This window comes from Malaclemys terrapin, chromosome 2 (genome assembly GCF_027887155.1).
Source record: "Malaclemys terrapin pileata isolate rMalTer1 chromosome 2, rMalTer1.hap1, whole genome shotgun sequence".
Classification (NCBI taxonomy): domain Eukaryota; kingdom Metazoa; phylum Chordata; order Testudines; family Emydidae; genus Malaclemys; species Malaclemys terrapin.
In genome coordinates this window covers 26,828,026-26,900,114 of record NC_071506.1, presented here as the reverse complement: position 1 = coordinate 26,900,114, position 72,089 = coordinate 26,828,026, and positions in this window count along the sequence as shown.

Genomic DNA, 72,089 nt, shown 5'->3' with positions numbered 1-72,089 from the left:
TTTTTAATGTTGTTTTTTTTTGCGAATTTTAAAGCAAAAGGTGCACATTTGTCATTTTATAGCTCTATAGAAAACCTTTATTTTTATTTTTTTGTATTTCAGTAGCACCTGGAAGCACCAATTACAATTGGTCCTCATTGTGCTAGGTGCTGTACAAATAGAGAGAGACATAAACCCTAACTCGAAGAGTTTATCATCCAAATAAAGGATGGGAGTGAGGAAGTACTATTACTCCCATTTTGCAGGTAGGGAATTAAGGCATAGAGAGATTAAGGTTCAGATCCTCAAATGTTTGTAGGCACCCAACTTCCATTGAAATCAAAGTTCAAAGTCACATAGGAAGCCTGTGGCAGAACAGGGAATAAAACCCAGATCTTAGTACTAATCTAGTGCTTTAATTACCAGACCATCCATACTTAAAAGCTGGGCTAAATTATCTTTAAGGTTTCTTCAAATATTCCTTGTGCATTATACTGTGTCTTGAATCATGAACGCACAAGAGGAATGTGAGTGATTTCCCAAGGGATGAGAACCTGCCTACTGGAGAGCAAATTAACCCTAAGAATCAAACCAAAATCATAACATTCAGAATAAAGGATGAAACTGCCTTGAACCCACCCTGTTATTACTCAACACTGGAGAAAACTTCAGTATACTGGATGATTTGCATAATGCTGTGACATCTAGCCACACTGGCACATTAAGCACAACCTTACTCTGAATTTGCTGGCATTCATTCATTAAAGACAGAATTTTCATATTGTAAAATAGTTTTTCGTGTGTGACTTTCCTCTGGGCAGTCTATTTTGAGAAACAAAGTGGAATAGGAGAGGATAAGTGGTGCAGCTCTTTCGTACACTAGTCTTTCACCTGTAGAGATCTGGGCTTTGTTGAACTTTCACTTACATCAGTGTTAATCTGGAGTAATTCCAGTGAAGTCAATAAAGTCATGCAGGGGTACAACCAGTGTAAGTAAAAGCAGAATCAGGCCCCTGAATACCAATCTTGGCTCAACTTACATGCTACACAGTGTGACTAAGGCTTGTGGCTTTGGGTTCTGTGAGTGATTAGTGATATATTTGACACTCCTGTGAGTTATATTTTGAAACTAAGGAGAAACTATTCTTTGTTTGCCCATTTATAATACAGACAGTTTGTCATGTTCAAGTGCATATGGTCTGTGGGCCTGGTCCCACTCCCATTTGTTTCAGTGGAAATAGGATCGGGCCTTATACAATGAAAAGTCTCATATAGTTTTGTAAGCAGTCACTGCACACCCAATGATCTTAAACTTTGGGAACTTTGTTCCAAAGCTTTTTATGATTAGCACTTAAATTAATTTGCCTTGGAAAAGCTACTCTACTGTTTGATAAACTATACAGTACCTAGCAACTCAGGCTAATTGTTGCAATGAATTTTTCTTTATGCTTGCTCTAGTAAAAATCTCTCTTGTTTAAGCACAACAGGTTTAGGTGTAATTAAATATGTTGCTCAGTGAAGCATCGGTTTTAAAAATTAATAAATGACAGCTCCTGTGAGACCTCCCTATGTAAGGGTTTTTACTCCAGAACACAGCCCTGAAGGGTGTTTGGGAAGTTACAAACTTTTTGTTTTGGAAGCATTTTTAAAAATAACAAGGTACCTCTTCCCTGAAATTTATAAGATAGATTTGAGCCCTTTATGGAACAGAGACCAGTTTAAATTACCCAAATGCCAAATCCTCCTCACACTGGCCCTAGTGTAAATCTGGAGTCACTCCATAGACATCTATGGGATAGATTCTGATCTCATTTACACTAGTGTAAATCTAGATTGTATTCTCCCCAGCATGTGCATGTGCCTCCCAACTATATACATATCAAGTGCAGGACAGTCTTCCTGGACATGATTTTCCTCACTTACATTAATGAAAAATCAGGAATAACTGCACTGAAGTCAATGGGGTTACAGAAATATAAACTGTATATATTTGGCAGGCTGATTCCCCTGATTTTACTACAACGGCATAAATATAATAGAACTCTGGTCCCTTCCCAGTCAGGCTGGGAAGAGAATGTGAGGAAGCTGCACTGTTTCTTCACATTCTGTACCCAATCTGTGAATAAACAGAGAACTGTTCATCACCAGGACTGTTAATTTGGCCTCTTTCATGAGCACTGCATTCACTACAACATAATAGTAAAAAATACAAAGGTAACTAAGGAGAATGTATTGAGCCACACAGACTAAAGTTAGTAACATTCATTTAATAATAAGATTTAAGATTCGACTCAGTCAAGCCACCACCCTGTAAACATCTGGATTTCCCAGTATGTCCAGTCCTCCGAGTATTTACCTGTAAAACTCTTCAGGAGAGGGACTCTCTTTATTTGGGTGCTCTGTATAGCACTTATGGCGCCCTTCTGAGATTAGGAAGGGGAAAGACGTGGGGTGTGTTCAATATCTGTTTTATAAAATGTTGACACTACCTTAAAAAGTGCAGGATTTAAAACTATAAATGCCCATGCTTTTGACTGGGTTAAGAGACACTAAGAACATTTGAATGGACAGCCTATAGCTCAGGGGAAAAAAGAAACACACTCTTCTCTGCCCTCTGAATAACAATAGCCTGACCTTGGACATTAGAATATCTCAACTTCTGAGCAACAGAATGTATCAATAATGGAGCTCCCCCAGTATGACTCCTTCCATAACTAGAGTGGTCCCGGGGCTTCTCAGAAGTGTTTATATGAAAGGGTACCAAATGGCTTCACTGCCCTTAAGGGACCAGTCCTAAAACGGACAGGGTCAGGGCTTACCTCCAAAGGAAAGCTGCCTTCAGATGAATACCAGCCTAAGGAAAACTCTCTGAACCTATTCATAAATTGCCAAACTACACTGACTCCATCACAAGCACTGAGTAGACCATCCATGCTTAACACATAATAAGAATATTTTAAATGTGTAAAGCACATTACAAGTACACTTAAACAATATGCAGAAGTACTGCAGTGCCTTATGAGATGCTCTGCATTTATGTTTCATTGTTACCTATCCTAGGCATAGCCATACAAATTAGCACACTGAGATAAATTTTGAACAGATACACATGGGATTTAACTAAGGGGTCACAATAGGAGTGTGATTCTCCATTTGCTAGGCCACTTACATTTTGAATAGTTGGCTGACTTTATGCCAGCCTAATATGTACGTACTCTCATCAATGTCAATGGAATATTTAGCACATTTCTTTCCAAGGTGTTAGCCTGAACCAAAGGAAACTCCTTTCACATGGACTCCATCTCAGAAAACAATATCACATTCAAAAATAAGCTCTCTGTCATTAAACTAATCGTTCAAATTGCCACATAGGATTCTCACAGGTAAGACCTAATGGATGATTTTTAACTTAGAACATTGTGTTAGGAATAAAATCACCCCTCAACTCCAAAAAGGAACCCAAACTTAAAGCACAGAAATTCAGTTAGGAATGAAAATCCTGGACTATATATTTGGGCTTTTTCATTCTGTTGAGAAAGAAAAAAAGAAAAGTATATTATTTCTTTTTTCAAAATACTAATACTCAGCGTTAAGGCAAGACCATCAGCCTGGATTTTTAGTCTTACTTGTAAATTGCTTTGCTTATCTAGGCTCAAGATCAGACTCTCAAGGGAATGTTGGGTTGTAATGAGGCACGATCCATGGCAAATACCCTTGAGCTGGCTTCCCATCTAAAACGCCGCCTCTCCCATTCACAGTCATGATGACCATGGGGCTATATAAGTGGTTGCCAATGTGAAAGGGAGAAGAGCTGTGCTGTAATACCAGTGGAATGGAATAGTAGAAGAGTCATAGGCTATGCAGGCAATGCTCTTGGCTACTCAGTGAGCACCCCACCAGCGAGAATGAACTAATTGGAAGCATGAGGCACTGCAGACACTACCTTCTGGGAAAGAAATTCATCCCTTAGATGGGATCCTGGGAAGGCAGCCTACTTATGACATTTGGAAGATCAGCTAGCTCAGTGGCTGAAGAGACTGTCATAATTTCCTCCATGCACACAGGTGCAGAAGGTGCAATAGCCAATGGAATAGGCGTGGTTTTTACTCAGGATTGGCCCAGGGGACAAGATTTAGCTCAGAGCTCAATTTTTAAATGGATTAGACCTATGAGCAGCAAACTTCCTAAGTGTCAATGATGAAGCTAAAAAAAGATGGCCGTATATCTGTGCTACTTACTGTATGTTGCTTTACTGAGCCTGCACAGCCAGGGACCCTACACTCCTGGCACCAAACCCACCAGCCACAGTGTTACTAACGCACTGTTGGCTGGACCTTGAGGCAGTCACAAGAAACCTATGGGCCAGCCATGAAGCTAATGCTTGAAACTGATGACTCTTGACCATTGCATTTTTAAGCCCTGTTTTAGCTTCTAAAGTCAGGTTAAGAGGTCACCCCTTCAGAGGAAAATATAAGGCCTGATAGAAGTTCTGAGCTTTTTATTGTGGGGGAAGGGGTTTACTGGGGGGTCTCAGATACATATTGAGCTTCCTTTAAGAAGAACTGATTGAAGAACAGGAGCATTCAATATTTAGCAAAGCCATCTTTTCTCCCAAATGTTTAATCAGGCATTTGAGTCACATATGTTCTAACAAACAGTAAAACCAGCATTTTAAACCATCTGCATTAATATTGCTTCCTCTTGCAAATAATCAGGTTTCACTGCATTTCATGATATTGCCATTTCCCCAGATGTCCATACAGTGTTTCATTAAAAATAGGATAAGGCAAGACCCCTTTTAAAAAAAATATCACTTTACAAATCTTTATACAAAGCAAAAAATGGCATAAACCAGCTCCTTTTTATTTCTTTTGCAGGTCACTTTTAAATTTGACATATTTAAAATAAACAAAAAGCATATTATTTTTAGTTTCTGTAAGGTGAGCAGAGTAGAAACTGTTTGGAATCTATTTTGGTTCAGGCCCATCTCTTCATAAAAGATTTCTGAGTCATTTTCAGTGGAAATAAAAACACTTATCCTGTTACAGGGATTACATTTGTAAGGGGAAAGTTGAACTGCCAGGACTGATCTAATTCTGATAAAAACAAATGTTGGTGTGAATTTATAGACCCAAACCACAGCACAAACCTGACATAGTTTTGCCCAAGAGGTAGTTCTGTAAGTCAGAGGAGATCCAACCCAGTGACTGAATAAATATAAAGTCTGATTTACTTTACAGATCAGGGCTAAGGTATGTTGTCAGACCAGTGCAGCGATGCACCATACCAACTTTGTCTGTGCACACATACAGAAAATATGACCTGGGAATTAAGCAGAAAGGAGCCCTCATCAGCTAGAAACTCCAAAGGAGACTGTCACAGTCATTCATTCACACCTCACTAGAAAACTCTTTTTCTAATGGATTCCATGCTTTTTTGGTTGTTGTTTCTTTTTTAAGTGCCAATGGATTGTTGGCTCCATTTGAGTCTTAGTGAAATAATAAATCTTTTCTGGAGATTTGAGTTCTCTTTCTAAAATTTTCAGAAATTCTAATGGCTAGGTATAATTTGGAAAACAAAATGAATCCCATATTGGAGTGACACCTTATGGCCATGTGCCCCTGCATTCATTAAAGCAGTTGGAATATATAAGAATTTTTTGATTTCTGTACAGCATTGAACTTCAAGAACGGCAATTACTGTGTGTGGTTTGGTGAGGCTTTAAGGTATGGAACATTTTGCGTAGCGGAGGACAAGAATTGGAAACGGTGGCAGCTGGAGTTGGTTGGAGATGGACTTCAGGACAATGTTGAGCTGGATGTGGTTTATAAACAAGGATGCCTCTTCACTGCACTCACTTGTTTGTTATTCTGGTCTAAATAAAGTTATTGCAGATAAATGAGAAGGCACAAATGGCTGCCTGGGGCTTGGGAAAGTTAACAAGAAAATCACTGGAGACAAGGATGGGATCCTTTGGGTGATATCATTTGAAACAGCCAAGTAATTGGTGAAGTAGCAGTGAGGAAGAGGTCTCTGGTTAAAAAGAAGAAGAAATTAAAAATAAAGATAGAAAGGTGAAGATTGTGTATGTAAAAAAGCTGCAACAGTGACACTAAAGAGAATTGAAAGAAAAAAACATGTTCATAGATTCATAATAAGGTCAGAAGGGACCATTAAATCATCTAGTCTGCTCTGTATAACACAGGCCATAGAACTCCACCCAGTTAATCTTGTACTCAGTCCAATAATTTTTGCTTACGTAAATTTTTTTTTGACTAATTGAGTCATTTTCCTTACTAGTTCAAAGTGAGACCCTTGTTGTCTTGGAAGGCTTGTGTTTGTTTAACCTCAAAAACAGGGTGAATATGAGGTGTCTGAATATTGTCTGAAGTGTTTAAAAAACACTATGTACCCCAACCCCAAAGTCCTTGCTGAGAGATATAACTTTTACACAGGAAACTTTCTGGCTGCCCACAATCTGCCATTTCAGTAGCTGTCTGAGGGAGTCCCCCAGGAACCATTTTGCATTTGGAATCAGAAATCCTGAACTAAGAGAGAGGAAAGCATTGTTCACAGACTAAGGAACTTATTATAGAAGGACTGTGTGTCTGAGTCCACCAAGAGAAACATCTGGCAAGGCAAGAGAGCACCTCTGCTTTCCTATCATATGACTAAGGGAGGCTTGGTCCATAGGCAAGAAAGACTGGAATCATTACGCCCAAGAAAATAACAGTAAATTGGGGGGGGAGGGGGAAACTGTTTGTTTGGAAACATCTTATTAACCAGAGTAATATTTATACAATAACTGAAGTGCAGAAGCTGAGGTATGAAAGGTGTTTAGTACTCATGTGCACCACAAAACAGAAAAGAATTCAGCAAAAGAGAGTATTTTGCCAGACTATGTGGAGCATCACTGCAACTCTGAATACGGAAGGGTCCTTTCCAAAATCTGAGCCTGTCCATAACAGAATGGCTTGCAATTAATCCCATGTTTCAGAATTGTTTATACCGCAGAATAAGTGGGATTCAAATGTTCCATAGTAGTTTAAATAGTGGAAATGAGATGGAAATTGCTACAGGTGCTGCAGTATTCAGCTTCTGAAGAAATTTACAAACAAAAAATAGCGTCTGTTAAATAAGAAGAACCTGATGTAATATTGAAAAGAAGGAAATAGAGGTTTAAGGATACCCGCAGGTCAAGTCTGCTGTTTGTTGTTACCATTAATTGTTTTGGAAGGAAATAGCCCTTCACTAACTGGCAACCATGGCTTGAGAGAAAGTTGTATTGGAGTACTATGCACCACATGTTAGATCAGGTGGTGAATATAAAAGAAAAAATTACATCTGATTTTGATCTGGACTGGGGCCAGTGAAAGGCATAACAATAAAACTGGACAAACAACTGGTTTTTTGTCCAAAAAGAGAATTGTTTTGGATTAAAATGAAAATAAATTTTTTCCAGAATTTTTGACAAATCAAAAAGTAAAAAATAAAAATAATTTCAGATCAAATGAACAATTTTGTTTGATCTGAAACTAAACATCTTATTTTGATGTAGTGCATTTTTTGAAGTCTTTTCATATTTTAAAATAAAATTAAAGGTAATTTTGAATCAAAAAGTAATTTCAAATCAGAAAATCAAAATGTCAAAAAATGTTTTACTTTTTTCAGATTTTTTTGTTTTAGTTTCGGGGTTTGTTTGATTGTTTCTGAATGAGGCAATTCAGTGAAATTCATGAAATGCTTTGGTGTCAACAAATCTGCATTTTTTGCTGAAAAAAGTTTTGGTTGAAATTTTCCCCCCCAGCTCTCCTTTACAATAAAACAGTTAAAGAGTAGTTAAAAAGATCAGACTTAAATTTCTATATGAGGCTTATCTAGCGCCATAAGCTTTGTGAACAACTAGAAAAATTCAAGAAGCGGGGAATAATTTCACCTGCAGAGAAGTGAATGAACAAATTGCGTGTAACATTAAAACAGATGAAAGAGCAATTGCGTCTGATAAATAATTGACCACCAGCAGAGCGTGGAATATGTTCTTTAGATGGTCTTTCCATTAATGCAAGAAGCAATTCAGATTCATGGAAACTAAGAAAGAACCTACTTGCTTCAATAATGTACTATTTCTTGTTTGACACCTCTGACATTACAAAAGAAAAATGTTTTCCTTATTCCAGTAGGAAAATTAATTTTTTTCTATCGAGGTATTTATCATCACCATAGTCTAGGAGTTCCTCACAACCATTAATGGATTTTTATCCTCACAACACTTATGTGAGGTCGGAAAGTATTATCACTATTTTACAGATGAGGAACTGAAGCACAGAGTAGATTAAGAGAGTTGCACAAAGTCACAGAGGATCTTCTGAGTTTCAGTCCAGTGTACAAGCCTCTAGAGCAGGGATTGGCAACCTTTGGCACATGGCCTGTCAGGGAAATCTGCTGGCGGGCTGGGATGGTTTGTTTACCTGCAATGTCCGCAGGTTTTGCCGACTGCAGCTCCCACTGGCATGGTTCACCATTCCAGGTCAAAGGGGGCTGCAGGAAGTGGCGGCCAGCACATCCCTAGGCCTGCGGACGCTGCAGATAAACAAACCATCCCGGCCCGCCAGTGGATTTCCCTGACAGGCCGCGTGCCAAAGGTTGCCGATCCCTGCTCTAAGAGTCCTACAACATAATTCCTACTTTTAATTATCAATAGAGAATATTTGTTTATGATAGAATTATAGTAACACTACAAATTTTATGTGCTAGGATGATGATTGAATTAAATTAACATCCTCCAAGTATAGTGAAAAAGCAAATTTGATTAGAAGTTATTTTGCCAGATTTAAAGCAACGTACTGAAAGAAAAAATAATCCATGTGTCGTCTGTTGTACTCACTGAAACATCCAACAAACTGCTCCATGGACCTATCCATAGTCCACTGAAGTCAATGCAAAGGCTCCTGTTGACTTCAATGGCCTTTGGGTATGGCTCCAAGTCATATGTGCTTGTGAGTTACTGAACCTTGCCAAAAACTATATATAGATTTTATAGTGAAGAATAAACAAGTGTACCTATATGTAGGTGTCATGATCCCAAGTTTCCTACAATATGATCTCAGATACCTTCTGACCCCACCAAGCTTCTCACTTGGAAATTTTACCTGGGGGAAACCCCTCGGTCTGCTCCCTCATTACCAGAACCCTGTCTAGGGTATGATACGTGTTCTTTGAAGGCCACTGCAGAAATTCCCTTTAACCATAACTCCACTCCAGACTGAATTAACAAACTTGTAATTTATTATTTACAATAAAAATCTATGAAGAAACTCCAGTACTGATCATCTATCCACTGCCCACTGTCCTTTTCAAGTCCCGGAAAGTCTTAATCCATATCCCAGTTCAGGCTTCCTTTTCATAAGCCATGGAGTTGAATGTTCTCCCAATCTGATCTCATTGCCACCCATCTTCAGTAAGCAAGGAGAAAACCACCTCCACCTGGCAAGTCTCCACACTCATTCTCTTCCAATTGCTGAATTTGGGGGAACATATTGGGGTTGTTCCCAGCAACTCAATGGGCCCTCACTTGGTCCTTAGGTTTCAAACCTCTATCTCATTTCTGCCCACAGAGTTCTACCTCCCACATACCTCATACTTAAAATAATATAAATGTGACACTTTTAAATAAATATGAATCCTAACATTCTCCATAGTAGGTAACATATGACAAACACTTCTACTGCTCAGAGATGTACAAAAGAGGTGGGTTGATACGATAGCCTTAATATTTTAGTATATTTGCTTTATATTATTGTAAGGCGCCTAGAGCCTGGGATTGGCACATTAATTAAATTTAAATAAACACATTTAAAAGCATGATGGTGTTCTAACACATCTTCCATTTTATATATTTCGTTTCTTGGTACTGCAGTACAATTAGAGATCTCTTGGCTTAAGAGAGAGTGTTTACATAAGTAGGCATAGAGACAATAAGAAAAGATTAACATCTCAACATTCCAAATTGCTTCAGTTGCCTTTTCATATTAGAAGGAAACAATTTAACAAAGTACCAGAGTTACTGCCTGCTTCTTAACTCCGAGCCATGGACTACACTAGAAAGATGTTGGTATAATTATATCACTCAGGGTGTGTGGAAAATCACCCCTCCCCTACCCCCGAGTAATATAGTTATACCAACTAAAGTTCCAGTGTAGACAGTGCTATGGAAGGCTTCTCCCGTCAAGATAGCTTTCAGAGAGAAGGGATATCTCCACCAATGGAAGAAGCTCTCCCGTCAGCGTAGGTAGCATCTTCACTAAGCGCTACAGCAGCGCAGCTGTGCCACGGCAGTGATGTAAGTGTAGGCAAGCCCTGGTACACCTGAGTAGTTATGTATGAAATTTTTCCTTTCCATTTATTACTACTGTGTTTCAGGAGTATTTTATTCGCTTATTTGTCGTTGTCATATCAGCTGTGGATCTCTCATATGTTTTGTTTCTGGCCAGCTTAGATTTAGGGGCCAACCTAATGTCCATTAAAGTCAGTGGGTGTGTCTATTTCATTTTCAGTGGGTGCTGGATCAGGTCTGCAAAATACACTCCTTTCATGAACCCAATACAGCTTAGTCTTCCTTAAAAACAAAACAAACAAACAGAACTGTTGATAAACAAAGAAAAGAAAAACCTTCCTTAACATTGTTTATGTAGCACCCAGAAACCTGTTTGTGACTCAGAGGCTCATTGGTGTTTCACTTCTCTCTGCCAGCAACTCTTGTCAGGCCTGAAATACTCATTGCATCTAACACACTGTTGTCATGATGTATGCCCAAAAGATGGCATGTAATATATCATTGTAAAACAAATAACTCACTGAATATTAATACTACTTCATAGAAATCACAGAAATGTAGGACGTCATTTTGTTCACTCCCCTGCACTGAGGCAGGACGCCGCATAATCTAGATTATCCTTGACAGGTGTTTGTCTAACCTGTTCTTAAAAATCTCCAATGATGGATCTTCCACAACCTCCCTAAGTAATTTGTTCCACTGCTTAACTACCCTGACAGTTAGAAAACTTTTCCTAATGTCTAACCTAAATCTCCCTTGCTGCAATTTAAGCCCATTGCTTCTTGTCCTGTCCTCTGTGGTTATGGAGAACCATTTATCATCCTCCTCTTTATAACAACCTTTCACATACTTGAAGACTGTTATTATGTCCCTCCTCAGTCTTCTTTTCTCCAGACTCAACAAACCCAGATTTTTCAATCTTTCCTCATGTTTTCAAGACCTTTAATCATTTTTGTTGCTCTCCTCTGTACTCTCTCCAATTTGTCAACATCTTTCTCAAAGAGTTGTGCCCAAAACTGGAAACACTTCTCCAGTTGAGGCCTTATCAGTGCTAAGTAAAGTGAAAGAATTACTTCTTGTGTCTTGCTTACAACACTGTTACTTATCACCTTATTATTTTCTAGGTGCTTACAACATGTTTGATTATTTGCTCCATTATCTTTCTGGGTACTGAAGTTAAGCTGACTGGTCTATAATTCCCTGGGTTGTCTTTAGTCTCCTTTTTATAGATAGATACTATATTTGTCTTTTCCAGTCCTCTGGGATCTCTCGTATCCTCCATGAGTTCTGGAAGATATTTGTTAATGACTCAACATTTCTTCAGCTAGTTCCTTAAGTATTCTAGCATGTATTTCATGAGGCCCTGCTGACTTGAAGACATTTAACTTGTCTAAGTAATTCTTAACTCGTTCTTTCCCTATTTTAGCCTCAGGTTCCACCCCATTTACACTGATCTTCACTATGTTAATTGTCCGAGTACTGCTAACTTTTTTTTGCTGAAAACTAAACCAAAAAAAAGCATTTAACACTTTGGGCATTGCTGTGGTTTGTTGTTGTTGTTTGTTGTTGTCGTCATTTAGAAATAGTCCTGCCCTGTCTTTGGTCTTCTTCCTGCTTCTAATACATTTGTAAAGTGTTTTCTTGTTATCCATCATGTCCCTAGCTAGTTTACTCTTATTTGTGCCTTGGCCTTTCTAATTTTGTCCCTGTTTTGCATGAGGTATGTATGGTATGTGCATAAAGAGTTATAAATATGTGCTAGAATTATGTTATGAAAATATGTTTGGCAAGCAATGCATAAGCATAGTCTGCCTTTGACAAAGGAATTTTTGTTTGCTTGTTTGACCAGCCTGGTTGTCAGGCAGAGATGATGAATGTATAATGAATGTATATTAACATAACAGGTAAATAAAACCATCAAACTAGTGAGTTATCTATAAAGACAGCAGGTCTGAATCACAAATGATAAGCAATTGGATCAACTTATAAAAGTGTATCGAGTGTGGTCTTTTATGAAAGCCTGTGACACACTGGTGATTAATATCATTGAGAAATATACACATTAACACTATATGAAGAATTATGGATTCTCATTGATACGATGCTTTAAAGTCTGTGATCAAACACAGGGAGATACATCAGACAGGAGGGAAGGCAGCTATTTACCTGTCTTCAGTGTAAATTAAGAAGTGTGGAATCAAAATGATGGAAGCCACTTTTACCTACGAAATGGCTGGAGGATAAGACTGCACTCCCAGGAAACCTCCCGGCCTCTTGAACTTTGAGAAGACAGCATGGCGTCTATACCCCAGCAGGAGAGAGAAGCTTTGCCTGGGCTTACTTTTCAAAGAATTTCAAAGGTTTACTGCACTTGGCAGATTCAAAGGGCCAGAGCTCCTGAAATGACAGAACATTGGAACCTTCAACCTAGGGGGTTGAACTCTCTGAAAATTCAGTTTAGGTGAGAAACCTGCTTTAGGCAAGGACTGTAACTTGCTAAAATTAAGTTTTAGCCGTAGAAGTATATTTTACTTCTGTTTGCGTGTGACTCTATCTTTATTCCTTATCCTTGATATCACTTAATCCTATGACTTCTTGTTTAATAAATTTGTTTTACTGTTACTATAAACCAATTTAGTGATATGTTTGATGGGAACAGTGTGTTTACTCCAGATAATAAGCTGTAGTGTACTTTAAAAGAGCAGCAAACTCAGTAACTTCTGTGAGTGTTCAGTGTGAGGGCTGGACACCTCAGGGAAAATTTAGGACTGGGACGGGATTGGGGTCACGCTGCAAAAAGAAACTGGATGGTGGTGACCTGCATGCTTGTATGTGGCCTGTTGATGCCACGTCTATGAGCCACAGCACCATAGCATTTAAGACACCCAGAGTTGCAGGGCAGGTGTTAACACAACCCTTTACTGGTCTGAATTGAACCACAGAATGTGACAGTGCTAGATGGTTTAAAGAGCACAGTGCAATCCAAGCTCCATTGAAGTCAATTGCAAAGCTACCATTGAATTTAATGAGATCAATATTTGGTCTCTGTTCCAAAGAGCTTACAAACTAATTTTAGAAAGGCATAGAGAGGAATAAATGCTTAGGCAGACTACCATAATAAGATCATGTTGTTGCTCACTTTTGACATGTACGGAGGGGAATAATTCAGGCTGCTCCTGTTGGCCTGTAACCCCAAGAAAGGCTGGAGGTAGTCTTGGAATTTAACTACCTCTACAGCCAGTTTCCTGCTGCGTGTACTCTTATGCCATCCAGCTGCCTAACCTCCTAATTACTGGTGGCCACAATTGCAGAAGAGCACAGGAGCAGCAACCATGGAATTAGTGAGGGCACCTGGATAACATCTGAAAGGACCATTACTGGGAAGCAAAAAGCTGAGGGAAAAAATCCCTCTTATTCCCCAAGTGGTTGCATTGATGTTCAGGAAGGATGCAAAGGAGCAGAGGGTGGTGACTGGAAAACAGAGGGTACTTGATAGAGGAAACATGGAAAAAGACATAGAGATAGGAGAGGATAAAAGAAGGAAAGGGGGTATTGAAGCTATTGTCAATGGCAAGTATACTAAAGACCCCACCAAGGTAATTTTCTTAATGCAGTTATCCATTCCCTTTCCTTACATTTCCACTTTGTTATATTTTTACTTGGACTCCAACCCTGCAAACCCAGCCAAATGATCCTATAAAAGTTAGGTGAGTAAAGACCACTCTATGAGTAAGGGTTTGCAGGATCAATCCCTATCTATTAAGCACAGTGCACACTTTAGGTCTGGGCACCTGAAAGTGAGAACAGGCATTCTCATGGCATTGTTGTAGCCGGCGTGGCAAGGTATTTACATGCTAGATGTGCTAAAGATACATATGTCTCTTCATGCTTCAACCACCATTCCAGGGGACATGATTCCATACTGATGATGGATTCTGCTTGATAACAATCCAAAGCAGTGCAGACTGATGCATGTTCATTTTCATTATATGAGTCAGATGCCACCAGCAGAAGGTTGATTTCCTTTTTTGGTGGTTCAGGTTCTGTAGTTTCCGCATTGGAGTGTCGCTCTTTTAAGACTTCTGAAAGCATGCTCCATACCTCATCCCTCTCAGATTTTGGAAGGCACTTCAGATTCTTAAACCTTGGGTTGAGTGCTGTAGCTATTTTTAGAAAACGCACATTGGTACTTTCTTTGTGTTTTATCAAATCTGCAGTGAAAGTGTTCTTAAAACGAACATGTGCTGGGTCATCATGCGAGACTGCTATAACATGAAATATATGGCAGAATGCGGGAAAAACAGAGCAAGGGACATAAAATTCTCCCCCAAGGAGTTCTGTCACAAATTTAATTAACACATTATTTTTTTAACGAGCATCATCAGCATGGAAGCATGTCCCCTGGAATGGCGGCTGAAGCATGAAGGAGCATATGAATGTTTAGCATATCTGGCATGTAAATACCTTGCAATGCCAGTTACAAAAGTGCCATGCAAATGCCTGTTCTCACTTTCTGGTGATACTGTAAATAAGAAGCAGGCAGCATTACCTCCTGTAAATGTAAACAAACTTGTTTGTCTTAGCAATAAGCTGAACAAGAAGTAGGACTGAGTGCACTTGTAGGCTCTGAAGTTTTACATTGTTTTGTTTTTGAGTGCAGTTACGTAACAAAAAAAATCTACATTTGTAAATTGCACTTTCACATCAAAGACATTGCACTACAGTACTTGTATGAGGTGAATTGAAAAAGACTGTTTCTTTTGTTTATCATTTTTACAGTGGAAATATTTGTAATAAAAAATAATGTACACTTTGATTTCAATAACAACACTGAATACAGTATATATGAAAATGTAGAAAAACATCCAAAATATTTAATAAATTTCAATTGATATTCTATTGTTTAACAGTAGGATTAACACTGCAATTTAATTGTTTTGAGTTTATTGCGTGAGTTAACTGTGATTAATCGACAGTCATGCTCATTGGCATATGCTAATTACTCATTAGCATATGCTAATCTCTGTGAGCTGATTGGTTAAGTTGGAATGTCACATGTCAGTACACAAGACATAAAATAGAATATGCAAATCCCTAAAACTGGCTGAATTGTTGTAATAAATTAATAATTAATGAGCTAAAACTTTATATAAAGGCAGTAATCGGCAGGCTAAAGCTCTGCAGGGATAGGGACCAGCAAGAGAGTGGAATGCTGCCAAACACCTATGAGAAGATACCTGCGCAAGAGATGCCACCTGAAAAACTGCTTGGAAACCAGCCACTGCAACAGCAGCAGCAACGGCAGCCTTAGCAACAGTTGCTCCTGGCACCCTGCCAGCAGACGGCCTTTGCAGCAGCCCAGCAGCAACGGTGAACAGACTTCCATCTCTCCTGCCTGAGGGGACACTTTACCTCAGGAGAAGACAGCAGTGAGCAACCCGGCAAGCAACAGCACACAAATCGCCACCAGACAACGCTCTCTAAACACCGATCATGAGCTGTGACAGATCAGAAGGACCATAGACGATCTCAGAGGGAACTGAGGAAGCTTTTGTAAATTTAATCTTCCCTTTTTACCCCTTTACTCCTAGAGTATATGGCTCTTATCTGTAAATAAAGCTGGATGCCTGTGGTTTGAGTGAGATCTCCCTACCCATCTGATAACTGCCTGATCAGTACTTATTGGATGTTTAGTGTTAATATTACATGTTAATTAATATATTGTTCTATGTATTTGAATTGATACATGGTTATAAAGTATAGACTGTTAAGTGAATAATTGTATGGTTATATTGTTGGACGTGTAGAGTTAATTAAAAATGTAATTGTAATACTGTGTCTTTATTTCTTGCGCCGCTTCCTTTACATTGTATCCGTAACCTTTACGGTTTATTTGATTCTTGCCTCTCTCTCTCTCTCTCCTTTTTATTGTAATCCTTCACTTCTAAATACATTCTGTTTTTGTTTTTGAAGAATTTACTGCTTGCTGCCTATTCTTGATCGGAGGGCTGTATCCAGGTACTTCAAGGGGAAAGTTAGTTGGCCTTGGTCAGCGGCTTTTCTCTGGAAAATCCATAAGGCAGGCCACAACCTTTAATATCGGAATATAGGGTTTAAATTAAATGCAGTGATTTTAAGTAATATCATTGACTTGATAGAATTGGGTTTAAATCCTCCGGTAACAACTAAGGAGGAACAGGGAGGCTATCAGACTTGCACAAGGTGCATAGGAAGTCTGTAACAGAGCAAGGAATCAAACCCAGGTCTCCCAAGTCCTGATTTGATAACCTAAACATTGAACCACCCTTCCTTTTTATTAAATCATGAAAGCTATTTGTGTGGTGTCCCCTGCTATCAAAGCAAAACAAGAAAAACTCCTTGATACAACGGACAATGTAAATACTCAGGTTTTGAAAAGTTGTCGTTCCTTGATTTTTTTTTTCCCATTCTTTCCTTCTTTCACTGTACACAATGGAATTATATAAAAAAAATCCCACGCATGTAAAGAACGGTTGGTTTAGATTTTCTTTTTCCACTAACTTTGATGTTCATCTCCAGTACTCCAGTGGTGCTGCAACCAAGGCTTGAAATATTTCCTCTACTACTTGTGCCATGTCAAACATTCTCTTAATATTAAAACAAATCAAAATCAGGAGGATCTAATTGTCCTGGGTTTGATTCTGTTAATAAACAATGAAAAATTAAATTGGAGCTCAACCATTTCTCAAAGCCGCACTGAGGCTTCAGAGATGACTTCAAAATGAAAGGCTCCAAAAGGGAAAAAATTAAAATAAAAAAAAAAAATTAAGAACAAAGCACAACAGTTAATATTACTAACCCTCAATTTCCACTGAACTTACAGGGAATTTAAGGATTACTCAGTTCCTCATAGTGATCAGGCCCTTGTTGAATGGGAACATATGATTACGTTCCAGTAATATGTGCAAATGCCATCATCTGTGTATGCTCTTAAGGCCCAAAGGGAGGGGTGTAAAAGATGCTTAGACATGAGAAGTTGCAATCAGATGAAAATGCAGCTTAAGGCCCAGCAGCTGGGAGAAAATGCAAGCAAGCTGACAACCGTAACTATTTTTCTTTCTGGGGCCATTGCTTTCTGTGAAAATTTTAATTAAAAGTCAAAAAGGTATTTTCTGTTGAAAAACCGTTTCATTGGGGAAAAAATTACCAGCTCTATTCAGTAGAGACATTAGCAAATGGAATCTATGGTCCAAGCATGGATTTGACTAGGAGATACATTTTCTGTGCCACAAAATTGGGCATCTATATGCATCAGATAGGTGAATACATATGGCAGGCCAACTTCTGACATGCTCTTCCTGGCAGGTATAACTCCCTGGATCCTCAGTTATGCCTTCTTCTGAAAATGGTCCAGTGGGCACAAACATAATTTGCCCCTGTTGTTGTGTGTGGAAGTGCCTGGTTTAGAAACATAAACTTTTGAAAATATCTCCCATCATCACCACATCAACAGTGAAACTGGAAACTCCTCTCAACTAAAAAGCCAGAGGAAAGATTAGTTTTCACTTAAGAATTATTAAAATGAAGAACTAGCACAGAGTCCCCTGATCCCATCCCTCATTCCCTCCTTTCCCTCTGGGCCACTTGTTTGGCTCGTCAGACACGTCCCAACAAATTTGCTAGACTGCCAAGATTCATAGATCCCAAGGCAAGAAGGGACCATTGTGATAATCTAATTTGATTTTCTCTATAACACTGACCATAGAACTTCCCCAAAATAATTCCTAGGGTCTATCTTTTAGAAAAACACTGTCTTGATTTAGAAATTGCCCATGATGGAGCACTGACCATGACCCTTGGTAAGTTGTTCCATTGGTTAATTACTCTCACTGTCAAAAAATGACACCTTATTTCCAGTCTGAATTTGTCTAGTTTTAATTTCCAGCTTTAGATCACGTTATAGATTCCACAGGTAGATTCTTACAGATTATAATCAAGTCATCTCTTAACCTGCTCTTTGTTAAGTCAAATAGACTGATCTCTTTGAATCTATCACTATAAAGCAGGTTTTTAATCCTTTAATCATTTCTGTAGCTCTTTTCCGAAACCACTCCAATTGAGCAACATCCTTCTTGAACTGTGGACACCAGCAATGGTCGCATCAGTGCCAAATACAGAGGTAAAATAACCTTTCTAATGCTAATAAACTCTTCTGTTTATGCCCAAGCATTACATTAGCCCTTTTGGCCACAGCATCACACTGGGAGCTCAGCTGATTATCCACCACGATTCCCAGTGCTTTTTCAGAGTCACTGCTTCTCAAGATGGAGACCCCATCTTGTAAGTATGGGCTACACTCTTTGTTCCCAGAGGTATACATTTTGGCCATATTAAAACACATATTGATTGCTTGAGCCCAGTTTACCGAACAATCCAGATGGCTCTTTAGTGGTGAGCAGTCCTCTTCATTATTTATCACTCCCCCAATTTATGTGTCATCTGCAAACTTTATCAGTGATGATTTTATGTTTTCTTCCAGGTTGTTAATAAAACTGTTAAATAGTGTAAGGCCAAGAACCTCTCTCTGCAAGACCCCACTAAAAACACATCCATTTTGAGACCTATCAGTTAGTCAGCTTTTAATCTATTTAACATGTGCCAGGTTAATCTTATATATATATATATAATTTAAAAATCAAAATGTCATGAGGTACCATGTCAAATTCCTTACAGAAGTATAAGTTTATTACATAAACACTATTACTTTTAACAACCATACTGGTAATCTCATCAAAAAAAGATATCAAGTTAGACAGGATCTATTCTCCATAAACCCATGTTGATTGGCATTGATTATATTACTATCCTTTAATTCAAGAATCAATGTGTAAAAATCCCTTCAACGCAAAATGCACGTGGTTGCTACTACTGTTACATTTTGCATTTCAGGTCATTAGACACCCCTTTTCTCTCTGCAACATAATCAAACATAATCTCCATGCCAAATAAGCACCCAATCCTGCAGTATTTAGATAAAGTTTCAATTGAAGTCAATGGGAGTTTTTTGGAAGACAAATCCTGCAGGATCTGACTTGATATGAACAATATTGCCAGTTTGTGTAACTGCGACTATGCACTTCTCTTAGCTCAGTGAAATGGGCAAATATTATTCATCTTATAGAGACTGGGAACCCTGCTATATCGAAGCTGGCAATATATTTAAACAAGTGCTTCAGACACCAGGATGTCCCCAGGTGCAGTATATTACAAGGTACCATCTGCATTATTGATAGCACAGAACTTTCTTCCCAGCAAGCTGTAGAAAATCTTACATGGATTAGCTTTTTGAGAATGAGAAATCAAATATTTACCAGAAAACAAGTTCTTCTGCTCATGTGATATACTTACTGTCAGGGCGCTTAGGTCTTTTATCATAAAGAGCAGAGCCTCCTTTAGGATATAGGCAGCCACTTATTACAAAGAGGTGTGGCTGAGATGGTCCTGAGGCAGAGCCTGGCTTTGGTATTGTGTTCTTTCTAATTCTACAGCATGCTCCCTTGTAAGTGAAGTAGTAATTTCTTAAAGGCCAATTTAAATTCAACAACACATGCTCTGATGCCCCTATAAATAAATATTGCAAACGGAGCTATTTTTATTTCTTGCAGTTTGATTGCCCAGATAACTAACATTAAAAAACAAAACACAGCTTTATATTAGGAGCAAAACTCTATTTTATCCAACACTGCCTACCTTTAACTATTTATGGCTTGGTGCTGAGAGGTACTGAACACCACTACTGCTGTTGAGGTCAACGGTAAGATGCTGAGGCTGTTCATTACTGATAGACAGAATTGTAGACAGCACAAATCATTTTCTTACATACAGACAAATCCTGCAGTTGTTAGTCAAGTAAAACATCTAATGGCTTCAGTGAGAATATTGACAGAGGAAACGCTGCTAGATTTGGCCTATTAACCGGAAGGGATGGATCCAAAGTCAGTGTCTTTGCTGGGCTTTGTATCCAGCCCTAAAAGAGAAAATAGTTGATACTCTATACAAGATTAAGGAATTCAACATAGATAAGACAGTATCTAGCTACCTACCTGCCCCTATGGAAAAGTCCTATAGAACAATATTTTCAAACATTTTTAAAGCAAACCTATAGAGTTTTAGAGTAGAGCAATAATGTTACACTAAATTCTATAGAATTGTTTAAAATTTCTATTGCAAGGAGATCATTTTCTATTGAACTATATAGATTTTAAGAGAAATCTGAACACAACTCTTTTTAAAATTGTCTATCAAAAATAAGTGATCAAAATTATGAGTTTAATTATTGGTTCACTGCTTTAATTGCTACTGAATTCTATGTCATTGTTTCATAAAGGTATTTATCAACCTAAGCTAAACTAGTTTAGTTTATCTAGATTTTTATTATTTATACCATACTCATCCCTTTGGTATCTGCATCAACCTAATTTGTTGTTTATAATAAATGCAAATGCTGTTGTTATAGAACGGATAGAAAAATTATTGGTCATCCTATTTGGTCCATCGTCCTTCAAACGTGTAGTTGTTAATCTCATAGAGGCAGGAAAACATTCCAGTTCATTTCATATTTTTTCCCATTCTTGTCAATCACAATTCTATAATTGATGCTTGGTATTGCATAGGGGTAAAATGCATTTGCTATAGTCACCAGGATGCTAAAAAGTGTTTAATTTCAATAATCAGGAATTTTGCCAAATACCATAAACCCCTCACATAAGAAGCAGCTTTAAACATTAGCTTTTTAGCAATGAAAAATATTGTGGGATTTTTTTAATGTTAAGTGAATTTGCTGCTTTTTAAGTATCTACCTTGGCAGCCCTGGAGAACACAGTCAACTATTTATGCACTAAACAAGTACAGTATATCTAACAGAAGCAATGGCAGCTTCTCCACACTGCTCTACTAATTTGCTTTGAACCTAATCTAGAGGGATTAACTCTTTAGGTGAAATACTGGCCCAGTCTGAGGTCACAGGTAGGAAGGGTGATGCTACCACAAGGGCTCCAATTAGTTTTGATGGTCTTCTTGTAATATGAACACTTGTGCCCACTAGGTACTGAATTCAGACAGCTAAAGCCCTGAATAGCTTGCAGGATTGTCGGACTAATGAAATGTTTTGTTGTGCACTGCAAATGGCTTCTTTTGGCTGTTCTTAACAATATGTGCATTGGAAATGTACTGGTAGATGAACAGGATTTTGCTCATCCTTATAAATGGATACAGACCAAAGATTTACAGGGCTGAAAGACTATTCCATTAACAATCCCTGGAGCCATCCAGACCTCATGGGAAGAAGAAACACACAGGATAAAACAAGTTAAATCCAGTGATTTACCTGACAGGATGTCAGACAAATTCATTGTAAAGTATAGAGTCTACTTTAGCATATTGGCAGCTGCTCATTGCAAAGAAGTGATTAAGTGGCTGAGATGATCCTGGCAGAGCATGGCTTTGCTATTGTGTTCTTTTTAATTCTGCAGCTTGTTTTCTTGAAAATTATGTGCTCATTTCCAAGAAGCAAATTTAGTTTTTACTGTATGTCACAAAGGCCTCAGAGGATAAAGGCTCTTTCTAAGAACTCTAGCATACTGGGTGAAAATGGACTGATTAACAGCTCACCTCAAAATTAGCATGACTTGTTACTGCTAACAAACTCTCATGCACCTCACCCCTCACCATGTACAGATAAAACTCACACAAGTAAATTCATTGCTAAGGAGAGGTCAGTCAGCTGTCTCAGAGAATTTTGGGTCTGTGATCAAAGACATGGTTGTAGTTCAGACCAAATATTGCTACTCCATCCACTACTGTTCCTATCTGCCATGGACTATGCCATGTTGTTCAACATACATTCTATTGTTCTTAGAAAACAATAATTTCCTACTCATTAATTTTCACTTTGCATCTCACATCCATTAGTTTGGACTGATTTGTCCTCCTCTATTAGATCATGCCTAGCTTCAGGAAAACGTTCATGTTTTAAATCACAGTAGTTGGATGTGGTCAACCTTACGGCACTCCAAGAGTTGAACGTGAACAGCTAATACATTTTTAAACATGACTACATTAGTCCTATTAAAATCAAGTGAGCTAAAACTTATTAGCTATTGTGTTTTAAAACATGACCATTTTTTCTAATCTAGACATGAACTTTGTCAAGCTGCAATAACCCATATGAATGTAAATTTCTTCATTTAGCTCAGATTCTGTTGTATAGACAGTATGACCTGTATCTAACTTAGTCAGGTTTCCAGATTGTAAAGGGGAAAAAAATCACACGCCAGATGACTTTGAAACTATATAAAATGTAACAAAATCCCATTCTGTTGTCTTTTTCTGTAATTATTTTCCTGACAGACGGTCTTACTTCAGTCAGTTTCTCCTGCTTTCCTCTTTCATTCACACACAAGTGATCATGCCTCCCTCCCTCAACGTAGTGCCATGGGTTCTTCCCTCAATCCATCGGTTGCCTTCATCTCTTTCATTATTTTGCACGAGAGCTGCCATTTTTCTCTTCAAACGATATCAGGTGATTGGTGGTCATGTTCACACCCAAAAGAAAGCCACTAATTTTCCCTATAAACAGGACTTTCCTTCCCCTCTGTAATGATTCACTTTTCAGCATAACTGGCAAGTTGGAGGAGTAATCCATCCTGGCACATATGGCTGGCAGGGATTCATCATCCTCCAGTCCAGCCTTCCTGGCTGATCTTCTCTGCATGATGGAAGATTTGTGTGTGGTATCAGCAAGGATTGTGTTCATTGCAATGGTCCTCTTTGCAGCATGTTGGCTCAAGCACAGGACTTTTATCAAGATGCCCCTGGAAACCATGAGATATGGATAAGTACCACTTGGTAACTGTAAGTGCTGGGTTGTGGTGTGAGTTCCCAGATAGGGTTGCCAACCCTCCTAGATTGGCCAGAAATCTCCTGGAATCAGAATCGATCTCCCAGTGGCTACTGAAACCAATCCAGGAGATTTTAATAGGCTGGGCAAATGCAGGCTCCCTACCTGCCTTGGCTCCACGCAATTCACGGAAGAGACCGGCACGTCCCCTCTGGCTCCTGGCAGAAAAGGACCTAGGGGTCACAGTGGACGAAAAGCTGGATATGAGTCAACAGTGTGCTCTTGTTGCCAAGAAGGCTAACGGCATTTTGGGCTGTATAAGTAGGGGCATTGCCAGCAGATCGAGGAACGTGATCATTCCCCTTTATTCGACATTGGTGAGGCCTCATCTGGAATACTGTGTCCAGTTTTGGGCCCCACACTACAAGAAGGATGTGGAAAAATTGGAAAGAGTCCAGCGGAGGGCAACAAAAATGATTAGGGGTCTGGAGCACATGACTTATGAGGAGAGGCTGAGGGAACTGGGATTGTTTAGTCTCCAGAAGAGAAGAAGAAGAATGAGGGGGGATTTGATAGCAGCCTTCAACTACCTGAAGGGGGGTTCCAAAGAGGATGGAGCTCAGCTGTTCTCAGTGGTGGCAGACGACAGAACAAGGAGCAATGGTCTCAAGTTGCAGTGGGGGAGGTCCAGGTTGGATATCAGGAAAAACTATTTCACTAGGAGGGTGGTGAAACACTGGAATGCGTTACCTAGGGAGGTGGTGGAGTCTCCTTCCTTGGAGGTTTTTAAGGCCCGGCTTGACAAAGCCCTGGCTGGGATGATTTAGCTGGGAATTGGTCCTGCTTTGAGCAGGGGGTTGGACTAGATGACCTCTTGAGGTCCCTTCCAACTCTGATATTCTATGATTCTATGATTCCTAGGCACAGGGGCAGCCAGGGGGTCTCTGTGCACTGCCCCCGCCCCAAGTGCCGACTCCACAGCTCCCATTAGCTGGGAACTTCTGCCGATGGGAGCTGTGGGGGGGGGAAGGGCGGAGGGGGAGAGCCTGCAGGCAGGGGCAGCGCGTAGAGCCACCTACCCACCCCTGAGCCTAGGAGCCGGACATGCCAGTTGCTTCTGGGAGCTGCCCAAAGTAAGTACCACCAGGCCAGAGCCCACACCCCTCATCCCCTCCCACACCCCAACCCTCTGCCCCAGCCCTGAGCCCCCTCTCACACCCAAACTCCCTCCCAGAGCCCTCACCCTGCACTTCCCCCCTGCACCTAAACCCCATGCCCCAGCCCTGAGCCCCCTCCCACATCCAAACTCTCTCCCAGAGCCTGCACCCCCTCCTACATCCCAACCCCCTACCCCAGAGTCCCCTCCCACACTCTGAACCCCTTGGCCCACCCCAGAGCCTGCATCCCCTCCCGAACCCCAACTCCCTGCCCCAGCCCAGTGAAAGTGAGAGTGGGGGAGAGTGAGCAGGTGCGGGGCCTCAGAGAAGGGGTGGTGCATGGGGAGGGCAAGAGTGTTTGGGTTTGTGTGATTAGACAGTTGGCAACCCTAGTTCCCACATGTGAAAATAATGTGACTTTATTCCTCGCTTTACAAAAACATATTACCTTTGATTGCAGGAGCAAAGAGCTCTGTTTATTTAAGAAGGATAAAGACATGATTTTTCCCCCCACCCAAGATATGTGTGTGTGTGTGTGTGTGTATTTACACACAGTACATCCAGCTGCATACACAAATGGACAGGGCCGGATTTAGAGGCAGGCGACCCAGGCGGTTCCAGGCTTGGTGGGCATTGGGCTTGGGGTGCAGTTTTTGTTATTAGCTACAAAAGGGAAAATAGAATGTTTGAAGTAAAATATTTCAGGTATTCCATATGCAGATTCATTTTTCGCTAACCTCCTACAGTGTTCTGGATCGTTGTAGAATCTCGTAGCACCTTCCAGACTTTCTGAGAACTACATTATTTTTGAACCTCCTAGAATGTTTTCAGCCATGCCCTTGCGGGTATATAAGGGGTGGGGTGTCGCCTGCCAGTCAGATATGAACTGAAGTGAAGTGAGAACCCAGCTTCAATATTGTAAACCTTGTTTTATTGTGTAATTGTGAAAGTGTACTTGTGTTTTAAGACTTGAAGAGTGCAAGTGGTGACTAATAAAGGACATCTTTAATGAGACTCCAAAGATATCTATCAAACCCCTATTTATGCAACAGTATCAAAGAAATACTGTTACTTCTTTTGCTGTGCTTAACACGTAATATTTGATGACTGAGGAACATAGACTTTTACTCTCCCTAATACTGTCTGTTTTCCCCCGTAGAAAATAAAAGATGGCTCAGAAGAAATTTTAGAATCTCAGTATAGAAAGCAAAAAGCTCAATTCCAATCTAATTTCTAGAAAGGGCCAAATTTGTTGAGAAAATAGCGGAAACAGATCAACATAGACTGGGCTTTAGGCAGTAACGATCGCCCCAGTGCAGAAGAAATTGAGGAGCAAAACGTAAATGATGGAAGTCCTAGTACTAAGAAATGAGCAGATTTACCTGAAGATAAGGAATGGAAATGTGAGGAAAGTGATAAAGAATCATCCAGATTTCCTGCCGGCATAAAGGCTGTCACCTACTATAACACTATTTAATACTGGTCCACCCAATGTTGGTGCACAGTTCAGTTTCTTGATGTTAGTACATTTCAGTTAGTCTTAAAATTGAAAAGTTTCTTAGAGGAAACAATTTTTTTATTTGCTTATATATGGTATGAATAAACACAGATTTACAGATCCTAGTGAGCAAATTTATCGTCTTGCATGACAGGGCTAAATCATGCATGCAAATTGTGCATCAAAGTTGTAAAATGGGCTACTAATGCAATAAAAATAAGGTATTCAAAAATTTAACAAATGGAGGGGGGCACTGAAGATGCTCCTCGCCTGGGGCAGCCCTGCAGATCAAATACATTCTTACATCCTTACATACGTTATATCTAATCCATTTGCTTGTCTGTGCAAAAATATGCTTCTATCTTTTCTCTCTCTCTAACTCCTGTACTTTGAGGAAGAGAGAGACCAAAAAGAACCCAAGTCTTAGGTCGGAAGCCAAAGTAAAATAAAGGTCCATTTCTCTTCTATTATCCTGCAAGATGCCCCTGAGAATTCTCTCTGCCCACAGGCTCTTCTAGTTGAAAATTTCTTTCTTTATTAGTTGTTTGCACTTCTTGGGTTTGGGGAAATTTTATACCAGATTTTATTCCACTCTCTTGCCTGGTTCAGGGCACTTTTGGTTTACCTGACTTGGAGTGCCATAGGTTTTTTAACTTTTTTTTTTTTAACACTACTGTCCCCAGTCTTCCTAGCTATCAGTGGACTGATCATCTCAGTCTATGAAAGACTGGCGCTCTCCAGGCCAGCTCTCTCTATTGGAACGTGGAATAAGCAGTACACTGATAAAGTTTGAGTCCAGTCCTGTCATTGACTTGTTGTGCAGATGTAATCAATTCACTTCTTTGTCTCCCCATTTCCACATATGTAAAATGGAGATATTGTTTACCAGGCTGGTTTGGACAATGTTGCTAAATCCACAGTTGCAGGGATCTCCATTCTAACAAGCTTGAAATGTTAGAATGATGTGGAGTTTAAGCTGCTGGGCTGACAGAAACTTTGGGGAATCAGAAAATCTTCTCCTACATTGTGACCGTGGCTGGGGTCTACCGTCTCTTATTTAACAGAAACTCCATACTCTAATCCAGTATATTTCTTCATAAAGAATTCTCTTTGCCCTAGAACTGAACTGCCACTACCCCAGCTGGCACAGAATCTGAGTTTGGGGCAACAGAAGTAGGAGAATCACACTGTCTTGCAGCTTAGTGCCTCTCCCCCCAAAAAAACACTTTGCAAGAGGGCTTTAGATTTGCCTGAATAGACCACAACAATTATCTACATCTCAGGCAGGGATTAATGTTTGTAAAGCATATTGAAGCACAATCAAAATATAACTGCTAAGTATGATTATTATATGTACTTTAACCAATTTTAAATGACACTATTGAAGGAGACTTTCTATTACTCCCCAGGGAGACTATTTCCCATTCTAACAGACCCTCATTAGAGGATCTTTCTAATATTCAGCCTGAACAGTATTCAATAGTGTAGTCCCATGGATAAAGCAGGGAGTTTGTCATTGAACTCAGTGGAAGGAGGATGAGACCTCTTGAAAAAAAAATCATACTTAGCTGAAACATATAAGGAAGAAAAGTGTCTCAAGAGGAGTATTGTGGAAAGCACAGGCATTGTAAAGTGGTTGCAAATGCTACAAAGCAAATGTTAGTGTGTTCTTCCTTGTAGACAATGGAGATAAGGAGTCCTCTTTACAACATCCGTAAGGCCAAAATGAGAATACTGTGTTTGGTACAAGGACTCATCTGTAGAAGGGAACATTAAACTGGCTAGCTACATAAATGATGAAAGGATTACAGTGCATGCTCTGTGGGTGAAAGGCACTCGTGTGAATAATAATAATAATTAATGGAAATATCCCATCTCCCAGAACTGGAAGGGACCTTGAAAGGTCATTGAGTCCAGCCCCCTGCCTTCACTAGCAGGACCAAGTACTGATTTTGCCCCAGATCCCCAAGTAGCCCCCTCAAGGATTGAACTCACAACCCTGGGTTTAGCAGGCCAATGCTCAAACCACTGAGCTATCCCTCCCCACACACCATAGGTCTTAAATGCCATGGAGAGCTTTGTGTGACGGGCTCACACAAAGCTCTCCATGGGATTTAAGACCTATGGTGTCCATTTGTGATGGAATAAGTGGAAGAGCCATGCAAGGGGTCTCCTCAGCCTCAGTCATTGTGGAGAGGGTGCTCCACACCAGTCAAGATTAGGCTGGCATAGAGGAGGATGTTGGGGGTGTGACTACTGGATTAGAGCATGTGAGTGGCTGCACTGAAAATTGGAAGGTCTATCTCATGGCCTTCCTGGCAGCGAGGTTGGGAGCAATGTATATATACATACAGCGATGTATTTCAGATTCCTCAACCCCTGTGATTTCCTCCACTCTACAAGATGCCACTGAAAGGATCAGGTGCACAGAGGAGAAGCAGCAGAGTGGCAGAGAAACTGTCAATCAAAACTAACTGAGGTGTATTAAATAAAAGGGAGGAGGAGAGTTATTCAGGGCAATCATCGGCGAACAAAAGCTAGAGTGATAATAATAAAAAGCCTAGACATCAGGAAAAAAAATATTCCTACCAGTGAGGTCAATGAGGCAATGGAATAATTTACCTAGGGGATTAGCCAAGGGACCATCAGAAGATGTACTCAAGCAGAAATCAGCATTAACATTTTGAGAGGTAAGTTAATGGAACCACCATACTTGTGCAGAGAACCGAGCTTGATGGCTGTGGAGGCCCTCCCAAGCAGGAAATATATGCATCTCTGACTTTTAATCAAAATTGGAGGCTCAGTGGCATAAAACTCATTCTTGCAGACACACTGATTGTTAGATGACTCCCTTTGCTGTAACTTGCCCACCACTTCAGTGCCTCTCTCATCCCTCCTCTCACTCTTCTGACTGTGACAGCCAGCTGCTGCTTTCCAGAGAGTTAATTCCAGAACTGATGGACACTTCACTTCTTTAAACAAAATTATAGATTTAGTGCAATTTTATTCTGTGTAGTGTCTCTCATACAAACTGTATCCCTCCATGTTTGCAGAGTTAGGGCCCCACCCTACAGCCCTAACTTGCATAAATAATCTTCTTCATGAGGCTATTCCCAGGATCAGGCCCTTAAATAATGCAATCCGAGACACAGGGATGTGATATTATGGCATTGCTATGGGCCATATCTTGTTGTGCAGAACAGCTGTAAGTAGAATTTGAAATTAGTGCTCACATTGGTCATCATAGCTATCCTTTGCAATGTAAATCAAATGGCCAATGGTAGAGTGCATGTCATTATACCAGATATTATCTCTGGTGAGAGGAGAGCCAGGACCTCTCACTGAGAGTCAGTGGAAGATGTTGGGTACTTAGTACTTTTTAAAGTCTTGGCCTTTACCTTTCATTGTGCAGCAAAACTGCAAGATAACAATGATGCAATGTGCAAACGTCAGGATTGCTGTGGTGCATACAGCTGGGAAATTGTGACATCTTCTGTTTTCTATTCATTCAAGCTTTATATTTCCTAGACCTCTCCCTCTACGTAGAGTTCAGGAGCCACTTATAGAGAGTTGTTGCAGCCTATCACAGAGGAGCCATCCACCTTCTCTGCTTTCATGGTGAGATTACTTCTGTTCTTTCTTGCTTTACTCAAGTTTAAAAGTGTCATTTTAGACTGAAAGTATGTTTTACTCTGTTTATAGAAACAAAGGCTAAGCCTACACTACAGAGCTCACATTTGCATAACTATGGGTACGTCTTCACTTACCGGAGGGTCCGGCGGCAGGCAATCGATGTTCTGGGATCGATTTATCGCGTCTGGTTAAGACGCGATAAATCGATCCCGGATCGATCCCGGAAGTGCTCGCCGTCGACGCCGGTACTCCAGCTCGCCGAGAGGAGTACGCGGCATCGACGGGGGAGCCTGCCTGCTGCATCTGGACCCGCAGTAAGTTCGGACTAAGGTACTTCGAATTCAGCTACGTTATTAACGTAGCTGAATTTGCGTACCTTAGTCCGAAGTGGGGGCTTAGTGGGGACCAGGCCTATGCCAGCATAGTCCCCTACCACAGATGCAGCCTACATTGACTAGAGGAGTTCTTATGCCTGGGTAGCAACACTACCTCCCTGAGTAATGTTAGTGATGTTGGCAGAAGCACTCTTCTGCTGGCATAGCTGCATCTGCATCCTGTTTTTTTGTCAGAAATGCATTGATTTTCTGCTTGGGAGAGGCCTCCACAGCCATCAAGCCCAATTATCTAGATAAGTACAGCTGTGTCAGTCCAAGGTGTGGGATTTCTCACACTCCTGCCTGACATAGCTATGCTGATATAAGTTTTAAGTATAGACCAAGCTTCAAAGCCTAGTCTCCTGAAGTGATATCCATCTTGTCAAACTAGCATAGTTCTGGGTATACGGGTTACAGATGCTCTAACACTACTGTGCTGAGGGCTATATAAGTATACTACATAGCTAGAATGTCTGCCTATTACGTAGTGATCATGCCTGTAGTACAGTCATGTACCTAATGATGTGGTGGATTCTCTATCACTTGAAATCTTTAAATCAAGACTGGATATCTTTTTTAAAAGAAATGCTATAGGTCAAACAGAACTTCATGCAAAATTATTGGCTGAGGTTCTTTGGTCCATGCATGAAGTCAAACTTGATGATCACAATGGTTCCTTCTTGCTTTAAAATCTATTAATCTAACAGCAAAAGGGTATAATGAAAGAGGTTTGGTAGCTTCAGGAAACAAAATATGACATGTTTTTATCATGTTTGGGGCAGGTCATTCATTAGCACCAAGACCATCTTGTACATGTTTGTTTTGTAAACACTGCATCTTTGGGATGAATGTTGAATTCCAATATGCTGTGAATGTTCACCAGGCAAGAAAATGTTGACGTGTATCTTATTGTGGATTATCGTTTTGTAGCCCCACAAAGGTTGAGCTGTGAAAAGATGTAGTTATTTAACTTCTGCATTTGAAGCCTTTGTTACGCATTGTTTTAATCTTTATTTGACTCCAATGTAATTATTTAAAGTCTGTTTTAACATTACAACCCCACCTCCAATGGAGATAGTCATTGTTTGACATGCCTGTTGTACAAATTCTGTAGCATTAGCTATACAATTTTGGCAACTGGTACACAAGTAGTAAATGTGAATCAAAGCAGAAATGTCCAAGAATCTAGATTCCAAAACTGAACATCCTCAGATCTGAGGGGTGCAACTCAAGAGTTTGGTTGGTTATAGATATTTAGAACCAGTTCCATCTTTTGAGTTCCAGATCCAGATCTCAGTGGGCTACTGAGTATGGAAATGATCCATGCCACAGTTCCAGCCCACCTCATTCACCCACCTATTGAATACTTTGGGTAAGGGAGTACTCAGACTCCATCTTTCACCTTGCATGCCCAGCATCCATTCCAGCAGGAAGTGGTATATGCTTCTCCTTGATGTAGGCCTCCCTGACAAATCTCAAATTTTCCTTTGGGATACCTAGTGAAGCTCAAGGAAGCAGCATCCGGAAACTGACTATGCTAAGTCTTACATACTATACCTTGGAAATAGATAGATATGGATATTTGGAAAGGAACTTTAAACAATTATCTTTTGTTGTTGCATTATCCCTGTTCATTGTGTGAATGATCCAGTTCAACAGAGACTTGATTTTCAAAACTGTGCTGTTTGAATACATGCTTTAATACAAGTTTTACCTCCAAAAAATGTTTTAAGAAGTATTTTGTTAACGAGAAAGAGCCTCTTACAATAAAATGGAGTAGCAAACAAGGGATTAAGTATACTTAGTGCAATCAAATAAAACTAGTAAATAAGGATTGAGGTTACATATGTTTGTCATATAGTAACAATTAGCTTGAGGCTCTGAAAGAGTATTAGAACTTTTACTGTGGGAGTAGCCATCATATAAGACTACGATTAAGGGGCTTGAAATGTGGTAGATGCTGACAGAAAATTCCAGTCCCCATAACATGGTGAAATTGGGTTCAGCTGTTTGGATTTAGCAGGGATAGATCATAAACTTGATTTCAATGATCCACGGTATACAAAAAATGCCTTAAAGTCTGTGGAATAGGATGTTCTTTCTTTTGCTTTTTTCTTACTCCATCTTGTGACACATGTTGCTTTCCACATTCACAAAGGGACAAAAAAAACCCCAACCCACTGATTGTTATAAAGAATTTTGTCGCTGGGATTAAAACATGTGTGAGTGTAAATATTCTTTATGTAGATTCTAATTCCACAATGGCTTCTGGCACCATCCTTGCATCAAATGCCATATTTCCCTTTTATGTCCTCAATGTTTTTGGTTGTTTTATTTGAGACAAAGAAATTAGGCCTAGATTTTGATCCTACATACATTGGAGTAAATCCAGTGTAATTCTGCTGACTTCAGCAAAATTATGGCAGATATACACCAGAGTAACTGAGATTAGAATCTGGCCCTGAATGTCAACTCTGGTCTAACATACAGGACTAAAAAAATTGTTATGCACAATACTTAGTTGTTAAAATATGCAACAAACAACTTATATGACCTGCTCTTTTTATTTATGGGTAAAGCTCACGCACAAAGATGTGCTATAGAAATAATTATAATAACTCTTCTATTTAAAAAAATAATGGCACCAACAATGTCTTTTCTCACTACATAATGATTTTTTAATTTTATTTAAAAATAAAGAGACATTAAAGACAAATTCTGTGCTTTTAAAGATAAAAGCACTAAACTTGAAAGTTTTGGTGGATCTCTGTTGTGGCTGGTTTCTGGAAAAATGTTAATTTACATGCATGTGCCGGGGGATAAAATCCAAAGCTGGCAGCGGGGATGAATTAGATCATCTAATAGGGATTTCCCAACTATAACTTCTGCGATCCTTATTTTTAAATTATATTTTATTGTAACAATCAAGTACAACATCACAGAAATATAACACATATCACATTTAAAATGGGAAAAGACAATAGAGACTCTCCGACAGGTTATAATTAAGAATGACAGCAGTATGCCAGTATATGTGTCATTTAATGTTCTATGTGAACACGGCAGCAGTATTGTCTTATAAAAATTATTGGTTTTATATGAAAACAATAGTCCAGTACAAGGATCTTAATGTATTTCTGAGTCTACTTAGTTACTTCAGTACAATAATTATTGGTGTCAAACTTCTGAAAGATTTAAATTCTTGTTTTTAGTAACTCTGAATTTCAAATTACTTTTAAATGTCACATTTTATAAAAAAGATATTACATCAAGGAAATCATCTCAACATGAATAAAGCAGGACAAGAGGGAAATTAAATGAGAAACAAATTATCCAAACAATACAGAAGAGATCTGAGAAGATCTTCATAAGACTTACCAACCCCTTCCATTTTCATCAGCCTGAGAAAACACATGATTGGGTTCATAAGCAATAAAATTATACACAAGTGCTCATCCCTTGGGTTGTGTGACAATGGAAAAGACTCACAGAACTGCTCTATTCTAGCACTAAACAAAGTTATTTGTCAGAATCAGGAACAGTTTTATCTCTTAAGCTACTCTCTTCCTGCTTCACTGCTAGAGCCTTCCTCAGACCTCTCCTGCCGGGTTTGTTACTACAGATTTTAATAAAGCATTGCATGCCTTTAATCCCTGTGTAAGGCTGAAGTAAATGGACTTTGCATGGAGGACCTGCATACCGGGTAGAATCCTACCCTTTGATCCAGAACTTGGGGTATGGAGTAGTCATGCAGCCATTTTACAGCCACGAGTTTGAGTAGCAACTATTACTTACTATATGCTCCATGAAGGTTTGGATCAACACTAGAGTAGGTCAAAATGGGATTTCTGATCATAGGCGCCAACTCTGTGGCTGGAGCACCCATGGAAAAATAATAGTGAGTGCTCAGCACCCAACGGCAGCCACACAGATCAGTTTTGCCACTTTCCCCCCAGAACCTCCCACCCACCGGCAAGCCCAGCAGATCAGCGCCTCCGCCTCCCCTCTCCAGCGCCTCTTGCCCACCCGCCAGTGATCAGCTGTTCACTGGTGTGCAGGAGGCACTGGGGGGGAGGGTGCAGAGCGGGGGCAAGAAGAGGCAGGGGCGGGGACAGAACAGGGCAGGAAGAGACGGGGCAGAGTGAGGGCTTGGAAGAAGAGGTGGAGTGGGTGTGGGGTCTGGGGTAGAGCAGGAGTCGAGCACCCCCCTGGGATCTAGACTGTTCTCAGTGGTGGCAGATGACAGAACAAGTAGCAATGATCTCAAGTTGCTGTGGGGGAGGTCTAGGTTGGATATTAGAAACACTATTTCACTAGGAGGGTGGTGAAGCACTGGAATGGGTTACCTATGGAGGTGCTGGAATCTTCATCCTTAGAGGTTTTTAACGCCCAGCTTGACAAAGCCCTGGATGGGATAATTTAGTTGGTGTTGGTCCTGCTTTGAGCAGGGGGTTGGACTAGATGACCTCCTGAGGTCTCTTCCAACCCTAATGTTCTATGATTCTAACTCAGAAAGTCGGCACCTTTATTTCTGGTTCATGAGAAATTTTGACATTCCTGGAAACCCTGGAAGCCCTGGCATGGCAGGGCTGCCCAGAGCAGCAGATTCTAGAAGTCTGAGTTACCTAGCAGCCCAGCTGACCTGGAAGGGAACCAGAGAAGTTTCCAACAGAAGCCGGCTTGGCAGGCAGAGTTCCATTGGAAACCTGCCTGTGGTTTGACAAAATTTCATTGAACCCATATTGTTTGCACGAGACATTATCGGTTTGACAAACTGACATTTTCTGTCAAAACTCTGTTTCGACAGAAAATTTCCAACCAGCTCTAGCCAATATGGGTCACATTGCAAACATATTAATCATGGCCCCCACCTACCTCCTCCATGGTGACGTGCAGAGAGTGTGGAGCAGTGCTTTGTGATGTGCAAAGCATGGAAATCCCTTTACTTCCCGTCTATCCTGCTTTATTCTCCAGGGAGTGGAACTGTTGTTTTTTAGTCCTTTTTCATCCATGCAAAAGGTCGGGATTCGATAGTGCAGTTTTATATCTGCTAGGAATACTATCTCTGCTATCTGCAAGGGCCACTGTCATTGGTGGAAATTTAGTAGACTCTGAAAGACACATTTCCCTCCCTGCTCTCCCCTTTGCTCCAGAAGGAAAGTCATCTGTTCTTAAATTATACCAGCTGCTTATTACTTCTCCCTCCACATCAGTTTTGCTCCACTGGCCAGAACTCTGGGTAGACAGAGCAATTGCTCCCTTCATTCCCCACCTCTCTCCACCACCTGAACAGGGAAGGAATAGCAGCTTCACAGAGCCTTCTCTCCTCCTCATACAGACTGGTGAAGCAGTAGCCCACACAGAGCAAGTAACAGTCATGCCTTTAGTATACCAGAGCAATGCATTGTTTCCCATGTCCAGCTCGGATTAGAGGAACCCATCATCTCTCCATAGTCACCTAGGGCTGCCATGTGTGGCATCTAATCAATACTCTGGCCCAGAATATCAGATATTAACTTTTGGCTGCAATTAACTAATGTGTTATATTTTCTTTTACATTGCTATAAAATATGGATAATACATCTGCTTCCATAGATGGCATCTCTAGCAATTGTCATTGAGCAGTAAACCTTTATTGAAAAGTCTAGATGGAGTTTAATGAAAACCTGTGCAAGATTTTAAACTGTAATTATTTTAATCTTGCTTCCTTGGCAGATTAATGAGAAGCATTTAACATCCATTCCCACTGATCTTTAATTTATTCCTGAAGTATTTATTCTCATTGTGTTTTAAGACTGGCCAGCACTGATATTCGACTAACTCAGTAGATATGGAGGAAATCAGATGCTTTGATTCTTTTAAAGTTTTGTTAAGTTACCTAATAACTGGCACTGACTGACGATCACCTGTAGTCTTTCTTTAAAAACACGTATCAATTGATATCATTCATTTGTCTTATACAACTGAGTCAAATGGGGGCACGATGGGGGGGAAGGATAGCTCAGTGGTTTGAGCATTGGCCTCCTAAACCCAGGGTTATGAGTTCAGTCCTTGAGGGGGCCATTTAGGGATCTGGGGCAAAATCAGTACTTGGTCCTGCTAGTGAAGGCAGGGGGCTGGACTCAATGACCTTTCAAGGTCCCTTCCAGTTCTATGAGATAGGTATATCACCATATATTATTATACAATCCAGTTGTGCAGCACCAGAGGTTTGCATGGCACTTCACAGATAAAATACAATCTCAGAATATTTTACAATGCAGGGCCATTATCCTAACAGTGTCTCCATTAGGGTAAGGAATCACAGGTCTCAAAACTGGCTCTGCAGGAGTCCCCAGGCAGTCTGCAGACCAAAGCCACCACCCAATAGCTCACTGGAATCAGCAGGGAGAGTGGCTTAGAGTGGACCTTAGCTCTCCAAAGGAACCACCCATGAAGCTCCTGATTGGAGAAGACCATCCGGCCTCTGATTGGCTAAGACTCATTATTTAAGCCAGAAGGAGGCACATGAAATTGTTTGAATGACTAGGTGGATGGCTGGCTACCTGTGAGCAACCACTAAGTCTGACCACTTCTGTCCTAGTCCACAACAGCAGGTAGCCTTTGCTGACCACATGAAGCCCCAATAACTCCACTGTTAACATCAAGGCCAGTATTTTCAAGAGAGGTCATCAGCATCCACAATCAGGGTCAGATTTTCAAAAGAGTGAACATCTGGCCACAAATGTTACAATGGGAGCTGCTGAGTGCTGAACACTTTTGAAAATTGAGCCCACAGTTTTGGCTGCAGAGCATTTTAAAATTTGACCCTATTTGCAAAAGATTTTAATAACCTTTCATGAAACACATCCCCTGCATTTTCAACTGACATAGCATCTCCCAGGCTTGATATTGGGACTCCTCTATAAGGGCGAAGGAGACAGGATTAGATTCCTGTTCTGGGAGGATTCACTCAAATACAGTGGATGCCATTAAAACTCAACACCTGACACTTCCACAGACCCTGAAAACAGGAGGATACTATGGATACTGTAGTATGTACCTAAGGTGGCAAATGTACCACTCGATGACACTTACCGATATTTCTCATAATACATAACAGCACCTATGCCAGGAGAGAGGGAGTTCACCTTGGGGCAGGGATGTGCTGTGAGAAGACAACAAATCTAGACTCCGCTCCATAGGAACTCCGCTGGCACAGGCTGCTTGAGGTTGGCACTGAACCAGCATATCTCCCAGCCAGTTTGAGACGCCTCTGGGAATGGCTGTGTGACTGCTGTAGACCATCTTCATTGGAATTCACAAGGGGGACCTATGTGTTGTAACACTCAGCATTGCAGTAGCTAATTTTTAGGTGCCCTGGCACCCAGTGGAATTCACAATCCAAATTAGGCTCCTTATACCATATATGGGAGAGTTTGGCATCTAACAATGGGATTCACAAAAACAACACGCTGAGCCAGGAGTCACCTAAGCTAGCCAATAGGAAATGCAGAGGAGAGCACTGGGCTATGGGGTACTTGACAGGAGGTCTCTCTCTCTCACCTGTTAGAGCTATTCCACTGTGTATAAATAGTCACTGGAGCAGGGACTGGAACCCGTGCATTCCACCTCCCAGCCTAACCACTGGGCTACAGAGCCAGAATCTCTCTCACTCTCTTTGGCCCAATGATTATTTAAGTATTTATACACAGGGAGGGGGAGAATTCAATTCAAATGCCTTCCCCACATGAGGCAGGAAGGAAGATTGAAGCTGGGTCTGCACAGCCAGCCTCAGGGGCAGGCAAACAGGGGGCTGACCTGGGCATCAACTTCTGGGGGCAATAAATCAATGCCCTCTGGGGTGCTAAATTGGGTTTTTGGAGGGAGGGTTTTGCTTTTCCTCCCTTGGTCATTTGGGACGGAAGCGGTAGCACCAATTATTTTTCCCACTCTAAGCGATAAAATGCCTACAGCCAGCCCTGTGTCTCTCACAGTCTCCCTCCCACATCCTGGGAGAGAGCCATAATCACTGGACTAAAAGTAACACAGCGAGAACCATGACCTTCTCCTCCTACTACTTTTTGTGTGGATTTAGGCATGCTCAGAGAACACCTCCCAGATTGGGCCCCAAAAGGCAAAATAGGTGGGAGAACACCTAGCGTGTGAATTCTGCTGGGGCTTAGGGTGAATTAGGTGCTGAGCTCCTTGGTGGTGTCAGAACTGTGGTGCTGAGCATAGCACAGTGGAAATATAGGCACCAAGGGACTTTGAGTAATACATGGTTAGGCGGCAACTGAGCATGGGTTTTCCAAATACCAGTGGTGCCTAAATGTTGGACTTAGGTGCCTAAAATAGCAGTTATGTACCTGTGCCTCCCTGGTGAATCTCACCCTTACCTATGCCCCCCCCCGCCCTACCATGTGAATCTCACCCTTTCCATCTCTCCATCCACTTTCCTGGTAGACTTACCACCAGTAAGAAAGATAACAGTAACAAGTTGTTACTTGAACAGTAACAAGTCACCAGGACCAGATGGTATTCACCCAAGAGTTCTGAAGTAACTCAGAGATGAAATTAGAGAACTAACTGTGGTATGTAACCTATTCATGAAATCAGCCTCTGTATCAGGTGACAGGAAGGTAGCTAATGTAATGCCAATTTTTAAAAAGGGCTCCAGAGGAAATCCTGGCAATTACAGGCCGGTAAGCCTAACTTCAGTACCAGGCAAATTGATAGAAACTATAGTAAAGAACAAAATTATCAGACACGTAGATACACACAGTTTGTTGGGGGAAGAGTCAACATAGCTTTCATAAAGGGAAGTGATGCCTCACCGATCTATTAGAATTATTTGAGGGAATCAACCAGCATGTGGATAAGGATGATCCAGTCGATACAGTATTGTTGGATTTTCAGAAAGCCTTTGACAAGATCCCTCGCCAAAGGCTCTTAAGGAAATTAAGTAGATGTGGGATAAGAGGGAAGGCCCTCTCAGGGATCTGTAACTAGTTAAAAAGATAGAAAACAAAGAGTAAGAATAAGTGGTCAGTTTTCACAATGGAGAAGTGAATAGCAGAGTCCCCCAAGGAGCTGTACCAGGACCTGTGCTGTTCATATTCATTAACGATCTGGAAAAGGAGGTGAACAGTGAAGTGGCAAAGTTTGCAAATGATACAAAATTATTCAAGATAGTTAAGCCAAAGGCCGACTGTGAGGAGTTAGAGAGGGATCTCACAAACTTGGCTGACTGGGCAACAAAATAGCAGATGAAAGAAGTGCAAAGAAATTCAAATAGAAAAAAATAAACCACAAACTGTACATATACAATGATGGGTTCTAAATTAGCTGTTACCACTAAAGAAAGAGATCTTGGAGTCACCACGGATAAGTCTCTGAAAACTTCCTCTCAATGCACAGCAGTGGTAAAAAAGGCAAACAGCATGTTAAGGACTATTAGGAAAGCAACAGAAAATAAGACAGAAAATATCATAATGCCCACTATATAAATGCCTGGTGCACCCACACCTTCAATATTGTGTCCAGTTCTGGTCACCCCTTCTTTTAAAAAAAGGATCTAATGGAAATGGAAAAAATTCAGAGAGGGGCCACAAAGATGATCAAGGGTATAGAACGGCTATCATACCAGGAGAGACTAAAAAGATTAGTGCTGTAGAGTTTACAAAAGAGACAACTAAGGAGGGACATGATAGAGGTCTATAAAATCATGAATGGTGTGTAAAAATGAATAGAGAAGTGTTATTTTCCCTTTCACATAATGCAAAAACTAGGGGTCACCGGGCAGCAGGTTTAATACAAACAAGAGGAAGTACTTTATCACAGAACACACAATTAACCTGTGTTGTATTGGCCAAAAGTAGAATTGAGTTAAAAAAAAGACTGGATGAGTCCATAGAGGATAGGTCCATCGATGGCTATTAGCCAAGATGGTCAGGGAAACAACCCCATGCTTGGGACAACCTTCAACCTGACTATCAGAAGCCGGGTGTAGAAGACAGAAGGTGATCACTCCAAATTGACCTATTCTTTACATTCCCCTTGAAACTCTGGGACGGGCCACTGTTGGAGACTGGAGACTGGAAAGATGCACCATGGTCTCACCCAGTATGGCAGCTATTGAGTACCCACGATCCAGTGATTGAACAGGCCCTTTTTTTAGTTTTTGTACTAACATCAGGATAACATTCAGTGCCACCTCACGTTCCACCAATATTTTTGTTTTTACCATGCCATAAACATGCATGGCGCTTTGCCTTTCTCCAGTGTCCCTGCCTTGAAGAGCTTGGTCTAAGGGCCAGAATTCTACCCTCAAATTCACTTTCCACAGGAGTCATTGGGAATGTACACATGTAACCAAGGGCAGAATTTGATAAACTGTTCCTTTCTTTTTGGGTCCCTCACACGAGGTGCTGTGAAACCGTTAAGTCAATGGTGATGAATATTTTTTAACTTGCAAGTAACTTGTCTTCAATTATACTTGGATTAATTATTAAATGAAGATCATCATTAAATATTCAGCTGCAGAATATTAGACATACTACAGTCTCTGTCACAGATGAAAAAAACCTCTCTTGAGAGGATTGCAATCCATTCCTGGGTTTATAGACCTAAACGTGCTAAAGGCAGAGCATCGCAAACTCACACGCTGACCCTGAATGTTCTTACATACACAGTAAAAGAGTGTGTTCAATTTGAAAAACAATAGAAGCCAGGATGGCTGAAGCAATACTGGTTCTGGTATGCAATAACCATAAGTAATCTTATTATAAATGTTACGATCTGTTAATGACTTGTTTTTCAGGCATTCATTTCATGTGCTCAAGCAGTTCCATTGTTAGCGTGATACAGGAAGTAAGTCTTACACTTTATTGGCTAGATTTTGCCTTTAAGGGATCAGTGAGGGGGCCATACTACAACAGGGGCATAGAATTCCCCCCTAAGTTCTGGACATGCACACCAGGCAGTGCTGCCATTCTTCAAATGGTGGCAGGGGGGCTGCCACCCAGAAAGTGGGACTAATATGGTATGTGCCACCCTGATCACTTAGCTTAGATAAAACAATGAGGAGTCCTTGTGGCACCTTAGAGACTAACACATTTATTTGGACATAAGCTTTTGTGGACTATAACCCACTTCATCAGATGCATGGAGTGAAAAATACAGTAGGTAGGTATAAATATACAGCACATGAAAAGATGGGAGTTGCCTTACCAAGTGGGGAGGAGGGGTCCAGTGCTAATGAGGCAAATTCAATCAGGGTGGATGTGGCCCATTCCCAACAGTTGGCAAGAAAGGGTGAATATCAACATAGGGAATATTACTTTTTGTAGTGCTAACGAGGCCAATTCAATCAGGGTGGATGTGGCCCATTCCCAACAGTTGACAAGAAGGTGTGAGTATCAACAGAGGGGAAATTACTTTTTGTAGTGACCCAGCCACTCCCAGTCTTTATTCAAGCCTAATTTGATGGTGTCAAGTTTGCAAATTCATCCTCTTTTTTCTTTTAGGCTGTGAGCTCTTCCAGGGCAGGGACTATTTTCCTATGTCTATGCTGTGTTAAGAGAATGAAATAGGAACTTAAGGGAAATAATTGTGCATTCCATTCCACCTTCACATTTCTTTCAACACTATTAATAACACACTCCAGCCCTTCATATGGCTTTCACCTCCATCTCCAACAGATACCAAAAAGGAATAGTATACCTCAACTTCATCAAACTTGCAGTCTAATGCAAAACCTTAACAGTGAGCTCATATGCTTTAATATCAATTATGCCAATGGATCAGCACATCTGACAGTCCCATGTCTTTGGGAAGACATAGAGGGTGAGGTAATATCTTTTATCAGACCAACTTCTGTTGGTGTGTCTTTCACCAACAGAAGTTGGTCTAATAAAAGACATTACCTCACCCACCTTGTCTCTCTAAAATCCTAGGACCAACAAAGCTACAACAATAGTGCATACATGTATTTGGGAAGTTATTCTGCCCTAACACTGTTGAGGCCACATATTTTCTGTTACGGATATAAAGTTCTAAAATGTTCTATATAGACAAAAAATGCTGATGTCGATTCTGACTCAAATTCTTCCTTAAAAACTTTCATTTGGTGTGGTGCCAACAAAAACTTGACAATGGTGAGGCTGGTGGTGTACTAACCAATATTATCTCATTGTTTCTTTGTACTTGCCTGCCTGTTGTCTCTTGTCTTATGCTTGATTGCAAGCTCTTTATGGGCGGGGCTATCTTTTTGTTCTGTGTTTGTACAGCACATAGCACAATGGCAGCCTGGGTCCATGAGTAGGGATGCTAGGCACTACGGTAATACATATAATAAATATTAGTATAACTGATATTCTAGGAATCAGCACATGAAGAGTAACTGTCTGGCCAAAGGACAAATCTCAACATTTTACATTTCTTGCAAAGAGGTACAAAGAAAAGAGACAATCCAGTGAAAAAAACATGAAAATAGATGGTATTTGAACTCTTGTTACTATTCTTGTATCAATTTATTTTTCATCAAACCACCATGAAAATCATGCTCAGAGTTCTATGTTTTGATTTTTGCCATTTCAATGAGATTTTTACAAAATAAAAGTTTAAAGTGCCTGTTAAAACTGACCTCTAATACAATTTTTACTATGCCACAGCTACTGATGCACCATAATAAACTGTTGAACTATATCTCCTTCTGATCTTCCAGCCTCTTGCTATGGAACGTAGTTAAAATGTACAATACAGAAATAAAACTCACAATATATACTGAATTGCTCATACAACATTACTATAATATTAGCCCATCATAATAACAATACCTATTATTTTGAGTGGTAATAATAATACCATGCTTTGCGAGATTCCCACTAAACTGAAGTTCTGTGTTCTAATGTAACCCATGCCTGCTTGGTATGGTGCTCTGTCCCCCTCTAGTGGCACCTAAAGATTGGTGAGATTGCTACAGCTTTGGCTGAGAGCCATGTGGCTTTTAGCTCATGCAGTAGATAGAGGCTCATAGACTAAGCTTCAGAGTTCCCAGGTTCAATCCCACCCACTGATGACCAGGGTCTGTTGGCATTACACTAACAGGTAGTGATATTAGATACCAACAGACCTTTGGTCCTTGTTCATAGATTCCAAGGCCAGAAGGGACCACTGTGATCATCTAGTCTGACCTCTTGTATCACACAGGCCACAGAACTTCCCCAAAATAATTCCTAGAGCAGATCTTTTGTTGGGATGCACTAATAAAAGCATACATTTTGTTGATCTTATCCCTACTATTATCACCTAATGATGATACTCTGAAGAACCCAGAGAGCAGCAGACTATTTGATTCATTTGACACCACTAGGTTGTGCCTGAATTGTAGCTTGTATCTCTGTACTGTAACAAACTTATGTCTGTTTTATGCTCACGTAGAAATAGAAATTAAGTTAAAAAGTGAATTTTCAGATTGGGCTATTTGCTGACTCACAGTGCTCAGAATTTTGATCCCAAACTTCTTAGGCTGGCTAGGACAGGGAGTGTTGTAGTGCTGATATATGTTGCCAATTAATTCAAGCAATAAAATGTACATAAAATAGCTTGAGACTGGAGAAAGGTGACATACATGGAGAATGAAAGGTAACTGTGAATAATGGACTGTATTCCATCGAGGATTTTGGATGGTATCATAAACCACCAGAGCAATGCTGAGTGCTTTGTGTCAGTTTCAGAATTCTGAGTGGGAAATATAGCCCTAAAATGCAAAGTGTGTCTGATCTCTATTTCACAGAAGTATCCAGTTTTCTATTCGTATTTCTCCACCTTTACTTTTTTTCTTCTCCACTTTCCCTTCTTATTGTCTCTGACCTTGAACAGCTCCAAAACAAGCTAGAGAATGGTTACAAAAATATAACCACTCACAAAAATGAATATTTGCTGGGAATCATTTCACTGAACACTGTAAGAACTATGGTATTACTAAATAGCCAGATGCCTTAAGCTCATTTTAACAACCACAACCGAGTACAAAAACCCACATTGAAAGGCCCCAGACTATGTTACAGGGCAACACAATTATTAATCAAGAGACATAGTACCCTGATGAGCCCTAAGGTAGAGTATCGAGAACTATAACCACAAACATTGAGAATGAGGGAGAGAATGCTAATACATTAATAACCTATTACACCGTTAGCTCTGCATTACCATTCTTTCTGGGATGTCAATAATTTAATGTTATGGACTGCTGTTGTAGATAGAGATACAAGATACTTCTCATTTTCTATATTGTTTCCCTGGACAGAATAAAAGAACTGTTTTCATTTTATCCTTTCAACACTGTTATTCTCCATAATTTGGAAATTTTCTCAATTTCTGCAGTTCCGGTTCTTACCTTTGCTAACCAGTTTGGATGTTAATGTACTAGAATAAATCTTTAGTTTTAAAAAGTAATCGTAAAGTATGTCCTAGTTCATGGCTTGAATTCTTCCTGGGGCCACTGACACTTGTTTTACCCTTTATACTTTATACACAGCAAGAGATTAAAGACACCAATCCAGACACATAACAGCACTTGCAAAAAGCCCAGACAAAAAGGACAAGGGATATGACAAGCCCAGGCAAAGATTCAGCAGGGATAGTCACCAATTCAACAAGCCCAGGAAGGGACTAACAACAACTATAGCAGACGCCACATGACTGCAAACACTCAGCAGCAATCTTTAATACATTGAGTGTACAGTTTTGCAACCAAGAAGACAGAATTGTTATATGCAGAGAGAAAGGCTGTTACTAAAATATAGGAGATAACCAATCTTCACCTTCTTTTATCTATTTCTCCAACAAGCAACAGTGGATTAAATTTAAACAATGTGAAGAACTATGTTCAAGTCAGGAATCTCTTGCATAACAAAAGCAAAGATTATTTTAAAGAGTGACACAGAGCAATCAGGTTATTGTCACAACATTTCTCAAAGAATCAGTCTACCGAGAGTACCTTCCTTAGGGTACACACTGGCATTAGGAACACAGCAGACAGCCTGCTAAAGATTGGTATGCAGCATTAATGGAGAGCATGTCTTTTGCCTATTTTTCAAACACATCTGTCAGGGTTCCCTCCCCACTCTGACATACAGATGTGGGGACCCGCATGAAAGACCCCCTAAGCTTATATTCTACCAGCTTAGGTTAAACATTTCCCCAAAGCACAAATTCCTTTCCTTGTCCTTGGACGGTATTGCTGCCACCACCAAGTGATTTAAATAAACATTCAGGGAGGGGCCCTATCCCCCCAAAAATATCCCCCAAGCCCTTTTGGCCCCTTTCCTGGGGGTGGGCTTGAGAATAATATACCAACAGAGTGAGCACAGACCAAGTCCCTCCTTTTTAGGACAATTAAAATCAATCAGGTTCTTACAAAGAAAAATTTTATTTAAAAAAAAGTAAAAGAATCACACCTGCAAAATCAGGATGGAAGATAACTTTACAGGGTAAATAAAAAGATTTTAAACCCAGAGGATTCCCCTCTGATTCTGCTTCCCAGTTACAAAACACAAATAAAATTACCTCTGAGTATAGGGAAAATTCAAAAGCTAAAACAAAAGATAATCTAACGCATTTCCTTGCTATTACTTACAATTTCTGTAATTTTAGATGTATCATTTCAGGATCTTTTTAGGAGATGTTTTTTTCCTGCCCTGGTCCCCCTCTCTGTCCGAGAGGGCACACACAAAGAGAGCACAAACAAAACCTTCTCCCCCTCTCCCCAGATTTGAAAGTATCTTCTTTCCCCATTGGTCCTTCTGGTCAGATGCTAACTAGGTTAATTGAACTGATTAACCCCTTACAGGTAAGTGATTCTGTACCTCTGGCCAAGAGGGATTGTATATTACTGCATACATAAAGGTTATTACCCTTCCCTTTATATTTATGACAACATCCTATTCTGATGTTAATATTAGCTTAAGTATTGTAACATATGCACTTGCAATAAACATTTGGGGCCAAATTCTGCAACACAGTTCACAGTCTAGGTGGCTGGATTCTTCACTGGGGTTTCCTGCTGGAGCACAGTGCAGAAAGGAACTCTTGAGACTGTCGTAATAAACCATAGCTAATAGTTCTCTACTCCTCCTCAGTCCATCCTTGCTCCAACCAAACATCTGTTATTGAAAGATGAAGCTGAGGGAGTTCTTTTTTGAAGAAAACTGAAACCTTGAAAAAAAATCAGCAAGACTTGATTACTAGAACTGAGGGTGAGGGGAAGTCAAAAAGTAATCTGAACACAAAAAAATGCCTTTTATCACAAATGAAAATGTACACCAAAAAAAATTCATTTTCAAGTTTGTTCGTTGAAAAACTGGAAACTGAAAGCTGAACACTCTTCAATGTAAATATCTGATTGTTGATAACTGATTTTTTAATCGAAAGCTCATTTTTTTAAAACCCAAAATAATTTTTGAAAACTGAAAAGTTTTCTGGTTTTCATTAATTTTTTTTGTTGGGACAATTTTAATGTCAATGAAAACACTTCCCCCACAAAAAAAAAGTCCTATGAAAAACACTTGGTATTTTTCAACCAGCTCTATTGGCAACAGCAATGTCAACATGGACAGCCTTCAGGCATGTTACTGGATATTTCTATAATTTCATAAGACTAAGGAAGTGGTTGGGAGTCATCAGGAACTCACAAGTCTAGGGGGAACTTCAGACCCAGTTGCAGGACATATTTCCCTGATGACTCACTGGAGGGAAAAGTGGTGGATCACTAACTCCTTTCTCCAAGATCTGTTGACTATGTAGCACTTACTGGATCATTGCAAGACAAAGAGGTGAACTTTCCTTTGCCTAGAGTCTGCAACTGACTTTTGCTAGCCAAGAACTCAATAGATTTGAGTTGTCTCTGAAGAAGAAGAATCCAATATGAGTTGCAGATGTCCTCATTTCTCTGCAAGTCAGGTTTCTTTTTGATTCTGGTGGTGGTGATAAAATGAGGCATTGCAATCATACATCATTTACAAGGAACTTTAGACTATGTATATCTCCAATATAGCCTTGTACAGAAAACCAATTGTCAGCAAGACAGGTTCATCCATCACATTAAACTGAGGGTATTTTAAAATGTGTATACTTCATTTACTATCATATACTATCATTTGATTTTTGAAACTTTATGATTAATTATGGTTTCAACTGCAACATTTCACATGCTTATGTTTAGGGGCAGGATTCTTGGGGAGTCACAGAACAGGTCTTAGTTTGGAAGGGAACTTTCAGAGTAATTGATCTTCAACCCCACCCTCGTTAGTTAGAAAGGCATTACCATCCCCATTTTACAGATGGGAAACTGAGGTGCAAAGAGTCAGATTGTGATACTCTGAGCCACTGGGAATAACACCTCACACCAGGAATATTAATGAGGCTACTTGTGGAGTAAGTCACTATTCAGCAGGAGTAAACGTATCACAGTTTGACTCAGAACAATCACTGGGACTCTGTCATTTATTGACATGGGAATCCTCATTTATTTACATTGCCTCACAAACTGAAATTCTGGATTGGTTAATTTTAATTATTCCTGAAAAATATGTAACTGATCAAATCATAACTTAAAATCTGATCTTCTAAACTACACAGAACTGTATTTTCTCTCTTTTTAATCTAGGGTATGTAGAATTGCAGTAATACTGTAAAATGATATGGATAGTGAACACTATAAATTCGTTAGCTGCACCTGCACAGTGATTCTGCAAATGATATTTGTCTCAATTGTTTTTATCTACGTTGGCCTCTCTTTGCGAGAAAGTTCCTTGTCTTTTAACTTGTTATTTTTATAATTGCAATGTAAATATATCATGCTAATAATCAATTAATACCACCTGTGACCATTAGGCCAATTATTTTTTGTTACACTGATTTTGTCATTGTTATTGTTTCATGTGTACCTGATTATTATCAACCTGCAGGGACTTGTCTGTGCAGATATTTTGCTGATATACCTTTGATCCTAACCAGATTGTAGCAACAAAGTCTTAAGTAAAAGTTAAAAGTTCAGCTGGAACTCCACTGAATGGAAGAGAAACCATCAAAAATATCACAATAAGGTTCCCTCATGTAATCTTAAATGCTTAAGAGACGTGGGAAACTGTCTTTTGTCTCTGCATAAATTGGAACAGTGAAAACCTCAGCAAATAGTAATTTTTTGGATTTACTGCATGACAGGAACATCAGGTGGTAAGTTAAATAATGCAAGGCACAGAAATTGAGCAAAAATCTTCCTATGGGGCTGCTTATCACAGAAATATGAGCAGCTGCTTCCCACTGCAATTCCTACTCACTTTTAAGCCTCCCCAGCTGGGATAACTGAAAACCTTATCACGGTCATTGACAATCTGACAACCATCTGAGATATAGTATGAGTCTCTTCCATATATGGGAGAGAGGAACAGAAACTTCCATTGGAGGTATTGACAGCAGACAGCATGTTTTTCACTTGAGTTTCTCATCGCAGAGTAATCTCAGTTTGACAGCTCATGAAGAGTGCTTTACACTGACACCAAGAATAAGAAAGGCTTACACTGGTATCTGTTACATTCTGCAGGCAGGTGAAGGTTACCGTATCAGTAGGAAGCACTAGACGGCAGTTATCCTGATTATGGCAGAGTGGCTTTTCAAAAGGTACAGAAAAGACAACAGAAACACTGAAAAACATAACTGTTCAAATAGCGTGGGCCCAATGCTGCTGCTGACAAAGTCATTGGTGACATTCCCATTTTATATGTTACAAATAATTAGGCTTGGCGAAATTCAAATTTCATTTTGTAATAATTTTGACAAATAATATAGGTTTATTTTTCAGCATTTTTTATTTTTATTGCTTTAAATTTTCACAGTTGTGCAAAATTATGGGTTTTAAGTATTGTGGGGTTTTGGTTTTTAATCGATTTAAATTTTCAAAGTTGCAGGAAATTATAGAGGGGAGTTAGTCACTGGAGGGAATCAGACAATTGTTTAATGACAATAGATGTTGAGATTCAAAAATTAAAGCTTTATAATGGTTAAAACACAAATTGTCAGCATCCCATGTCAAAATATACAGAGTCAATTTCCTTAAATCAAACTCTAATAAGTTTTCAAATAGCATTTTTTTTACTTTGCCTATCTGTAAATTTTGTTTATTACAGATGAAAATATTTTAAGCTGTTTGTTTCTACAGTGAAATTGACATTTACCAGCACTTACTGATAAAAATCAAATTCTTCTAAGCCTACAAATTAATGTAACAAACAGATGAGAAAATGGCCTGGTGGGGCCAGATGTTTCAAAAGACCTCAAGAACCAAATGTTCAAGTAGTCAGCACTCACAGTCTGGGCCAGATTTTCAAGAGAGCTCTGCTCCCATCTAGGCACTTTAATAAAGGTGAGATCTTTCAGAAGTGCTCAGAACTGACCAGTTCCCACTGTAAAAGGTGTAGCCACGTTTTCAAGAGATCAGGACATAGCTCATCTGAGCACTTTTGGAAATCTAGTCTTGACTGTTGCTGCTGAGTTCTTGAAAATAGGGTCCTTGAGGTTTTAAAATACTGGTTAAAAACTGTATCATGTGATTGGTTAAATAATGCCAGGCATAGTAGAGAAATGACATAAGATAAAGACAGGATGGATTTCTGCACCAATAAAATGTACATTTCAACATTATTCTTGTTGTATGGTAATATTCATTCCAGTGTGGAGACCACAAGGTACAAAAAAAAACGAACCACCCCACATCAGTTCTTACCAACTAGGATATAGTGGTCAAACTGCAGAAAAGGAGACATCCAGTGGGATGGAGGGCATGGGAATGAAGTTTCTCTGTTGACAGGTACTTAGATAAGGTTGCAAGTGAGATGTTGAAAATTCCGTGAAAAGGCCAATTCAACAATCCCTATCAGAAATGATACTCAGTGACATTCTTGTTAATCAACCAAAATATCTTGAGGCCTTGTTCTTAAGGTGCTGAGTATCCTCCGCTGTCATTGGAGTTGGAGTGGAGAGGTCTCCAAACTTTACAGGAGGTGCTCAGCAGCTAGCAGGATAGGGCCCTAAACTAGTCTAGCCAATTCAGAGTAAATACAAATGATGAAAAGTTTATTCCCATGCACAAACAAATAAGGGCCTACTGCCATTTCCATTTAAGTCAATGGCAAAAATCCCCTTGTCTTCCACAGTGCAGGATTGGGCCGAAAGGAAAGAACGTTTCTTAAATGGTTCTAATCTATTTAAAAGGTGCAATATTCATATGATTAGTGCATATGATTATATATATATATATATATATATGCATATATTATAAATATATATGCATTTTAACTAAAAAACCCCTCTAAGCAACAGGTTTTTGTGGCATACAAATCAAAAGTACACCAGGTAAATCAATTGTTTTGTATCACAAAATGTTTAAGCAGGGTACTATGAATAATGGTGATTATAACTAATAAACTAATCATTTTATACCTATGTTTTCCAAATGAAACATTATATTTTTTGAACAATCATAAACTATTATAACATTTTGTCAAAAGCCTTAAGTAAAGGATTTGCTTCCCCCCCACCCCAGTGATAGTGTAATTTATGTCCCCATAACACACAGAGAGAGAAGTCTGCTCATCAAGCAGATTATGTCTGGGTGAGAGTTTATGCTAATAAATTAGAAGTCTAAGTTTGATTTACTTGATTGAGAAGATAAAAGGAGTAACAGCAAGAGAAAGAAATACATTTTTAATATACTACTCCACAGTCTCTGCAGTAAAACAGCAGATGAACTATGAAATTTATTTTTTAGATTTCATTAGGATTGTATTAAAATGTATGAAAGATTATTACTCATATAGGTAAAATAAAAAAAGGATCTGTCTATTATGACATTCTCTCTCTCTCTCTCTCTATATATATATATATAAATTATTTGGGGATGGATTTTGTTGGGATATTGGAAACACTGGTTAGATTTAGACCCAAACTACAGTAGATGCAATAATTTATAGCAACTGAATGGTAAAACACTATTCTAGTATTTAAATTAGCCTTTAATAGGCAGCATGAATCATTTTCACGGTCATGCTTTTGCACATCGGACAGCACTACTAGAAATACAATGTTCTTGGTGACATTGTTAAAGGGTCTAATATCATATTGCTGCTTCAATAAGTTTCCAAGAACTGCAGAAAAAGAGATGGGGTACAACGAACAAAATAATGCAAAAGAACTTCCTACAAAGAAAGCATTACTTAGCTGCTGAGATAACTCTTTTGAAGAAGAAGAAAAGTTGTAGCGCTAAATCACCAGACTGAGTGTAGTATTCTGAATAGGATTTTTAATCAAAACTAGCAAAAGAATGTACAGATAAATTGTATCCAAAACGAAGTCTGTGGCCTCTTGCAAAACAGTAACTTTGGACCATTACTGTTTGTAATTTGATAAAGTATGATGTAAATTTAATGGCTTTCAAGACACAAGCTATTAAATAACATACAAATCTGGTAAACCCATTTGAAAAGTCTCAGTTGCTAGTCTCCTAGATCTTACCACAGTTTTAGAAACTGCAAGTTTAATTTCCAGCACCCCCAGTTGGGATTCAGAATTACAGAAGAAACAATGACTTTCTTTAAGGTTTTACATACCAGTCAGGAGAGTCACTATTCCAGGAGATTGCCAACATACACAGAGACAAACATACAAGTGGGGAAAGCCACATGGAGGGAAGGATGAAAGACTGTCTCATCGCTGTTAACCTACTGTATCTCAGTCTGCAAACAGCCTAGCTGCCATTGCAATGAGGAAGCTTTGCTTGGACTCATTCGGCTGCCATTGGCTGGAGCAAGACTGAAATGAGGGACCATGGAAAATATAATACCTAGGGAAAATGTTAAACCTTTCTTCATTGAAAAGCAATGAAAAATGCCTGATAGACAATTGGACTAGGAGACTAAATACTGCATAAATATGTGTTTCAGTTTCAGAATAAAGATGATATATACTATGGAATATTTTTTTTACACTGAGCAAAACACGTACTGGCCACTGGCTGTAATAAAATAACCACAGAACACCTCCAATTTAATATCTCATGGAGATCCTGTCCAAGCACAAATGCCCCCATCCCCACCTGCCAAATATTCTAGTGCCTACTCAGCTGAAATATTTATGAACTTTTATGAGTTTGGTCCTAAATAGTCTCTGGCCAAAATTCAGGAACAGTTATTAGAATCCATAAAACCACCAATGGCCATTTCATGAGAAACCATGAAGATAACAGACATTTTGGTGCATGTTCTATGTTGCACAATTTATTGTATCCATATATGAGGACTCAACTAGCAGAGCATAGATAGCTACCTAGCTTACTACATTAATAACAGCCACTCAATCCCAAAGTATTTCTAGGTTTATTCGGCTTCATCAGTCCTAGGCCTGGCATGTGTACCATTCTGTGATTATTAATGTACCCTTAAACAATTGTGCACTTAAACTTCCTAACCATTTCCTGGAATTAATGCTAAAGGCCTTTGCCTTGACCTTTTTCCAATCAGCAGAGAAAAGATCTGCTAAAAGGGCTGTATTTCTGTCCTCTTATCTTCACTGAAAGTCAGTTTAAGTATCTCAACTTGGTCAGCAAAAACCGAGTTCTGGAATTAAAAATGTAACTACACAACAAAGTGTGCAAGTATTGTCTTTTGAATTTGAGCCAGAGGCAGATTATTTGGGACAGTATTCCTAGCTACCAGACAACAGTACTTTCACATGACTAATAATTCTTTTTTCCATACAAGTGCATGGATAACCAGAGTGTCAGAGAAATTACAGGGCATTTGTACAATACCAATTTTTATTTTATTTTAATTTTATTTTATTTTTAGTGAACAAAGTATTTAATATAAAAAAATGGAAGTCAAGATTGTCATGCCACATTGGTAAAAATGTAAAAATACCATTTAAAGAGGACATTTCTTCTAACACAGAACAAGACGCCATATTAGAATAAGGTACACAGCATTATCCCTAAAGCTTCTTTCTCCCTGTTTCACTGCAGAGGTTCTGCCTAGAATATTTCCCAAGCCCCCTACTATTTGACTTCCTGTTATAGGTTTAAAGAAACAGTGTACATGTCCTCATAAAAATTAACTGTGAAAGTAGTATTTTACTCCTGTGTTTGGAGTGACATTTTGAGTACAGCAAGGGCTTGCTGCCTGCTCAATAATGAGGACAGACATTTACTAGGGTACCTACTCTGCTTCAAGTCTACTCCTCATCATGGAGATCATTACTTCTGGAAGCAACACCACCTTGGAAGTGATACAGTGAATCCAACGGAGTTTCACCACTGGAGTGGGGATTCACTGCTAGTGAATGTACTACTTTAAATGATATAAACCATTGCTCTGTCACGGCAAGGTAAATACAAATAATCTGACATCAACACATCCTCGCTTGATGAATCGGAGGTAATCAATGTAATAAATAAGTAAACATTGTTGCCCCTTTTTGACCCAAGTGGCTAGTCAAATTTCAGGGCCTGAGGATGTTCCAGTTGGAAGCAGAAATTGATGGAGTCTGATTCTCCCTTTGATGCAATCTTGTTTATTCACAAAGAACATACAAAGTCCTGCTCCTCCGAATTGAGGAGGAACCAAAAACAAAAGAAGCAATTCCTTAGCTTGTAGCCCCAAGCCTCTTTAGTCAATGCCCAAACCCAAAAGCTCTCTCTAGCTTTTCGCAGGATCAGTGTGTGATCACTGGCTACTGCTTGGCTTTCTTGCTTTTTTCCTGTGTCTCTCAGTTTCTGTGTGTTCTCCCTACCCACACATACACACCTGGATCACGATACCCAGTGGAACCACCTACCCACATGGTGCTAGTTTCGGGGCAGACTCTATTAGGCTTTGTTTTAGGTGCAGTCCCTTTACCCTCACTTACAACTATCTTAAATGAAGGGCTTATTCACACATCAGTTTGACAAGGTTTCAACTCAACCTATAGCAAGGTTTCACCCAGCCAGGGCCAGCTCTAGGCACCAGCATTCCAAGCATGTGCTTGGAGCGGCACCTTTCAAGGGGCGGCATTCCAGCCCTCTGGGGCGGCACTTTGCTTCGGCCGCAGCAATCCGCCTTTTTTTCTTTTTTTTTGCTTGGGGCTGCAAAAAACCTGGAGCCAGCCCTGCACCCAGCACATAAAAATATAAATGGTAACACTAGAGCAGTTTGGATAGGGTTCTCTGTGCCTATGCTATAAAGTTTGGGTCCGATTCCAATCCAAACTCCCAAAAATTCCGACATTTTTGGATCTGGGGTCATTTTTAATTTTAACCTAATCTGATCATTTACTTAAATATTTCCTTAAAGGTACCAGTCAACTTTAAAATTACATTTCTGTCTGGCTATTTTGTAGCGATCATACTTACAAGTAACAGATAAGGCCCCTATCCTGTAAATGCTTATCCCTGAACCCTACTTTACCATGGCGAGTAACCCCAGTGAAATCAACATGACTACTTTTAGCAGTAAAGTTGAGTATACGTGTAAGTGTTGCAGGATCAGGGCTTACATTACCATAACTGGAAGTTATGAAAACAAAATCTCTCTCTCTTTTATTGCCAGTTTACTTCATGCATTGGGTAGCATTTGGTTTTGCCAATGTGACCTATGGTTGCCAACGGCTCCAGGTTATCGTAGGGAGGGATAGCTCAGTGGTTTGAGCATTAGCTTACTAAACCCAGGGTTATGAGTTCAATCCTTGAGGAGACCACTTAGGGAGCTGGGGCAAAATCAGTACTTGGCCCTGTTGGTGAAGACAGGGGACAGGACTCAATGACCTTTCAGGGTCCCTTCTGGTTCTAGGAGATAGGTATATTTCCATATATTATATTATTGAATTTCAAAATAAAGGGACTGTTTTCTTAGCACCCTTATCCCACACCTCCTCCCTATATTATTAATTATTATTATATCCATTTTTGTAAATACAGTGAATGCCATTGAAGAGTCATTACTGCCTTACAGTTAACACACAGAATTGGAAATAACTGCAGTGTTTCAGATACCACTGGGTTGAAAGTGTAGGTGAAGCGGATTTTTTAATCCAATGCATAGGTGCTGAAGCTGGCTTGAAGTGGTTTGCATTATATACAGCGTGCACAGTTTGATTCAAAGGCTCTCAGCACCCCCACTATAACAATTGTTCTAGCACCCATGATCCAATGTAAAGGGAAATTGAATTTATGAATAGGTGAGCTGATTTGAATAAATTAGAATCATGCTAAACCTTTATCAAAAACAAGAATTTATATTTAAAATAAAATAGACTTTCTAGAGGCTCAATTAATTTCTTTAAGAACTATTTTGCAAACTTCTACATTTCCTGGTTTCATTGTCAGCAAAGATACCACAAGGGAGGCTATTTATGTGGTGTTTCCAACCCGGCCAAAATCAGAAAATACTGGAAATCTCCCAAGAAAGCCTGTGCCAACAAGGGAACCCTGTACTGTGCAAACAATAAAGGAAAACATGAAACTTTGTATTTTGTCCTTCTATTTGGATACATAAATAACCCAGACAAGTGTCTTATTGCCTGTGAGGTGGGGTGCTATTGAACTGGAGTGGAAATTAATATGCCACAGACTGGATGGATCCACACTGAATTATTTAACTTTACTTTTAAGTGCTTAAATTTAGTTACTGCAAAGGGCCTGGCAGCAGACATATTTTGTTGCCTTTGCCAGTCAGAGTTCTTCTGGAACAGAATGTTACCCTAATTGGGTGCATTTTTGGAGCAAAAGTAGTTCTCTGCAGGTCTTCATGGTGAAGGAATATGGCATAAGTTAGCGGAGGTCCTAGGTGATTCACCTGTAATTAGGATTTTGAAGTCTTAAAATTTTCTCTGAGAACAAAATCTGCCCTGAGACAGGCAACAGTAAAAACATCTGCAAACATGATTGTGTATGGAAGCATTTTGTAATAGCTCCGCTTCTAAAGGAAAACATGTAATTCTACATTTTCCGTGCTTTGCAAAATTATTGTCCCCCCTTCCCCATGATCACTAACAGCAGCTTCTGAAGCACATACTATTTTTCAATATTATAAATCACACTGTTTTCTGCCTCTTTCTCCCTCTGCAGACTGGCACATTGGCCTACCTAGATAGTTTGCAAAGCACAGAGTTTTTATGAGAGTTCCAGCCTTTGCGGGAGGAGGTGGTAATGTACATTGTAAGCCTGGCAATAAGTCATGTATTACCAAATCACCAGTCAAAGAGTAGCCTATGTTTCTCCGTGGGATGCACGTGCAGGACACATGTGAGCTAGGCTGAAGTTGTCCTTTCTTTAGCTATAAGCAATTTTTCACAGAACACTTATGGCAGGTGATAAGGTCACTCCAAATCACTCCTCAAGGTTCTCCTCTATCTTGATGACTATGGAACCCTACCAGTTGATTGTGGTGAGACTGATGGAAGCAATCACTACTACTTACTGAACACCACTTGCTTGTTTCAGTTTCCTCTTCACCCTCTCCTGCCTATTCATTTCATCCTCGCTGTTATATCTTGGCATAAGACCATAAGCTGTTTGGGCAGGACTGCAATAGCGCCTAGCACAATGCCCCCTGCCCCTGCCCCCAAGCTGGGGCTTCTAAACACTGCTGCCATCCAATAATAACGAGTTCTGGCATGTTGATGATAACATGATGTCCTTATGTCTTATGGTAGTCCCTTGTTTTCACATCTCAGAGGCTTAGCTATAGCACCAAAGTATGGCCATTAGAAACTTTTAAAAGGACCATTTTAAATTTAACACTTATGCTCTTACAGCAGAGCTGGATGATCTCAGTTAGAGAAACTTGCTGAGTAATCAAAGTCCTTTCTCATTACTCCGTGTAACATGTACACACCTAAAGACAAAACCTTTTGTCACATCAGGCAATTCTTAATAGAGCACCCATTTAATGACTGCAAAACAAAATGTTGCAGCACACACAATCTAAGTTATATAACCAATGTCATACAAGTATGATTAAGCACTGGAGTTCTTCCCTTTCTGGCACTCAGGGACTGCTCCAAGCTTAGGAAAAAGAGAAAGGGACTCACCTTTTTTCCTTAATGCATAAATTATTACTTGGGATATAAAATAATATTAACAAACCCTGGATAGCTAATGGGATTGGTAACAGGGTATTTATTCACTGGCCTATCTGTTTTGTATAATATCAATGTTCAGCTCCAGGCCACCAATTTCAATCCAGCCAAATGGAAGTGGCTGAAAGTCATTATAATCCGATAGCCATCAGACATTATGTTTTCAGTATAAATATGGGATCACACTTTGTACTCAGTGACCCTCTTGTTGGCAGTTTCTGTGTAGAGACCAAAGATTGTCTGTGCCCATGGAAAACGAACTACCTCTGCTCAACTCTAAGGTGGTCCCTGCAGATCACCGTTAAGCCTCTTTGACAACACAGTGGTAGAGAAACTTGCACTGCTACTACAAATGCTACATCTTCTCTACAGATACACAGAGCATTGGACGCTCCAGAATTGTTAATCTGGGGATTCACTATACTCACTCATAATTTAATAAATAATCTCTGTTCAGTGGGGATTGGGAATAATGACAGGTGCAGAATGAATTCAAAGCAGCTTCTCCAAGGCAGCTTTCTTATTAATGTGAAGCTGCTCACACTTTGTGGACATATAAAGGGCTTCAGTATGTAGTACTTTTGCTTCCTAAGTCATAAATACTGTGTTTACCTAAACAAGGAAGGAAGAGAAGAGAGAGAGAAAGAGAGAGAGAGAAAATCTGGCTGCTTCATTAAGGAATGTTCTTTTAAAGACGCTCATGCCAAAACATACATACACTCCCTCTAGTACAGATAAGAAGATCCCAGTTCAGGAAGGCCAATGTACCATTGACATTGATTTTACATGGAAACTCTTCAAAGCATTTTTTTTTAATGTGAGAGCACTGACTGAACTGGAATGCTTCAATCAGGTGCATGGATCAGATAAAATAGCTCACAAACAGGAAATACTCAAACTATGGTCAAAACAGCTATAAGAAAACAAAAATATATCAACAGACTAAAATGCTGCCAAAACCTTTTCAGCCCTCTGGCATTTATTTTTCCTCTCTTCATGTGGCGCAGGAGATTCTGGCCTGGGCAGAAATATGAACTCACATGACAAACTAGACTGACAAAATGAGGGTAAGAATAGACTGAAGGCTCATTTGATCATACCGCTTTTATAAACAACAAATGTGAATGAAATAACCGGGGGAGGAGGGGGGGAAATCCAAGCTACCAAACTTTAACCTCTTTAAAAATAAAACAAAAACTCCCAGACAATTTTTATTCTGATTCCTGAAATCTGCCTTGTTCTTTTCATAATGAAATAAAAACCCCACACTAGATCTTTCAGACACGTTTGTGTTTTATATCCACACTATGTTCTCTCCAGAGTGAGCAAGTCTGGGATGCCATTAATAGTTGAGGACTGAATGAAAAAGGGAAGCACAAAGCTCCAGTATGTTATATTAATTATTGTGAAAGCACCCAGAGCAATGGATGGGCACTTTTCCTACAAAGCTAACTAACAATTAATTAAATACACATAGGATCTGATTCTGTCGCTGCGCTGTACATGGAAATCTAATCGAGATTGATAAGATTTTATGGAATGGGTTCAATTAGTGTGCTCGCACCTAATCTACAGAATGGGGGCAAATCATACACTTGCTTCTAAACTCACCACTGCACGAGGTGCTACAGTCCCCAGCTCAAACTCCTCTGGAGAAACTTTTCAGAAGTGACCGTTGATTATGGGTGCCTCAGTCTTTGGGTGCCCAACCTGAAACACTTTGAGTTGGATTTTCAGAAAAAGTACAGAGCACCCAAAATGCCAAGTGATATCAGCAGAACCTTTGGATGCTCTGTGCCTCTGAAAATCAGACCTAACCGGTCTCAAGATGGGTCTCCAAAAAATGAGGCACCCAAAATCAGTGGTCACGTCTGAAAATTGCATCCTTAGAAAGCATATCTCCCAAGATATCAAAACCAAATAGCACAACTGAAGGTTTGGAAAACTCATCCCATCCTCCTCTTTCCCTATCCAGAGCCATTTCAGACAAGTGGAAGGTTTATGGTGGCTGCAGATATACTCAGAACAATGCAGATCACGAAATAAAGGACCTGCTGAAATATGGGGAATATATGGTTTAGCATCCATTTATTCACCCAGCCCACAGGGAGACCAACTCCCCAGTTTATCAAGTGTGATCCCACTTATTAACTGCAGGCATATAGTTAGGCCTGGTCTACACTACGACTTTAATTCGGATTTATCAGCTTTAATTCGAATTAACCCTGCAACCGTCCACACAACGACGCTATTTATTTCGATGTAAAGGGCCCTTTAAATCGATTTCTGTACTCCACCCCGACGAGCGGAGTAGTGCCAAAATCGATGTTAGCAATTCGAATTAGGGTTAGTGTGGCCGCAATTCGATGGTATTGGCCTCCGGGAGCTATCCCACAGTGCATCATTGTGACCGCTCTGGACAGCAATCTAAACTCGGATGCACTGGCCAGGTAGACAGGAAAAGCCCCGCGAACATTTGAATTCCATTTCCTGTTTGCCCAGCGTGGAGAGCACAGGTGACCACAGATACCTCATCAGCACAGGTAACCATGCAGGCTGATAATCGAAAAAGAGCACCAGCATGGACCGTGAGGGAGGTACTGGATCTGATCGCTGTATGGGGAGAGGATTCAGTGCTTGCAGAACTTCGTTCTAAAAGACGAAATGCAAAAACTTTTGAAAAAATCTCCAAGGGCATGATGGAGAGAGGCCACAATAGGGACTCAGATCAGTGTCGCGTGAAAGTCAAGGAGCTCAGACAAGCCTATCAAAAAACAAAGGAGGCAAACGGTCGCTCCGGGTCAGAGCTGCGGACATGCCGCTTCTACGCCGAGCTGCATGCAATTCTAGGGGGGGCTGCCACCACTACCCCACCTGTGTTCGTGGATTCTGGGTCGGGGATAGTCTCATCAGCGACGCCTGAGGATTCTGCCGATGGGGGAGAGGAGGAGGAGGAGGATGAGGATGAGCTTGCAGAGAGCACACAGCACTCCATTCTCCCCAACAGCCAGGATCTTTTTATCACCCTGACTGAAGTACCCTCCCAAGCCTCCCAAGCCAGTATCCAAGACCATGACCCCATGGAAGGGACCTCAGGTGAGTTTACCTTTTAAAATATAAAACTTGTTTTAAAAGCAAACGGTTTTTAATGATTACTTTGCCTGACTTTGCATTCGCGGTCAGTTCAGCTACTGGAAAAGTCTGTAGCTACTGGAAAAGTCTGTTAACGTGTATGGGGATGGAGCGGAAATCCTCCAGGGACATCTCCATGAAGCTCTCCTAGAGGTACTCCGAAAGCCTTGCCAGAAGGTTTCTGGGCAGTGCATCTTTATTCCCTCCTCCATGGTAGGACACTTGACCACGCCATGCTTGCAGCAAGTAATCTGGTATCATTGCCTGACAAAGCCTGGCAGCGTATGGTCCCGGTGTTTGCTGGCATTCAAGCAACATCCGTTCTTTATCTTGTTGTGTAATCCTCAGGAGAGTGATATCACTCCTGGTAACCTGGTTGAAATACGGGAACTTAATTAAGGGGACAGAGGTGGCCGTTCCTACTGGGCTGTTTGCCTGTGGCGGAAAATAAATCCTTCCCTGCAGTTAGCCAAGCGCAGATGGGAAATTGGCCCTGAGTTTTTCGCGTTTGGCTAGCAGGGATCTTCCCTGTTACCAGCCACGCAGTGGGGGGAGGGGTACCGTGATCATCCCAGAGAATTCATGGCGGGAGGGGGGCGGCGGCGGGGGGGGGGTTAGTTTGGTGCCTGCAGGGATCTTCCCTGATACCAGCCACGCGGTGGGGGGAGGGGTACAGCGATCATCCCAGAGAATTCATGGCGAGGGGGGGGGGTGGTTAGTTTGTTTTCTGGTGCTGCTGAACGTTAACAGAAAAACCGCAGCACTCTACTTGCCTGAAGGGGCCCAGACAAGCCCCCCCACACTGCCCCCCCCAACTGGCTGAGATTGGACACAGCTCGTGTGGAGTGCTGCCACTTCATTTCCCAATTCTGCAGCACTCTACAAGCTATGCTTGGTATGTGGGAAAGGAGGGCGTAGAAGCTTACCATGGCCGCATGCAAGCCAAATTCTGTTGCCCAGACCTGTGATCTCTAGCAGCAAAGCCACAGGCACTCAGCATTAAGAGGCAAAATGCGACCTTGCACAGAAATCACATGTGCTATGTAATGTGAACAGTGTTGGTCACCGTGAAAGAGTATAAGCATTGTTCTGCAAAATGTAGCTTTTAAAACAATTCTCTCTTTTTTCCCCTCCCTACAGCAGCTGCAAATTCCTCAAGCCTCCCTCCTCCATCCCGAAGGTTATCACAGATAAGGCGTCGTAAGAAGAGAACGCGGGAGGACATGTTTTCTGAAATTATGGAATCCAGCAGCAGTGACAGAGCTCATGTGAATGAGTGGAAGGAAACAGTTTCAAAGTATAGGAAAGAAGTCAGTGAACGTGAGGAGAGGAGGGACCAACGTGAGGAGAGGAGGGACCAACGTGAGGAGAGGAGGGACGCTCGAGATGAGAGGTGGCGGCAGGAAGACCAGAGGATGAAGGATGCAACGCTGGGGCTGCTCCGGCGTCTGGTGGAGGTTCAGGAACGGCTGCTGGATAACAGACTGCCGCTTCAGCCCCTGTTCCACCCTCCCCCCTCCCCATGTTCCGTATCCTCCTCACCCAGACGTGTAAGAACTCGGGGGGGGAGGCTACGTACACCTTCCCATTCCACCCCAGTAGACAGCCCAAGCAAAAGGCTGTCATTTTTTTAACCTTTTCTTTGTGGCTTTTTCCTTCCCAGCAATCCTCCTCCCAAATACCACCCGGGTTCCCTCCCTCTTTTTCTAATCTATTAATAAAGAATAAATGATTTTTAAATGATAGTGACTTTATTTGGTTTGAAAGAAAGCTGGGGGAAGGGGCAGGGTGGGTTCCTTACAGAAAATCAGTCAGTAAAGGGGGAGGGTTTTCATGAAGGAGAAACAAACAGATATTTCACACGGTAGCCTGGCCAGCCATGAAACTGGTTTTCAAAGCTTCTCTGATGCACAGCGCTTCATGGTGTGATCTTCTAATCGCCCTGGTGTCTGGCTGCGCGTAATCAGCAGCCAGGCGATTTGCCTCAGCCTCCCACCCCACCATAAAGGTCTCCCCCTTACTTTCACAGAGATTGTGGAGCACACAGCAAGCAGAAATAACAATGGGGAGATTTCTTTGGCTGAGGTCAGAGCGAGTCAATAATGAACGCCAGCGACCTTTTAAACGGCCAAATGCACATTCTACCACCATTCTGCACTTGCTTAGCCTGTAGTTAAACAGCTCCTGACTCCTGTCCAGGCTGCCTGTGTACGGCTTCATAAGCCATGGCATTAAGGGGTAGGCTGGGTCCCCAAGAATAACTATGGGCATTTCAACATCCCCAACGGTTATTTTCTGGTCCGGAAAGTAAGTCCCTTGCTGCAGCCCTTTAAACAGAGTAGTGTTCCTGAAGACGCGAGCGTCATGAACCCTTCCCGCCCAGCCCGCGTTGATGTTGGTGAAACGTCCCTTGTGATCCACAAGTGCTTGCAGCACCATTGAAAAGTACCCCTTGCGGTTTATGTACTCGGTGGCTTGGTGCTCCGGTGCCAAGATAGGGATATGGGTTCCGTCTATTGCCCCACCACAGTTAGGGAATCCCATTGCAGCAAAACCATCCACTATAGCCTGCACATTTCCCAGAGTCACAAACTTTCGTAGCAGCACCTGAGTGATTGCTTTGGCTACTTGCATCACAGCAGCCCCCACAGTAGATTTGCCCACTCCAAATTGATTCCCGACTGACCGGTAGCTGTCTGGCGTTGCAAGCTTCCACAGGGCTATCGCCACGCGCTTCTCAACTGTGAGGGCTGCTCTCATCTTGGTATTCTGGCGTTTCAGGGCAGGGGACAGCAAGTCACAAAGTTCCATGAAAGTGCCCTTACGCATGCGAAAGTTCCGCAGCCACTGGGAATCGTCCCAGACCTGCAACACTATGCGGTCCCACCAGTCTGTGCTTGTTTCCCTTGCCCAGAATCGGCGTTCCATGGATAGAATCTGCCCCATTAACAACATGATCTCCAAAGCACCGGGGCCTGTGGTTTCACTGAATTCTGTATCCGTGTCTGTGTCCATGTCCTCATCATGCTGCCGCCGCCGCTGCCTCCTCGCCTCGTTTCTCTGGTCCTGGCTGAGCATAAACTCCACGAGAACGCGCGAGGTGTTTACAATATTCATGACTGCTGTCTTGAGCTCAGCGGGCTCCATGCTTGCCATGGTATGGAGTCTGCAGTGTTCACCCACCCAGGAAAAAAGGCGCGAAAATGGTTGTCTGCCGTCCGTTGCTTTCATGCAGGGAGGGAGGGAGGGAGGAGGTGAGGCTGTACCCAGAAACACCTGCAACGATGTTTTTTGTCCCATCAGGCACTGGGATCTTAACCCACAATCCCAATGGGCGCGGGAGACTGCGGGAACTATGGGATAGCTATGGAATTGCTACCCACAGTGCAACGGTGCAGAAATCGACGCTAGCCCCGGTACTTGGACGCACACCACCGAAGTAATGTGCTTAGTGTGGCCACATCCATTTCGACTTTATACAACCTGTTTTTCAAATCCGAATTATCTAAATTCGGATTAATCCCGTAGTGTAGACATACCCTTAGATTTAAACAGCTCAAAAAACACTGACACCAACTGCACACCCAGGCAAGGGCTAGAAACATTGGGAAGGGAAACTTCTGCACATACAATGTCTTTCCTACCCAAAAGAAATCTGAGTTACTAACATTATACCCTGACTATGCAGTAAGCTAACTACTTATGCTAGGTCTGTTAATGATGCTATGCCTATTAGCTATATCTATTTACAGTGCCAGGGTGGGGATTGATTTTCCAAATCAGTTTAGAAAAAATAAATAAATCAGGTCATCTGAACATACTAATTCATTTATAACATTCCCTCACTCCATCCCAAATACATCCAAGCTCTGGTTGTTAATACCTGGAGTGAGAGGCTTTATAGCCAATTTAACCACAGAAAAGGGGAAGCAGTTCAGTCCTGGCTGTTAAGAATATCTGCCATTTGGAGTCTGCACACAGCAACCAAATATTTACAAAAAAATATTGTCAGAGCCAAAGCTCTGCAAACCACCACTCCCAGAGATAAACTGACTTCTTTCCATTGAGAACTAAGATGGTGTTTACATAATCAAAGGCTTGGCTAAATCCAAGGTATCAAAAACACAGTTTGTTCTGTCAGCAGAGGACAAGGGTTTCATTAAGTTGAACGGATCAGAGTTCATCATCTTAGGTACTAAGATATCTGTCCTCTACATCATTTATTCCAAGAAGTATATTTATACCAGGATCTAGACCTGGAGAAGCTGGCAGAGACTGGGGCAGTAGCCCCCAGTGGAGACAAGTATGCTGGGTTGTTTTGGAGGGCAGAGTAATCACAACTTCCCCCTGCATGTGTGTGTGAGTGCCTCTGTGTGTGTGTGTAGTGTGATGGAATGGAACGGAAAGCAGCCAGCACAGCCCCTAAAAATGGCTTGTGCTTCCCACAGTGTGCTTCCAGGACTGATGGAGGAAGCACTGATTCACACTTCCACATAGCAGTCTTTGCTGGTGGGAATTAGCCACTTAAGACTTGTGGGGGACTGGATTGGTCAGAGAAAGGCTTTACTTCTAGATCACCAGTTCAAACTTATACCCGGACAATATTAGCCAGAATCATTATCATCTGGTGGCTAAAGTGAAATAAGTTGTGGTCTCACTCTAGCTCCTAGTGAACACTAGAGCTAGTTGAAAGTGTTTTTTAACAGAGAATTCCATTCGGAACAAAAGGAAAACACTGATGAAAAAATTCAGTTTGATAAAAATTTTCTGCGTTTTGATAAAACATTTAAAAACAAATTTCCAGCAAGTGGTGGTGTTTAAAAAAAGTTTGTTTTTGTGGGTGGTTGTGAGGGAATCTACTCTCACTTTTAAACATTTTTACCATTGGTAAAAAAAAGGTGTGTGTGTTTAAAAAAAAAAGACTCTCCCCCCACCTTTTTGACTCTCTCTCCTCCCACACCCCTTTTTGGAGGTGTGGGGAGAAAAGAGGGGAGAAAGTAGAAAAGGGAAAAAAATAAAGTTATTTCCCCACTTAAACTAAATAATATTTCAAAAAAATTTAATATATTTTGAAAAAGTTTGTATTGACAGTTTTTGTTGAAAAAATGAAAAATGTCACTGAAAATTTGAATGATATACACTTAAACCAGCTCCAGCAAACACACACTTGCACCAGATACCACCATTTCAACTGATACTAATTCAATTCCTTGCTAGCAGACAAGCTCCATCTTATAACTAGTTCCTTCATTTGTCTCCATTACTCCTATGGGAAGAACCTCACACTTCTGACAGTTGGAAACTTTCTAATTTCCAGCCTAAATTTATTCATGGACAATTTACACCCTGTTGAGCTTGTGCTATCATTGTCCTTTAAGTTTAGCTTAAAAGCTTTTCTCTTTCCCTGGTGTTTACCCCCTTGTTTGGGCTTAGAACTCCAGTTTTTCAGATTAAGCATATGATACTCACCTGACTGTGCTATTCAGGCTTACTTAATGCATTATTTCCATCACACACCCAAAAGCACTTTGTTTCTCTATGTATTTTTGATGCCATCTCACTGACTGTGGTATCTCACTGCCTACCTTGGTTTCTCACTGTCACTGTTGGGAAGAGCGCAGCTCAGACAGTGTCAGTATCTGCCACAATGCTAAATGTTACAAACAGGCTTGGTAGGTCTAATGATCTTGGCTTACATGCTTCACTAAGCAGTAACCCTAAGTTTCTCTTGCTCCACTCTCTGTCACACATGACAAAAACCACCAGTTAGAGGGTCTAGTAATTGTGCCAAAGGCATCTGGGTAAATCACATTAACAGTGTAACAGAAGCGTGTCACCTAAAGACTTGTCTCAATATGTACCCAGCATGATGATGTTAATATCCTGATTTAGGTGACGGTGCTCAACTGACGTTTGCACTGAAGTTCCGAGTCAACACTATTGCATGTGCACCACTTGGATCTTGTACGAGAGAGTTTATTATTCTCCGAAAGTAGCATATATTATTATAGTGTTACCAATGTTATTCTCCATTTGTAGATAGCAGACATCTAAGCTATCCTAATTTCTTGGAAATTTCAGCTCTGTGGCCACTTTATACTGTTCTAGATAGTGAGAAACCCCAGAGTCGGTGTAATGAGGCAGATTTTAAATCTAGTTACCCTGCCCACTGGGAGAGAAAGTATTCTGAGGCTATTCTGTGTCACAGTTATTTGCCACCTTATTTATGTCTACTCAGAATGCCTCTAGGAAAGCAAAAATTTAGCACAGGGAATCAGAAAAGTGCCCAACAGTTCTGACCCCATTCATTCATTACTGAAAAGCATCACCCCAAGCACCTGGGGAAAAAATTTCCTGTAGTTAATCTAACTATTAAGGTAACAAAGAATTTGGCATCAAGTTAATAAATCATTCTAGTTAGAATTATTATGAAGGAGGGTGTAGAAAGAAGCAAACAAACCCATGGAAATCAATCTGGCAAGGACTGAAATGAATTACTGAACAAATGGAATATGTTTTATCTGCTTCTCGGCTGTTTGAGCGCTGAGCCATAAAAAGACAGACCTTTGCTATATACTTCTGCCATAGATAGAGTTAAATGTGTCCAGCTTTAGGGCAGGTTATTTATATAGAGCAAATGAGGCAATAAAAATGCCTATTGGGTGGATATGCTCATGCAAAGAAAGCACCTAGATCTGACACTAAAAAAAGTACATTAGTAATACCTAAGATAGAAGACATTTAGATCTACCTTGTTGGTGTTTGTGTGTGTGAAGGGGGGGGGGGTGGGATTGTTGTGGTATGGAAACAATGTGTGATATATTTTTGTCATTGCCTTGCTGATGGCAGGCTCTGAATATGTATGTGATGAGCTAATAAGGTTAACAATCCAGTTACACATGGGAGGGATTCAAACCCTATCCACTACACATGTGCCTAAAAAGGATGATAAATACCTTTTCCCGGTCCAGGATGCAAAATAAACCTTATGCAAAGACTGACTTCATTACAGCGACGTAATATTAGCACTTGGAAAGACTATCATTAAGGGGCAATCACCCTCTTTCTAATCTGACTACAAGAGCAACTTCCTGTTGAATTATGCATAGCTATATTTATGTTCTAATTTAAACATAATGTAATGTTTAATTTGCTGTTATACATTCACACCGTAAAAGTAAGTTATTCCTTAATTGCATGGTCATCTTGTGTTTACCAAGACAGAGCTTTTAGGGCCCAACAGGGCAACATAGACTTCCTTCCCTGCGAAAGGTCTTCTTTAGTCATCTCGATGGCTTTTAAAAACAAATTAACAATATGCTAGCTGCATCAAGCCTAAAGGGGATTCCTTTCCACTTTGAATGTGGAGCAGGTATTAAATAAACAAATTTAGTTTTAGTAGATTATAAAACTCCACTCATTTTGAATGTTGATTAGCCACAAAAAAGCCATGGTGGAGAATTAATTGCTCTGCCTATAGTCTTGGCAGACAAGTTATTAAGTCAGACACCTGAGCAGGACGAAAAAGGGGAAATCAGAATGTTATAGGGCCAGACATAGTGCAGGTATGGGGGAGAAAGGGGAAGTTACAGATAGTCTTGCCCTCATTGTTCATCCTGCACAAAGACTAGACACAGGAAAGTAATCCCTGTGCTTTATGAAGCCCAGAGATTGTTCTCTTCTTGTTCCCAAGGGGAGCAACCTACCCCAAAAGAGTGGAAAGAGACCAGATTTTACCTTTCCACTGGCCTGCAGAGCTGGCTGGGCGCTCAAAATGGATGATGCAACATGAACAACCCAACCTTGTGTATTGGGGAGCTGGATGAGGGATTGTGCCTGAGGGATTATTACCCATCCTGTGGATATATGGTTCCGCATCACTCCCAACAAGGAACTCTGTCTATTTGTCAATCCAGCCAAAATTTTCAAAATTCTACAGAACACAAGCATTCTAAAAATCACTCTGTGAAACAATCAACAACTTTCAACCCACTCTGGGCCTCGTAAACTGGAACCACGGCCCATATAAAGCATGGGAATGATACAAAATTATCTGCTTCTTCTAAAAATAAATGGCCATCGTGTAAAAATTTTGGCTATACCAGGAAGTAGCAGAAAATAATTCAATGTGATTTTAATGTCTTTTGAGCTCTAATTTTATCAACTTTTAAACTGCAAGGGAGATACAAAGTAACCTTTACATTTTCATTGCCAAGAGTAGTAAATTTGAACTGGTGGTTTTTTTTTTTTTTTTTAATCGAAATCCTGACTGGACCAGTTACTGACAGAATCAAATTATTAATTCACCTCCCTGAATATCTCCCCCCAAAACATTATTTCATCACTATAACAACCAAGTGCTCTGTTTATATTACAAGACAAATAATGCAGTGTATCCCCTTTCCCCTAATGGAAGTTTTATTTTCAAAATTAATTATTCCAGCAAGACTGTGAAATGTAAAATAAAAAGTGTTTTGCCATATTTTGTCATGGCTGCAAAAATAATTATATTTGTAGCTTTTTAATTAAAATTTAAGAAACCCTCACATTTATCTTTTTACTTTAATTAGCTATTATGCAAGTGCCAGAGGGTTCATTATGTCAATTCTGGAAACAAGATAATGATTGCAAATCAGGGCTGGCTAAGCAGTTCGTAGAAATACTTTAAGGCCAACTTAAAGTTCAACTTTCACGATAAAGAGATTGCACTACAGTACTTGTATTAGGTGAAATGAAAAATACTATTTCTTTTGTTTTTCAAAGTGTAAATATTTGTAATAAAAATAAATATAAAGTGAGCACTGTACACTTCATATTCTGTGTTATAATTGAAATCAATATATTTGAAAATGTAGAAAACATCCAAAATATTTAAAGAAATAGTATTCTATTATTGTTTAACAGTAAGATTAATCACGATTAATTTTTTTAATCACTTGACAGCCCTAGTTTCAGCATAAGAATTTAAGAATGGCCATACTGGGTCAGGCCAATGATCCATCTAGCCCAGTAACCTGTCTTCTGACCGTGGCCAATGCCAGATGCTTCAAAGGGAATGAAGAGAACAGGACAATTACCATCCATCCTCTGTCATCCAGTCCCAGCATCTCGAAGTCAGAGGCTTAGGGACAACTAGAGCAAGGGGTTGCATCCCTGACCATCTTAGCTAATAGCCATTGATGGACTGATCCCCCGGGAACTTGTCTAATTCTTTTTTTAATCCAATTATACTTTTGGCCTTCACAAAATCTCCTGGCAATGAGTTCCACAGGTTAACTGTGCATTTTACGAAGAAGTACTTCCTTTGGTTTATTTTAAACCTGCTGCCTATTAATTTTATCAAGTGGCCCTGGTGCTTGTGTTATGTGAAAGGGTAAATTACACTTCCTTATTCACTTTCTCCACACCATTCATGATTTTATAGACCTCTATCATATTCCCCTTAAGTCATCTCTTTTCCAAGCTCAAAAGTCCCAGTCTTTTTAATCTTTTCTCATACAGAAGTTGTTCCATAACCTTAATAATTGTTGTTGCCCTTCGATGTACCTTTTCCATTTCTAATACATATTTTTGAGATGGGACAACCATAACTGAACGCAGTATTCAATGTGTGGGTGTACCATGGATTTATATAGTGGCATTTTGATATTTACTGTCTTATTATCTATCCCTTTCCTAACATCATTAGCTTTTTTGACTGTCACTACACTTTGAGTGGATGTTTTCAGAGAACTATCCTTGAACTACTTCAAGATCTCTTTCTTGAGTGGTAACAGTGAATTTAGACTCCATCGTTTTGTATGTGTAGTTGGAATTACATTTTCCAATGTGCATGACTTTGCATATATATCAACACTGAATTTCATCTGTGATTTTCTTGCCCAAGTATCCTGTTTTGTGAGATCCCTTTGTAACTCTTTGCAGTCTACTTCGGACTTAACTAGCTTGAGTAATTTTGTGTCATCTGCAAACTTTGCCACCTCTCTGTCTACCCCCTTTTCCAGATCATTTTTGAATATGTTGAACAGCACTGGTCCTAGTGCAGGACCCTGGGGGACACTGCTTTTTACCTTTCTCCATTTTGAAACCTGGCTGTTTATTCCTACCCTTTGTTTCCTGTCTTTTAACCAGTTACTGATCAATGAGATGGCCTTCCCTATTATCCCATGACTGCTTAGTTTGCTTAAGAGCCTTTGGTGAGGTCTTGCTTCTAGGGCAGAAAAATCTTCTGGGCTTCAAATCTTAGGCTCATCTCACTAGCTTTCAGTTCTTCCCGGGACATAGATTAATCTCACTGATTGGCCAGCATTATTGTTCTGCCTGTATTTCTCCTACTGCTCTAGACCCTAATTCTGGGTTAACTCTGTTAACCTCTATCCCTTCCCTCTTGATTTTGCTCTGGTTCTCAAAACTCCAGCACCTGCAGAAGTCAGCTGCCCACCTCCTTAGCCATTCAAAAAGGGACAAACGCACCACCCCCATCCTCATATATTTACTCATGGAAGGCATCCCACTGATGTAAATGGGACTATTCGTGTGACCAAATTTATGCAAGTGCTTAGGTATTTTCAGGATTGAGGCCCAAGACACTAAGAAATCCCACTTGTTCTGTACTTAAAAATAATACAAACCAATTAAAACACCCATGTAAAAACAAGGAAGAAAGTTAAAAGGCTATGCTGGCACACCTGTTGCATGCTATTATTAAGCTAATGGAATTAAATTAATTAATGTTTGGTGTAACCATAACATCATCCATAAGTGACAAGTTATAACTTCTCAGGAAAAAAGGGCCAAGCAGCATCACAAAATGATGAAATCTCTCTTTGGATGGTAGTTTGCCAACAGAAGCAAACCTATCTGTATTAATTGAACTGATGTGTGTTAATGTCAGTACATTATGAGGTTATGTGGCTTTGGAGGAATCACAGCAGCCTGTGGTGACTGATGTCTGAAATGAAAGATTTCTGTCTGGTTCGCAGCAGAGAACAGAGAGCTCTGTGTAGATGTTGCCCTACGTTCCCTGAGTTCCCCTACAGGAGTCTCAATAGGCAATTATGAAAGCCACTAGCAAAGGAGAAATGCTTTTCTTTATTATTCACAAATGTGCAGGGTTTCAATAATGCTCAAGGCTACAAAACATTAACATTGCATAGCTCATCTCCACTACAACCAGAGCAGGTAAAAACTACATAGGGCCAAATTGTGGTTTCTGCCAAGAAGTGGTGTGCAAGAAGGGAAAACCCCTCCAGCACTGGATCCATGTTGAGGGAAGAAGACTTTTTGCCTCACTACGGGGCGGGAGGGGTGTTAAGATTTAAGATACACAAATTCAGCTATGCAAATAGCGTAGCTGAATTCGACGTATCTGAGCCGACTTACCCTGCTGTGAGGACGGCGGCAAATTGACCTCCACGGCGTCCCCATCGACGGCGCTTACTCCTACCTGCGCTGGTGGAGTACAAGCGTTGATTCGGGGATCGATTGTCGAGACGCGATAATTCGATCCCCGAGAGATCGATTTCTACCAGCCGATTCAGGCGGGTAGTGAAGACGTAGCCTATGAAAGGTACAATACTTACTGAGCACTGGGGAGAGTGCACTGAGCTGTGGCACTAGCTATAATTTCTGTTTTTTCCACAGAACTGGTGCATGGAGAAGGGAGGGGTTACATGCCTACTATGCTCAAATCCTCTGAGGTGTACAGAGCTGGTGCCAATGCCATTTCCTTCCTCGAGGGCTTGTCTATAAGGGGACATGCAGGAAAATTCATTTGAATTAACTACCAGTGCTAATTTGAAGTCGAATAGTTAAACCACATTAAAACCCTGTGTCGACACTTTCAAAATTAAAGTGGCCTTCATTCAGTTTATCTTAATTCACTTTGGAAGTGAATTAGGATAAACCTAAATACGTTTGAGGCTCTGGAACTCAGTGTCTCCAGCCCAGATCCACA